This window comes from Zingiber officinale, chromosome 4B, assembly GCF_018446385.1.
Source record: "Zingiber officinale cultivar Zhangliang chromosome 4B, Zo_v1.1, whole genome shotgun sequence".
NCBI classification, from domain to species: Eukaryota; Viridiplantae; Streptophyta; class Magnoliopsida; order Zingiberales; family Zingiberaceae; genus Zingiber; species Zingiber officinale.
In genome coordinates, this window is record NC_055993.1 from 35,177,954 (window position 1) to 35,250,042 (window position 72,089).

The 72,089-nt window shown below is 39.3% G+C and overlaps 2 protein-coding genes across 2 annotated transcripts; one reads left to right on the forward strand and one right to left on the reverse strand.

Moving 5' to 3' along the window:
• The first annotated feature begins 7,128 nt into the window (after nt 1-7,128).
• LOC121978198 lies at nt 7,129-9,386 on the forward strand. Its single transcript, XM_042530574.1, has 4 exons — nt 7,129-7,326; nt 7,950-8,084; nt 8,181-8,588; nt 8,742-9,386. The coding sequence occupies exons 1-4, from the start codon at nt 7,129-7,131 to the stop codon at nt 9,384-9,386; spliced, it is 1,386 nt and encodes a 461-aa protein (XP_042386508.1).
• An 8,004-nt stretch (nt 9,387-17,390) lies between these two features.
• On the reverse strand, nt 17,391-17,912 carry LOC121978199 (verprolin-like). Its single transcript, XM_042530575.1, has one exon. The coding sequence runs from the start codon at nt 17,910-17,912 to the stop codon at nt 17,391-17,393; it is 522 nt and encodes a 173-aa protein (XP_042386509.1).
• Between the last annotated feature and the right edge of the window lie 54,177 nt (nt 17,913-72,089).

Sequence of the window (72,089 nt, forward strand, 5' to 3'; positions counted from 1 at the left end):
CATTTTTCTACCGTTACTAATCAATTATTTTTTGAGCATGATGGTGGCAGGACATACGTTGCACAAGAGTCACAAGGACATGATAGGGTTGAACCTTTGAAGGAGAGCTTATTTGTTGAAAAACTGAGAACCCTTGGTAAGAAGGTTCTAAAATATCTTACCCCTCCAAGAGCAAGATTTAGATGAATCTAATGAGGTGGTTGAGCTAATGAGCTTAAACAAGCGCTTCTTGGGAGGCAACCCAAGTTCAATCTTGTTTTCATTTTACTTTTAGTTTCTTTTTATTTTGTTGATAATAAATCATACCCTCTACTTAATTCTTCTTGTCTACCTTATTTTTGTAGATTTTAAAGTTGTGGAGGATTGTGAACATTGGATAGAGGAGTATCTTAAAAAAAAAAGACATGAATGTCAACCATTTGGAGATCATCACTTGGTAACTTCTTTAAACTTCATAAATCTCCTCCATATATCATTTTTAGTTTTCATTGGGACAATGAAAAGTTTAAGTCTGGGGGGATGCATTAAATGCATTTGATTTAGTTTAGTTTTGCATAATAATTTTTTTGTTTTTGCTAGTTGCATCATCCATCACATCATGATTGTTTGTCCTTAATGCAAAATACTAGCACGTTTATTCTAGATTTTGTGTGGTTTATGTGTTACTTATAGTGCTAGTATGTTTAGTGATCTTTCTTTTTCTATCTATGATAGCATGAAGTGAGCAATGTGTTTACTATAAGAGTTTAAGTATTGACCTTGTTTTAGGACCTTTATACACTTTGCCTAGTTTTGATGGTAGATAACTCTGAAAATAGTCATGATTCATAAAACTTGTTTAGTACTAGTATTTTCATTGTGATTTCTCAAACTATATTTTGGTTACTGGATGATGCTCGAATCATGCCAACTCATTTGGAAAAATCAAAATATCCCAACATTTGCACTTATATGCATTTGTGTTCAAGTGTTGCATCTTGCAATCACTTAAAAAAAATGAATGAAATGATGAAAAAAAAATGAATAAGGGATATAAAAAATAGTTGTCGTGAGTGGAAATTAGCAAGTTACCCTTTTGAGACCGAGTTAGGTTTCTGGGGAAATAACTGCTATATTTTTCTTGATATCGAGCACACCTTTGAGACCTTGGGTAGATTGAGAAGGATGAACAAAGCGTGTGGCAGGTAAGTGCCTATCGTTGGAAGCATAAGGAACACAATTTTATGACGACTTGACTAGGCTTAGAGATTGAAACTTAATAAACATAGGTCACTTTCGCACTGAGCACGGAGGACTACTATTTAGGTCATACTCAAACCACTTTTGTATCTTGCTCACCAATGAAATCATTTGATAGGATTAGATTGACTTGCTAGAGATTATGATGCACTATTTAACCACATGAATCTAGATTGTAGGTTTTGCTTGAGGACAAGCAAAGGTTTAAGTCTAGGGGTGTGATGTGCGTAAATTATATACTCTTTTATGCATACTTTGATGCACATCTACTTGTATCCCATTGGCATAATCTATGTTTATTGCACCCTATTGTATTAGAATGTCATACTTTCATTATATTCTGTTCGGAGATCTACTCTTTGCCTATTTTGATTGACAGGACGTGATTTGGAGCAAAAACAGAGTTTAAATGAAGTCTAGAGCTTCCAGAGTGACATGGGCATGAAAAACTATGTTTTCTTCATGTTCTGGCCGTGTAGAACTCACATGGGCGTGTTAAGGCCGTGTAGGGGTCATGTTGGGGCCGTGTGAACCTCACACGGCCGTGTGAAGGCCGTGTGAGGGTGGCAGAGAAGGGAGTGAGCCAGGCCGTGTGGATCTCACACGGTCGTGCCATGGGGTCGTGTGGCGCCCGTGCCAAGCCTATAAAAGGGGTTTTCTTCCCCTTTTCTCACATCTTTGGTTGGACTTTGGCTTGGGGCTTCATCCCCATTGCATGGGGAAGGGTTCTCCCCCTTGGGGGAACCCTAGATCTTCCATCTTTCGCCGATCCGTCCACCTCCGGAGCAAGGACTGCATCTAAGAAGACCGGTGCTACATGGATAAGCTTTCTCTTCTCTTCTCCTTATGTTTTAAGTTGTAGATTGCTTTATTTCTTGTCTCTTGATTGTAATTATCTTGCAATAGAGTAGATCTCTAGATCTAGGATGTAGGAAGTATTTGTGATGTAATGATGATGTAAAACTCTTGTGGATTTACCAATTTCCTATTTCGATGATATTGTCTTGTTTGTATCTATTTGATCTTGTGTGGAATGTTGTGATTTGGCTTAATGACCATTCTTAATTGAATGTTTGAATGTCTATAGATCTCGTAGAGATAATTTCTCACTCGATTTTCCGAGGGATCCACGTGACAGGTGCAAGCCCGTGTAAGGACATTTGAGGGATAACCTTGAAAAGGGGAAATGGATTATTCAAGAGGGTAGGATAGATTGTTTGTTTAATCTTTGTATCTTAATGGGTTGAGAAGTTATGAATTCCTATGTTGATATCCGAGGGAAGCATAGTAATAGGTGCAATCCTGTGTAAGGACAACGTAGATTAATATCCAATTGATCACATTTAGGTGCATATTTCAGTCCTAAGTCGGTTGTCTATTGCAAGAGAGAACCGACAACCTTCTACAAATATTAGATAATTGAGGAATAAGATTTGGTAGATCATTTACATTGAATAACATCATAAAGAAACCGAAATCCTAGTATCTATTCCCCTTTCATTATTTACGCTCTTTTCTTTCTCTCATTTCTCTTTTCATTCTCTTTAGAGTTTGTTAACAACTTTAGATTATCTAGATAATTCACCGTGTGAAGTTAACTAGTACTTAATCAACAGTTCCTGTGAATACGATAATCTTTTATATTACTTGCGACATTTCCGTACAGTTGCGGAGAGCGAACAAGTTTTTGGCGCCGTTGCCGGAGACTGTTTTCGATTAACATTAGTTGATTAGCATATGAGTTACTCCATACATTTTTCTTTTTCTTTTTGTATTTTCTTTCTTGTTTTCATGATGCATTTTTTTCTGCAATTTAAATTTTGCATTTTCATTTTTCTGTTACTTCTATATGTCTATCTTGTTCTGACTATAATCATTTAGATGGACATATTTAAACTGTGCACTAGATTGAAAGCTCTATTTCAAAAGTTTGACCAAATGTCTGTTATGAACTCTAATACTCTTTTTTGTGAATTTTGTTGTGCAACTGGTCATATATTTGATAATTGTCCAACATTACTTGACCGTCCATATAGAATGCATGTTGAAAGAAGGGGTGTTTTCTCTAACTTTAATTATAGGCCAGAGCAAAATTTTTGTAAAGCTTGTAATGAAATAGGCCATTCAATTGAGAGTTGCTACAAGCTATACAATTTGGGATTATCAATAGATGAACTCGATAGAAAGATAGATGAAATGACTTCATCAAATTCACACACATATGACTCTGACTCGAATGACCTCCAATTTTCATCATTTATGGATAGAGTGTTGAAAGGTTTAGAGGAGGTTCTATCTATTCAAAATGAAACACACAAGGACATCAAGAAAATGCATGCTACACTTGATAGTATAGACTCAATAAACAATAGAAAATCAGCTAATCTCTTAATTTTGCAAGAGTCTATGATGAGAAAATATTGTGATGAGCTTGAGGATGATGAATCTAAGACTTTGACAAAGGAGTGCACCACTTTAATTCCATTACCTCCTAATATCAAAGATCTAGAAGAGTCTTCCCTTCCTACATCTGAACCAATTTATAGTCATGTTGTTGTGGGATGTGTAGAGATGACCCAAGAATCACTCCCCTTAGTCACACAACCATTAGTCACTTTGGATGATGTAGGACATGAACTAGTTGATGTTGAGAGTGTAGGGACTTGTGCAATAGAAGCTAAGTCTCAAGAATCACCTCTTTTAGAAAGACCACCACATGAGCCACAACCTTCCCTATCTAAATGTCAAACCATGTTCGATGATTTTCTTACTTTGGTAATTGGTAGAAGTCAAATTTCAATTCATTTTTCTACTGTTACTAATCAATTATTTTTTGAGCATGATGGTGGTAGGACATACGTTGCACAAGAGTCACAAGGACATGATAGGGTTGAACCTTTGAAGGATAGCTTATTTGTTGAAAAACTGAGAACCCTTGGTAAGAAGGTTCTAAAATATCTTACCCCTCCAAGAGCAAGATTTAGATGAATCTAATGAGGTGGTTGAGCTAATGAGCTTAAACAAGCGCTTCTTGGGAGGCAACCCAAGTTCAATCTTGTTTTCATTTTACTTTTAGTTTCTTTTTATTTTGTTGATAATAAATCATACCCTCTACTTAATTCTTCTTGTCTACCTTATTTTTGTAGATTTTAAAGTTGTGGAGGATTGTGAACATTGGATAGAGGAGTATCTTAAAAAAAAAAGACATGAATGTCAACCATTTGGAGATCATCACTTGGTAACTTCTTTAAACTTCATAAATCTCCTCCATATATCATTTTTAGTTTTCATTGGGACAATGAAAAGTTTAAGTCTGGGGGGATGCATTAAATGCATTTGATTTAGTTTAGTTTTGCATAATAATTTTTTTGTTTTTGCTAGTTGCATCATCCATCACATCATGATTGTTTGTCCTTAATGCAAAATACTAGCACGTTTATTCTAGATTTTGTGTGGTTTATGTGTTACTTATAGTTCTTGTATGTTTAGTGATCATTCTTTTTCTATCTATGATAGCATGAAGTGAGCAATGTGTTTACTATAAGAGTTTAAGCATTGACCTTGTTTTAGGACCTTTATACACTTTGCCTAGTTTTGATGGTAGATAACTCTGAAAATAGTCATGATTCATAAAACTTGTTTAGTACTAGTGTTTTCATGATGATTTCTCAAACTACATTTTGGTTACTGGATGATGCTCGAATCATGTCAACTCATTTGGAAAAATCAAAATATCTCAACATTTGCACTTATATGCATTTGTGTTCAAGTGTTGCATCTTGCAATCACTTAAAAAAATGAATGAAATGATGAAAAAAAATGAATAAGGGATATAAAAAATAGTTGTCGTGAGTGGAAATTAGCAAGTTACCCTTTTGATACCGAGTTAGGTTTCTGGGGAAATAACAGATATATTTCTCTTGATATCGAGCACACCTTTGAGACCTTGGGTAGATTGAGAAGGATGAACCAAGCGTGTGGCAGGTAAGTGTCTATCGTCGGAAGCATAAGGAACACAATTTTATGACGACTTGACTAGGCTTAGGGATTGAAACTTAATAAACATAGGTCACTTTCGCACTGAGCACGGAGGACTACTATTTAGGTCATACTCAAACTACTTTTGTATCTTGCTCACCAATGAAATCATTTGATAGGATTAGATTGACTTGCTAGAGATTATGATGCACTATTTAACCACATAAATCTAGATTGCAGGTTTTGCTTGAGGACAAGCAAAGGTTTAAGTCTGGGGGTGTGATGTGCGTAGATTATATACTCTTTTATGCATACTTTGACGCACATCTACTTGTATTCCATTGGCATAATCTATGTTTATTTCACCCTATTTCATTAGAATGTCATACTTTCATTATATTCTATTTGGAGATCTACTCTTTACTTATTTTGATGGACAGGACGTGATTTGGAGCAAAAACAGAGTTTAAATGAAGTCTAGAGCTTCCAGAGTGACATGGGCATGAAAAACTATGTTTTCTTCATGTTCTGGCCGTGTAGAACTCACATGGGCGTGTTAAGGCCGTGTAGGGGTCATGTTAGGGCCGTGTGAACCTCACACGGCCGTGTGAAGGCCGTGTGAACCTCACACGGCCGTGTGAAGGCCGTGTGAGGGTTGCAGAGAAGGGAGTGAGCCAGGCCGTGTGGATCTCACACGGTCGTGCCATGGGGTCGTGTGGCGCCCGTGCCAAGCCTATAAAAGGGGTTTTCTTCCCCTTTTCTCACATCTTTGGTTGGTCTTTGGCTTGGGGCTTCTTCCCCATTGCTTGGGGAAGGGTTCTCCCCCTTGGGGGAACCCTAAATCTTCCATCTTTCGCCGATCCGTCCACCTCCGGAGCAAGGATTGTATCCAAGAAGACCGGTGCTACATGGATAAGCTTTCTCTTCTCTTCTCCTTATGTTTTGAGTTGTAGATTGCTTTATTTCTTGTCTCTTGATTGTAATTATCTTGCAATGGAGTAGATCTCTAGATCTAGGATGTAGGAAGTATTTGTGACGTGATGATGATGTAAAACTCTTGTGGATTTGCCAATTTCCTATTTCTATGATATTGTCTTGTTTGTATCTATTTGATCTTGTGTGGAATGTTGTGATTTAGCTTAATGACCATGCTTGATTGAATGTTTGAATGTCTACAGATCTCATAGAGATTATTTCTTACTCGATTTTCTAAGGGATCCACATGACAGGTGCAAGCCCGTGTAAGGACGTTTGAGGGATACTCTTGAAAAGGGGAAATGGATTATTCAAGAGGGTAGGATAGATTGTTTGTTTATTCTTTGTATCTTAATGGGTTGAGAAGTTATGAATTCCTATGTTGATATCCGAGGGAAGCATAGTAATAGGTGCAATCCTGTGTAAGGACAATGTAGATTCATATCCAATTGATCACATTTAGGTGCATATTTCAGTCCTAAGTCGGTTGTCTATTGCAAGAGAGAACCGACAACCTTCTACAAATGTTAGACAATTGAGGAATAAGATTTGGTAGATCATTTACATTGAATAACATCACAAAGAAACCGAAATCCTAGTATCTATTCCCCTTTCATTTATTTACGCTCTTTTCTTTCTCTCATTTCTCTTTTTATTCTCTTTAGAGTTTGTTAACAACTTTAGATTGTCTAGATAATTCGCCGTGCGAAGTTAACTAGTGTTTAATCAACAATTTCTATGGATACGATAATCTTTTATATTACTGGCGACATTCCGTACACTTGTGGAGAGCGAACAACCTTCCACCAGAAAATCAAGTTCCCCGTGGGAGAGTAGGTCGGGGAAGTTAAAGGAGAACAATGAGTTTCTCGACGATGTTATATTGACATGATCAAAGTGGAGGCTCGTAAGGCGCAAAGGACTTAGGACGGGGCCATGCATGCCATTCAAGAAGAACCTATGCCTATGGCAGATGAGCCCATCCCCTGGAAAGAAGTCCAGCTATATCCTGAGCACTTGGAGAATCTCACTCGTATAGCCAGTGACTTATCGCCTGAGCTTAAAGAAGAATTGATCCAGTGCTTAACCCACAACAGGGATGTCTTCGCCTGGTCTGTGTCAAAATTACCAGGGGTTAGGCCCGAAATAGCATAGCATAAGTTACATCTCTTGCTTGACGCCCGGTCGGTCAAGCAGAAGAAGCGGAATTTCTCGACCGATCAAAATAAAATTATCCGAGCTGAAGTGGATCAGCTCAGGAAAACGGGCCACGTTAGAGAAGTACAATTCCTGTCCTGGCTCTCTAATGTGGTCTTGGTGGCAAAACTCAATAATAAGTGAAGAGTTTGCATAGACTTCCAGGATCTCAATCGTGTCAGTCCTAAAGATTGTTATCCTCTTCCTAGGATTAACCAGCTGGTAGATTCAACTGCCAGCTGTGAGAGGATTTGCATGCTGGATGCTTATCAAGGGTACCATCAGATCCCCCCCACACCCTAGAGGATCAGGAGAAGGTCAGTTTTATTACGGCTGATGATACTTTTTGCTACACTGTCATGCCTTTCGGACTCAGGAATACTGGAGCTACGTACCAAAGGATGATGGATAAAATCTTTTAGGAGCAAGCCGGGCGTAATGTGCAAGTCTATGTAGACGATATACTCATCAAATCCCCTTCAGCCGCAAACCTGATAGCTGATGTGGAGGATACCTGCGATACCCTTTGAAAGTATGGGTTAAAATTGAATCCCTTGAAGTGTTTGTTCGGAGTCAAAGGAGGAAAGTTCTTGGGATACTTAGTGACTGTGCGGGGAATTGAAGTCAATCCTGAGAAGGTCCAAGCACTTCGAGACATGAAGGCTCCCCAAAACCTGAAGGAGGCTCAGAAGTTGGTAGGTAGGATAACAGCCCTGTCCAGATTTATTTCCAGATCAGCAGACAAAGCAGCCCCCTTTTTTAAAGTGCTCAAGAAAGCTTCCAAATTCTAGTGGGACGAGGAATGCACGCGGGCTTTTGAAGAGCTAAAAAAGTATTTGGAGACTTTACCTTCTTTATTCAAGCCTATTACAGGAGAGCCGCTTTGGATCTACCTGTCAGCCACCCCTGAGGTCATGGGGGTGGTGTTAGTAAAAGAGCAGGACAATGTACAACGGTCATTGTACTTTTTTAGTCATCTACTGAAGGGGGTTGAGTCTAGATACACAGCTCTGGAAAAGTTTGTTTACGGACTGGTGCTCATGGCCCGACGTCTAAGGTCTTATTTTTTGGCATATCCCATCACAGTCTTGACTAATAGCACCATGGGTAAAGCTCTTACCAATGTAGAGGTTGCTGGCCAGCTTATCAAGTGGGTGACAGAATTGGGAGAGTATAATATAGTTTATCAACCTCGCACGGTTATTAAAGCATAGGCCTTGGCTGATTTCTTGACCCAGATTCATCAAACTAATTCCGAAGAAATTTGGAAGATATATGTGGACGGGTCGGCTACACAGCAAGGAAGCGGCGTCGAGGTTCTTCTAATATCTCCTCATGATGACATCTTGTAGATAGCCGTTCGGTTAAACTTTAGAGCTACTAATAAGGAGGCAGAGTATGAGACATTGTTGGTAGGGTTGCAGGCAACCCGACATGTGGGAGCTGCCCGAGTAATCATCTATTCGGATTTCCAATTGGTAACACAACAAGTAGCGGGCAACTTTGAGGTCAATAGTGATAAGCTGCAGGTATACCGAGAGGCTTATGAGAAAATGAAAGAAGAGTTCAAGGAGGTCACAGTGAGCAAGATTCCCAGAACAGAGAATAGCCGAGCTGACGAGTTAGCCAAAATGGCTAGTTCTCTGACCACATGGGTCTTGGACAAGTCAATAGTGGAGACATTTCTCATAGCCCAGATAGATCTTCAGAATAATGTGGAGGAGCTTATTAATTGGAGAGCCCCAATGATTAGTTATCTTCAACAAGGTATCCTACCAACCGACCTGAAGGAAACACGACTGGTCAGGAAAAAGGTTCACGCCTACAGCATGATAGGAGATCAGTTATATAAGCGAGCATTTTCCAGACCTTTTCTCAAGTGTTTAAGCATGGAAGAGGCGGAGCATGCCTTACAAGAAATACATCGAGGGTGTTGTGGCAGTCACGCTGGAGGTAGAACATTAGCTCGCAGGGTGTTGCTGGCCGGCTATTTCTAGCCTACCTTACAGAAGGATGCTCAGAGTTGGTAAACACTTGCTTATCTTGCCAGAAACATCAGAATCTGACACATATGCCCACCTTAATGCTAAAGACGTCCATAGTTTCTTGCCCCTTTGATCAGTGGGGTATGGATATTGTAGGACCATTCCCTATGGCGCTCGATCAAAAGCGATTTCTGCTTGTGGCTGTGGACTACTTTTCCAAATGGGTAGAAGCCGAAGCCCTAGCCCTAGCCAGAATTACAGAGGGAGCAGTTATTAATTTTTTGTGGAAAAACATTCTGTGTAGATTCGGCATACCCCATAAACTAGTATCGGATAACGGAAGACAGTTTCAAGGCCGGAAGATCCAGGCCTGGTATCAAGGGTTCGACATTATACAAGCCTTCACATCCATGGTATATCCACAAAGTAATGGTCAGACAGAAGTTATTAACCGAGAAATTATGCAAGGACTGAAGGTTAAATTGGATCACGTTGGGGGAGATTGGGTGGAAGAATTGTAAAGTATTCTCTGGACCTATCGTACAACGCCCCGGGAAAGCACAGGCCTTACCCTGTTTCATCTAGTTTACGACAATGAGGCAGTGGTACCTATAGAGATCAGGGTGCCCTCAACTAGGAGAATACTATATAATGAAGAGAATGCTGAACGACGACTTACAGAGCTGGACTTTATTAGTGAAACCCGCGAGCAGTCAGCAGCTAGGCTAGCGGCTTACTGACAAAGGATAAGGTAGAATTATGATAGAAGGGTGGTTCCTCATTTTTTCGGAGAAGGAGACCTGGTCTGGAAGCGAGCAAAGCCTATTGGGGATGTAGCCAAACTAGCACCCCAATGGGATGAGCCTTATACAGTTGTTAAAAAATTAGCATCCGGTGCTTATTACCTGTAGGACGATTGGGGTAGGAAGCTAGATTGATCTTGGAGTGCTAATTATCTTCGGCCTTATCACACATAGATAATTGTATTTTCTATAAAATCTAGTCCTGATGGGGGGGGGGGGGGTCTGATGGAGGTAGGATAAGTCAGGTCGAGAATACTGGTCCGATAAGTCAGGTCAGGAATAATGGCCCGACCAGTTAGTAAAAATGCTTGCATGGTCAGGATTGTTATGTCCATACTCTTCGTAAATTATCAGACTCATTCAAGATAGATAACAATAGACGGGATGGAAAATTAAGCATAGAGTTGTTCAGTTTACATAGTTTACAAACACAAGTTACTTAAAGGCGGAGAAGACTTCGTCAGGTATTTCTTTCAAAATACGACGGTGATCTAAGAAGTCTTCGGGGGGAGTGGAATTAAGGTAGCCTTGTTCATATAGCTGCCGCAAGGCTCCTGCCTCACCATAAGCTATGGAGGTCACGAAGCGGTCCCCTACCTGGACGCCAAACTCTCTGGAATGGAGGTAGGCCTCTCAGCTCAGCCTACAGCATTTATTTTCTCCCACCCTATATATTTCCAGAGCTGTGGTGACTCCAGAAGAAGTTCAGCCTGCATCGCGCGCAATTCTGCTGCTTGAGATTCCAGAGTTTTGCTTTGCTCCTGTAATAATGTCTCCTTGGATTGCAGCTCCTTATTCAATTGATCCACGGTTTGCTAATGAAGAATCCTGGTCTGTCTCTTTTCCTCCTGAAGACCCTTGATTTCCTGATCTGCTTCCCTAAGGGATTGTCTCTAGAGGGCTTTCGCTCTCTTCAGGGTCTCTATCTCAGCCCTCAGTATGTGGTTAGCTGCCACCGGGTCATTTAATTGGAGTTCCACCTCAGCTACCCTGTCCTTCATAGCTTTATTCTCTTGATATAAAACAGACAGGGTGTGACTCATGGCCAAGGATTCGACGAGGTTCTACAGAGAGATAGGTATAAGGGATGATAGGAATAAGGGCAAGAAATAATACAGGAAGCTTACAGCTATAACTCCTTTCGCGATCAGGTCCAACTGGGCTGGTACGGGAAAGGAATGTATTTGCTCCATATGTTCTTGCCAGCTGTCGGATAGTAGTCCTCTCAAAGTGATGTGGTTGGTAGGGGCATCTGCTTGACGCTACAAGTGTTGCTATGAAGGTAAAGTGTCTCTGAAATATGAGTAGGTTGGATGTCGTGAGCTAGAAGGTCCGGCTTCACCTCCAGTCGCAGGATCATGAGTTGAAGGTCCTGCAGCCGCATTGGGGGTCTCTAGAGGATGGGGCGCATAGGACGAAGATGCCGGAGGATGTTAGAGTGTATACTAAAAGCTTAGCTTTTATATTAATATTTATTTAGAAATAAAGAATCACAATGGTCAAATACCTACATTTATTTGTTAAGTGTAGTTGTTCAATTAATTTATATTATAGATAACATGGTGTGTGGTGTCACACACAGAAAATCATGTTATCAGTTCTTTATAAATTATAAACAGTTGCTCACGACTAAGATGGAAAGGAACAAACCATTGGAATAGTCGTAGTGTAATTATGTATTAGTTTATCGTGACTAATAAATTACACTAGTACACTCTAAGTGTACTGAGTAGGACCATTTTAGGTAAGTTCTTTTTATACTGACTTGATAAAAGAACTAAATCTTAGTTATTATGGAAGTGTGTGTTCTTAATGCTAATATAATAACAAACACATATATTTAGTATTTATTTCTTTGACTTATCAATGGGTGAGATTTTGCTCGATAAATCAATAAGCCCGATAAGTTGGGAAATGATATTACTTATAGTGTGTGTTGTTGATTATAGAAGGAAACTGTGTTCTAGTAATCTAGGTTGAGAATGACCCCAAGAGGAGCTCATAAGGATTGTCATGTTAAACCCTGTAGGTGCTTAGTCCGACATGACGATAAGGTTGAGTGGTACTACTCTTGGACTAAGATATTAATTAAGTGAGTTATCAGTGACTCATTTAATTAGTGGGCATTCATTATTTTAAACATAGGGAGACTAACACACTCATAATAAGAAGGAGCCCAAAATGTAATTTGGGATTGGTGCGGTAATTCAATAATAGTTCTTTAGTGGAATGAATTATTATTGATGAAATTAAGTTATGTGTTCGGGGCGAACACGGGATGCTTAATTTCATCGGGAGACTAAAACCAATTCCTCCTCTCGGTCCCTATCGTATCCTCTTAATTATAGAGTACTATACCCACTTATACCCACCTTCTTACCCATCCTATAGGGGCCGACCAAGCTAGCTTGGAGTCCAAGCTAGGGTCGGCCAAAGGCATGGTTCATGGGTTCATGAGGTGGCCGGCCCTAGCTTGAACCCAAGCTTAGGTGGCCGACCCTATTAAAATTAAAAGGAATTTTATTTTTTAAAATTTTCTTATGTGAATTCCATGGTTTTAAAAGAGAGAGTTTAAAATTTAAATATTTCCTTTTATAGCTTTCTACAAAAGATTAAGAAAAGATTTGAAATCTTTTCTTATTTGTAGATTGAAAGGAAGATTTTAATTTTGAGAAAATTTTCCTTTTTTAACCATGTTCATGATTTAAAAGAGAGTTTAAAAATTAAATATTCTCTTTTATTAGTTTCTATAAAAGATTAAGAAAAGATTTGATATCTTTCCTTATTTGTAGATTGAAAGGAGATTTTAATTTTTAGAGATAACTTTCCTTTTTAGATATCATCCACATATTTAAAAGAAAGATTTTAATTTATAAAATTTTCTTTTTACAAACCACTATGAAGGGAAAAATTATTGGAGAATTTTTTTTATAAATTTCCGGAGACAAATTAAGAAATTTTAATTCTTATTATAATTAAAACTCTCCTTGTTTATAGCTTATAGATGTGGTCGGCCATGTAATGTGAGAAGAGGAAATTATTTTTAATTAAATAAATTTTCCTTTTCATGGCAAAAGAATTAAGGAAGTTTTTATTTGAATTTCCTTATTTGCCAAGACCAAGGATTATAAAAGAGGGGGTAGAGGTGCCTTCATGGCTAACGACTCTATTCTTTTTCTTCTTCACTCTCTTCCTTGGTGGTGTGGCCGGCCCCCTCTTTTTCTCTCCTCTCCTTATTGTGGCCAAAACTTCTTCATTGGTGGAGTACTCTTGGTGGCCGGATCAAGCAAGGAGAAGAAGGAGAGAAAGGAAGCCTAGTCTCTAGCATCCCTTGGTTCATTGGTGGTGGCCGAACCTATCCATCAAGAAGGACTCTTGGTGGTCGAAACCTAGAAGGAAGAAGAAGGTGCTTGGTGGTTCTCATCTCAGAAGATCGTTGCCCACACAACGTCCGAGGTTAGAAGAGGAATACGGTAGAAGATCAAGAGAGCATTAAAGTTTACAAAGAAAGGTATAATTAGTAATTAATTTCCACATCATACTAGTTGTATTTCTTTTGTATGAATTCCAAACACAAGAGGCATTAGATCTAATTTTTTGAATTAGTTTTTCGAGTTTGTATTTTCTTCTTTTTCGAATTTGTGATTCGATTGTTCTTTTTAGTTAACCTAGAGTTATTTAAGGAAATTAAATATTAGCTTTCCTTAAAAGGATTTGTCTAGGCGGTGGTGGTTGCTCCCATATCCAAGAAGACCATGTGCCTCGCCATGCAATCCTGGAAGCCAATTTTGGAAATTAATATTTAATGGAATTAATAACATAGGTGGATTTGAATCAATAGTGTTAAGTTCCGCTTGCGATTCAAATCTAAACCATTAAGAACAGATAAGTTAAATTTAGAATCAATGATGTTAAGTTCCGTCTGTGATTCCTAATTTAACTTCTAAAGAACACAATAGGTTATTTAAAGAAAGGTTCGACACTTGTACAAAAATTTTTGTACAATGGAACCGGTACGCTTTCCTAGGACTAACCAACAGAGGAGATGCCGGTGTCGAAGCAGGACCCATAGGGGGCAGGTGAGATTCGTTTCGGACTTCTTCAGAGATAATTGAGGGCATCCCTCGAAGAGTTCTCTCTAGGATCTCTGAAGGAGGCACATAGGTACCCGGGAATCCTGATCTTGAGGCGGCCGCCGGAGATGAGGAGGAAGGTTGAGCAGCAGGAGGATCAGTAGATACAGGGCCAATAACTCTGTGTCAGAATCGGCGTATCAATGGTTGATCGTTTGAATCTGAATCTTCAGGTGAAGGTCGGCATCGACGAGCAGAAAGAGGTGCAACATTTCAACTTGTGGGATCAACAGCAGAATGCGCCTGCCGGGCTGCATGAGAAACTACTAGGAAGGAGGGACTGGCAGGAGGTATGTCCGACCTGGAAGGTAGCCGGGGAGCTGGTCTGAAAGCAGGTTTAGGAGCTGTTCTTGGGGCGGATAGGGGAGTTGGTTGAGGGGCTGACCGAGGAATGACAGTAATAGGCACTCCTAACCGGGTAGGGGCATAATGTAAGATGGGTCTCCTATCCAATATGATTCTGCCTCTACGTAGTATTTCCTGGTCGCTAAAGGGGAGAGGCTGGACATCTGATGTATGGAGTAGGGTGTTGGCTACACAAGGAAACCAGAGTTGTAGTAACTGTACCAAAAACCAGGGCGAAGTAATTCATTCAAGGGCAGGCAGGACTCACCCAGGGAGCGAGGCAGCTCGGCAGAGGAAATGCGGCTTAGCCAGAAGAAGGACAACACATCCTCGGATAGCAGTCTCGTTAAGTCCAGTCTCCAGCATCTTAGTTGAGCCAGAGCTTCTGTGAAGAGGGGATCAGTACTAAAGTCCCCCACATAAGGTGCTACAAGAAGCACTCATTGCCACCTAGTGGACCATTCCACAGCGGAGGGAAACTTAAGAAAAAAATATTTATCTTTCCAATTAGGTTCGGAGGAGGGAATAGGACAAAAGAAAGTAGTGCGGGTGCGGGCCTAGAAACGAAACAAACCCTCACTTTGCTGGCGACGAGTAAAGAAATAATGGAACAAGCGAGCAGACCAGGATATGTCACAAACTTCACACAGGACCACGAATCCGCACAGGATCCTTATAGAATTGGGAGTAAGTTAGCCTAGAGAAATCCTGAAGTAGTGACTTACGTCAGAGAATAGGGGGTGCATGGGGAAACGAAGCCCTGCGACAAATTGCTCCTTATAAAAAGTGGCATATCCTTCTGGAGGAGAGGAAGCCCGGTACAGCAAGTTAGGGAAAATGATATGCATGTCTTTCGAGATTTCGTAGGTGAAACGAAGATCATCCAGATCCATGCCAGCGAAAGAAGAAACCCCAAGGGGGTAAACGATGGTAGGGAAAGCCATAGGATGGATTTAGGTACAAGGTAGAGGGCAAGAGGATGAAGTAGAAGGCAAGAGGAAGCGAAAGGCCAAAAGGGGCAGGGAGCGAGCAGAAAGCGAGAGCAGAAGGAAAAAGCAGGGGGGAAAGTCCCATGGGATAGAGGAGGCGTCCTATTTATAGCCGATATTCATGCATGAGGGTATTATGGTCAAACCACCATTCAACGGCTTACAATAAAAGTGGTTTAGGACATCCAAGCAAAAGGAGCCGTAGGATCATCACAGAAAATGAAGCTAGGGGAAGGGGGTTAGAGAAAGTAAATGGCGCGACATACGAGGGTCATCATGAGACAGGATTACCTCGGGAAAGAACGCCACTATAGAACAAATCGTTTGAGATCTTCGCATGCTTTCTCTCTCTCTCCGTCTTTTGCCTTTGCTTGTTAAGTTAGAAGGGCGAACTCGGTTAGGGAACCAGCTCGGGACACTAAGCGATCAGAAGCCCAGGGCAGGGGCACTAGTCAGAATGCCATCATGATCAAAACAGATCCGGGGTGGGAAAACAAGTAAAATAAAGAATTCTCAAGATAGAGGGAGTTGCTGATAGATTTCCTAAGCTTAAGTAACTTCAGATAAAAGAAGATATGAAATGTTTACATATGGAAAATTTTAAATCAAGACTAAGGAGGTACAACGCTTAGGGGAGGTACAGAAACAACCAAGAAGTCGTCATCGGCAATGAAGGAAGGGAAGGCTTCATCGGGAAGTTCTTGCACAAGCCGAGCCCTGTCCAGAAAATCATCTGAGGGGGTAGAGCGAAGAAGGCCTTGTTCAAACAACTGGCGTACGACACCTACGCCCCCATAGCAGATTATCAAATTAATTAGATCACCTATCTTCTTCTGGAAGAGTGGAGACTTAACGTATGAGATTCTATAGGCTCTGAGGCGATCGGTTTCGCCCGACCGGTACTCCACCAGTTCGACCTTGATCTTGTTCGCATCTGTAAGAGCCAGTGCCTTCTCTTGTTGAAGGATGGAGGCATCCGCCTAGACCTTGAGAAGATCCGCTTGGAGGGACTTAATGGTGGCTTGGTCAATGTCCCACTAGGTCTTGAGAGCCTTTTCTCGATCGATACTGGCGGCCAGGTCTGCTTGGGCCACTCCCAGGTCTTTCTGGAAAACTTTATTAGACTCCTAGAGCACCTTTAGATCTGTAGAGAAAGTGGCCAGCTCTGACACTTTCTCATCCAGCTCAGTCGCGAGTTAGCGGTGACGCTGCCCTTCTAAGGTCAATTTAGATTCATTGGTCTTCAAGGCTGCTTGCAGTTCCTTTATTTTTTCTGAGGACGCCTAAGCCAGATTTCTGACAGACTGAGTGGACTCCCTGACTGTGTGAAGATAGGAATCTAGAGGGTCGTCCGAAGTCAGAGGGTCGAGCGGATCGTGGGGAGTTAGTGACAACTCTAATTCTCGGACACGAGCCTTCAGCGATTCGTTTTCTCGTAGCAGATCCGCGGTGAACTGGGTCAAGCTCAAGCCACTGGAGCAGGTCTGCCTGGCAAAAAAGAGGAAAGTCAGAAATAATGTCAGATAGTCGGGTCAGGTAAAGGAAGACTCACTGATATAATATGTTGAGAAACCAGATCCAGCCCTTACCACTGGGAGCCTCCCCAGAACTGCTCATTAGCTGACCTCCAGGAGGTGGCTAAGGCTCCATGAAGTTGAACTTGGCCGCGGATGGGAGAAGTGTCACCCACATTTGCTGAATCCCCTACCGAATCTAGCCCGGTCACAGAGGGCAGGCTCCAGGAAGTCATGAAATCGTATTTACTCCTGTTGGACCGTGCTCTGGTGCAAGCAACTGAAGGGGAGGTGGCGACAGGAGCGGTGGAAGGGGTCGCAGAACTCCGGGCTGGTCTCCGGCAGAAGGGTTAACTTGCTCGGGGGCTAAGACCCGGACGGGAGTAGGTACGGGGACTTCCACCACGAGAGGAGACTCCTGGATGGGGCTTTTAGTTGTTTTAATCCAGACCTTTGGCACTTTGGAGGAAGCCTGCCCGAGAGGAGGAAGCGAAGGTGAGGACTGAACTGATGGTGTGACTCTTTTATGCTTACGCTGGAGGCGGAGGCGCTTATCTGGAGGCGGAGAAAGAGTTTGCTCTTCCCCCATGGGCTCCAGAGTTACAGAGCCGGCCTCGGGAAGGGCATCTTCTAGAAGAAGTTGGCCGGAGGACTCTGCTGGCTCCTTCGCTGTTTCATTTGAGGGAGTGGTTGAGGGAACAGTGAGGCCTCTTGCAATTTTCTCGCCCACGGCCTTCAAAATATTGCTGGGCATCTTGGCTGAGTTGGCTGAGTAGGCCCGAAACATAGCAGCTTCTGCAAAGCAGGAAGGAAATACCTCAGTTAGTGAAGACGAGAGGAAGGAAAAGCAAAGTCTTACCAAATGGAGCTCCTATAGCCGCGGAGATCGGGTTGAGTCCAAAAAATTGTAAACAAACCTTCTTGTAATATTACGGATAGGAGAAGGCAGACTCCCTTTAGTTTCTCTGAAACTGTAGGGCAAATAGGCTTATGCCTGTGTTCGGGCAGTTCAAAGGGTGAAGGAATGTTGGAGCGCCATTGGGTCGGCCAGGTCACCGACTTGGGCAGCTTGATAAAGAAGAAATGAGATTTCCAACCTTTGTTGGAGAAAGGCATATCAGGGAAGAATTTACACCTGACCCGGGATTATACCATGAACATGCCAGGCTCGGATCGTTTGAGAGAATAGAAGTGGTGGAAAAGTTGGGTGGTTAAAGGAATTTGGTATACCCTACAGAGGATAACCATGCCACAGATAGCACGAAAAGCATTGGGAGCAAACTACGAAAGTGGGATACCAAAATATTGACTCAAGGAAGAGAAAATTGGGTGAAGAGGAAAGCGAAGACCTCCCAAGAGTTGATCCTTAAAAAAAGTTACAAAGCCTTGGAGAGGGGAAGAAGGGTGTTCATTTGGTCTGGGATCTCGTAGTTGATAGTTTCAGTAAGGTGTAGACTAGCATGGATCTGAGACAAGTTGCTATTATCTAAGTCTGAAATATAATATGAATACCAGGACATCTCCTTACCTTCAGCCATGAGGACACGGGGGAGGATGAAGAGAAAAAGAAGAAGCGCTCACAAGAAACAAATGCAGAGGAAAGACTTAACGGGAAGAGCCGAGAAAAAATGGAAGAGTCGAAAGTAGCCAAAAGGGTGAGAAGATGACGGCGGACAACCTTTAGGGGTTATAAAGCTAAACCCCTAGGAAGCATTGAAAGGAGGGGGTGGGGGGAGGTATGATAACTTGAGTCGTCGGATCAAGGGTCGCGTGCCAAAAGGCGTTGATCAGTCACAATGGCGGGAAAGGTTCATGGGACACGTGTCATTCCCCTATGAAAGGTATTAATAATGGACATGACAAGGAAATCATGGAAGGAGATTTTTGTACGGCAGCATTCCGGCGCAGGAAGGCTATACGTCAAGGGGAAAGACGGTCATGCGGTTACTTGGGGAAAAGCGAAGGAAAGCCATACGTCAGGGTTATGCGACCATCTCGGGAAAGAGGGAGGAAAATGAAGAGGAGCATGAATTTGAATTTGGTGCTCAATAAGATTTAAAATAAACAAATAGCTTGACTGATTAAAGTTTGTATGAGTAGCGCACAATCGGTTGAACACCTAAAATGCGGCACCAGAGCGAGAATTTCGGGGATAACCCCCGGGCCAGCCCTCAAATATTAATCCACTTCCTGGACCAGCCCTAAGGAGTTTCTTAAATGGCTTCTTGCCCACACTCCCAGACTCTCGCCTCAGTGCGAATTATAAATGAGCATGCTCTCACACCCAACGACCTTCCAGGTCAGTGTCCCAGACTCTCGCCCCAGTGCGAGTTATAAGTGAGCATGCTCTCATGCCCAATGACCTTCCAGGTAGGTGTCCCAGACTCTCGCCCCAGCGCGAGTTATAAGTGAGCATGCTCTCACGCCCAACGACCTTCCAGGTCTGTGTCCCAGACTCTCGCCCCAGTGCGAGTTATAAGTGAGCATGCTCTCACGCCCAACGACCTTCCAGGTCGGTGTCCCAGACTCTCGCCCCAGTGCGAGTTATAAGTGAGCATGCTCTCACGCCCAACGACCTTCCAGGTCGGTGTCCCAGACTCTCGCCCCAGTGCGAGTTATAAGTGAGCATGCTCTCACGCCCAACGACCGTCCAGGTCGGTGTCCCAGACTCTCGCCCCAGTGCGAGTTATAAGTGAGCATGCTCTCACGCCCAACGACCTTCCAGGTCGGTGTCCCAGACTCTCGCCCTAGTGCGAGTTATAAGTGAGCATGCTCTCACGCCCAACGACCTTCCAGGTCCATGTCCCAGACTCTCACCCTAGTGCGAGTTATAAGTGAGCATGCTCTCACGCCAAACGACCTTCCAGGTCGGTGTCCCAGACTCTCACCCTAGTGCGAGTTATAAGTGAGCATGCTCTCATGCCCAACGACCTTTCAGGTCGATGCTCTCACGCCCAACGACCTTCCAGGTAGGTGTCCTAGACTCTCGCCCTAGTGCGAGTTATAAGTAAGCACGCTCTCACGCCCAACGACCTTCTAGGTCGGTGTCCCAGACTCTCACCCCAATGCGAGTTATAAGTGAGCATGCTCTCACGCCCAACGACTTTCCAGGTCGGTGTCCTAGACTCTCGCCCCAATGCGAGTTATAAGTGAGCATGCTCTCACGCCCAATGACCTTCCAGGTCCGTGTCCCAGACTCTCGCCCCAGTACGAGTTATAAGTGAACATACTCTCACACCCAACGACCTTCCAAGTCGATGTCCTAGACTCTCGCCCTAGTGTGAGTTATAAGTGAGCATGCTCTCACGCCTAACGACCTTCCAAGTCGGTGTCCCAGACTCTCGCCCTAGTGCAAGTAATAAGTGAGCATGCTCTCACGCCCAACGACCTTCCAGGTCGGTGTCCCAGACTCTCGCCCCAGTGCGAGTTATAAGTGAGTATGCTCTCACGCCCAACGACCTTCCAGGTCGGTGCCCCAGACTCTAGCCCTAGTGTGAGTTATAAGTGAGCATGCTCTCACGCCCAACGACCTTTCCAGGTCAGTGTCCCAGACTCTTGCCCCAGTGCAAGTTATAAGTGAGCATGTTCTCAAGCCCAACGACCTTTCTAAGTCGGTGTCCCAGACTCTCACCCCAGTGCGAGTTATAAGTGAGCATTCTCTCACGCCCAACGACCTTTCCAGGTCGGTGTCCTAGACTCTCGCCCCAGTGCGAGTTATAAGTGAGCATGCTCTCACGCCCAACGACCTTTCCAGGTCGGTGTCCCAGACTCTCGCCCCAGCGCGAGTTATAAGTGAGTATGCTCTCACGCCCAACGACCTTACAGGTCGGTGTCCCCAACTCTCGCCTCAATGCGAGCCACAAGGGGATATACTTTCGTGCTCAACAAGTCTACGGGCCATACTTTCACTTCAAGTCTGAGTTATCAGTTCAAATTTAAGCTTGAAGAAAGCGCACCTGTATGAGCCACGATTTCCCAACCCTTATGGTAAGAAAAAGGTTTGGTAAGTAAATTATCCTTTCTAAATTATCCTTTCTAGCAAATCCTCTTGGGGGCATGCGTCTATGGAACATGATAATAGAAGAGACAAGGAAATACATACCCACACCCTAATAGGCAGATAATGTGGAGAACATTGTTTATTTAAAAAGAGTTGAAGGACATTTTTCAAGAGGTCACATTATTACAAGAGCAAGACACCTGGTTCATCTTCGCTAGATGAGCCTGCGCTTGAGCCAGTTCTTCCTTGATGCGTTGGATATTGCTTTGCAGATGGGCAATGGTTTCATCTTTTATCCGACATTCCTCTTGCAGGAGGGCTACAATGTCCTCATGTTTTAGCTTCAGGTAGGTAATGAAATGGGTCTGACTCTTCAAGTCTGCATAAGCCTTATGCTTTAGAGATGCCTCAGCTCAAGTTTTGGATTTAGCCGCCAGCCAGAGCTCTTCCATTTCCCGACGGAGAGAGAACTAAAGGTCCCTACTCTGTGTCATTTCAAGCAGGGCCTCATCTTTGTGAGTTAGCTATTGGGTCAAATGAGTGAGTCGATGGCACAGAGAAGATACCACATCTGACTCCATGAATAAAGAGGAAGGTAGCTTGAGGAAAGTGAGGATAGCAGTATACGCGCCCCATTTTTTAAACGGGGGAATGTGAAGAGTGAACTTCGAAACATGTGAGGATGTTTGGGAAATAATGTGGCATTTATGGAAAAATAGTAGGATCGAGGATTGTAGAGTGGGCGCGCATGCAATAAAGTCTCACCTAGGAAGGGTGATGAATTCTGAATGAGATATTAAGAAAAGGGTTAGCAGCTCAAGAGATACAAAGGCAAGGTCAGGTAAGAACGAGACTTGGGTCTAGTCAGTGGGACTGGAGCCTCCTTCGACTAGACTTGAGGGGGAGACTTGTGATACAGTGCATGATAGTAGGGTTGGATAGCTGACGTGGTCGGAAGTCAAGCCCACTGGGTGGTCAGAAGTCAAGCCCACGGGGCAGTCAGAAGTCAAGCCCATGTGGCGATCAGAATTCAAGCCTACGTAATGGTCAAAGGTCCAGCCTACGTGGTGGTCAAAAGTTCGGCCTACGTGGTGGTTAAAGGTCCAGATTATAGGACGGTTCAGGTTGGGCATAAGCAGCATTGAGGGGTTAGGCCTACATGGCGAGTAGTAATTCAGACGGTAAGATGTACGATTCAAGACTTACGGGATTCAGGTCAGGATTTACAGGACGAGACAGGCAGAACAGGAAATGTGGGTCGGGACATACGATTCAGGACTTACGGGATACAGGTTAAGATTTACAAAACGAGATAGGCAGAGCAGGAAATGTGGGTCGGGACATACAATTCAGGACTTACGGGATACAGGTCAGGATATACGGACCAAGGCGTATAGGTCGGGGATATGCAGACTAAGGCCTACAGGTCAGGATTTACAGGACGAGATAGGCAGAATAGGAAATGTAGGTCGGGACATACAATTTAGGACTTATGGGATACAGGTCAGGATATACGGACCAAGGCGTACAGGTCGGGGATATGCAGACTAAGGCTTACTGGTCAGGATTTACATGACGAGATAGGCAGAACAGGAAATGTGGGCTGGGGCATACGATTCAAGACTTACGGGATACAGGTCAGGACTTACAGACATGCAGAATGGAATATAGGACCCGGACGTACAGGTCGGGATATACAGATCCAGTCGTACAGGTTAGGATAGGCGGCCTAAGGCTGGCAAGTCAGGACTCATAAGATAAGATAAGCAGAACAGGAGACACGGATCAGGACATACAGGTTAGGACAGGCGGACTAAGGCTTACAGTTCAAAGTAAGCAGACCAAGGCTGACACACGGATCAAAGCGTACAGGGCAGGACAGGAGGACTAAGGTTTACAGTTCAAGGTAAGCGTACTAAGGCTTACACACCGATTAAGGTGTACAAGTCAGGACAGGAGGACTAAGGCTTATAGGTCAGGGCTTATAGGATACAGTTCCGGACTTACAAGATAAAATACAGAGTAGGGTCATTGGTAAGCGAATCTATCACATCCGCTAATCAAATTAACAATGTAAATTCCACTGAACCCCTTAATTTTGCAATAATGTTGTAGTAACGAGCACATGATCGATCTCTCGAGGAACAAACGATAGGATGTAATCTTAAGATCATATTTTATTCCTATTTTTGGGGTTTTAGTATGTAAATGGGGGAGTTTAAGCTTGAATCTAAATCTACAAAAGTAAAGCACAACGGATAAGAAATTAATCTAAAACAAGAGTGAAATCTAAACAAATGAAATATACTTGTGTGCCAACAATCAAACCATAATGCATTGTCACCCTACATTATAATTTAATCATCACCACACTTAAACTACATATGAAATTACAAGACAAAAATAAATCTAATCTAAAGCATGATTTAAACCCTAATTTAAAACCTACAACTTATCAATTAAACAAGCTTCAAAGAAGACTTAAACTAAGCTTCAATTAAGTAAAGAAATGCTAAACTACTTGCTAAAACATAACAACCATTAAAATAAATCTGTTCTAAGCTGTAAAAAAAATAATAACAAAATGAAATAAACCCTAACCGATCTAACTCACAACCAATCTCACCAAACTTCACACTCAAGCCGTCACACAAGAGTGCCAAAGTCGAAACCACCCAACTTTGGACCTCAGTGGAGCATCTAAGCTGCGTCTCAATTCAAGGAGTGCTCAACAACGCCGACGGACCACCCCCAGCGAGCTAAGAACATCCCGGAACCCATAAATGCTGAAAATATGGAAATCTGGTCTCTGGATCTGATGGGAAGCTGTGGAACGCGGATGAACGTCGGATGGAGTTCAGCAACGCCGGAGGACCACCGCCGAACGCTTCTGATGAGAATCGGAGCTCGGATTTGGAGGACCACCTCCAAATCTGAGGTGAAACAGGGAGATACCGCGAGCCAAATTCCACCGGAGAGAACACCCTCCAATGGCTCCAGAAGATCGGGATGATGCCGCCGAGAAGCTCTCCACCGAGATTGAAGCTCGGGAGATTGAAAGGAGAAGGAAAGGTGGTCGGAATCCAAAAAAATCACCGCGGGACGAAGCTGCTGTGCGCTATGGAGTCGACGAAGAAGCTGGGTAGTGTAGCTTCTCATTTAAATCAGATCTGGATCTGGAATGGACGGTTGAGATGATTCCGGGCTAAATCAATGGTGAAAAGTCATCCAAAATCTGATCCGAAGGTACTGATGTTGATCTATGGGGTGGATCTACCCTCCCGTAGGTCGGATCGATCAGATCATCACTGGATGGCCCAGATCGGCCCAGTCTTCATTGAACGGCCCAAATTAAGTCGGGCTGGATCAATGGCTAGATGAACTTCGATCTGGATCAAAACTTCTGGATCAAAACTTCTGGATCTTCATCAATGGCTCAGATCTGCTCCCCATTAGGTTGGATCGGCCAGATCTTCAACAGATGGTTCAGATCTCTCCTATTCTTGATGAACGGCCCAAATCAACCCAAAGTTTGATCTTCTCGTTTAAATTCCGATTCGAGCCCAATTTCGGTCCAAATAGATCCAAATCTAAGATCCTTTGATGCCTACAAAATAAGAATCAAATATTAGCATCAAATAACATCAAAAATAATATAATTTGTAATTAAGTCCAAAAATACATACTATGCACAAAATGTGATGTAACCATGATTTAAACTATGAAATCAACATCAAACCATGCATATATGAATCAAAATAATGCAGTAAAATCATGGTTATCAAATCCCCCACACTTAGTCTTGAACGTCCCGTGCAAGTAAAGAAAACTAAAAATCATCTCCACAAAAAATTCCCTAGCAATATCTAAAAGATAGTAAAAAGAATTTAACTAAGATCATCTAAAGATCACTAAGAATCATGAATACAATCCAAACAATAATCAATAGGTGTGGTAGTTTCAATCCAATTGAAATATTAAGCAAGTTGCAATCTCACAAGGGATTTACCTATTCTAGCTCTCACACTCAAACATGTGTATAAATGGAGCTCACTCAATGCAACTCACAACATTTCACTACCATAAGCTTGCTTATTTTCTAATTCTCCACCACCATAAACATAGCATACATGAATCAAAAGGATTTTATCAACAATAATTGAAATGGAATAAAAAAGAACAATAGAAGGGGATGAAATGACAAAAGAAAAGGCATTAATGAAGAAAATGAGAAGATGAGAGTATTGGAGGAGTATACTTGATGAGTTGACCATTTTGATGTAAAAAGAGTTGTATACCATTTGTTTTAACCAATTCAAAGTATCAAGCTACCCTCCCATTCAATTTGAATGCCAACATAGAATCTTGATACATTGTCTCCCTTTTGATACTCTCTTGAATGTGCCAATTTTCAAAAAAATTTCTTTCACTATTTTTCCACTTCAATTTCAGCAATTTGGAAGCTAAAAAATAATCTCAAATCATGAAGAATAATTCCCTTCCCCACACTTAAAATTTGGTCGTCTCGGGCAATAAAACACATTCATGATTTCCAAACAATAGCTTCATTGATCATCTACAGCAGCCTACACTTTCCACAACAATTTCAGGTATCAATCTCATATCTAGTTTAGAAAACAAAACAGATTTGAAGAATCAGATTTGGCACTGAATACAATTACATTTCAGAATTTCAGAATTCTGCTCACTTAATCTCTAACTGCCCTTAGGGTTGCAAAATAAAACTTGGCACAAACAACTCTTGCTCACAAAATTCACTTCAAGTTCCAATCACAAACTTGATATGAATTTCAACTGCTCAAGCATTATATTATGTGTTTTCAGCATTTCAGAAATCTGGACAAAGAAATTGGAAATCAGCAGCTATTCTGATTCAAATGAACTCCACTGAAGTGCAGCTGACATTTCCAGAAATCAACAGTTATTACATTCTGGTTCAGGTGACAGGCTTAAAGAAATTGCAACCTCTTCACTTTGAAACTTTTTTCCTGAAATTCTCATGTTACTGAGTTAATCAATCAATGAGGTTTTCCTAAATTTTTTATGGTCCCCGGACAAAATTCACCATCCACACAGCATTTTCAGAATTGTCTGTAAATTGAATTTTCATTTTCAGAATCAAGTTTCGAAGGTAACTTCAACTTAAGGACTTAACAGGACTTAACAATTAAAATAGCACTCCATGAACTAGAAGTATAAAGACTTCAAATCGAGTCTTCACAAGTTTCAGCAATCTGTATAAACTTTCCTTGCAATAGCACAAGAATTCAGCTCTCCTTCCTACAGCTTTTACATAACTGCAACCATATCACAAACAATTACCACACTTTGTTAATCATTCAATTTAACTCATCACTCCTACATAATAATAACACCATCCGATTGGCTATTAATATAGCTCCTGAGATCACAGCTTCAATAATAGAATCAAAATTGATTCAGCAATTTCAATAATCACAGAAATCACACAACTGCATATATCACTTCAAGCTTTACTGAAATCACTTCAACTTGCCAGAGTAAAGGATGCTATCTTCAAGTGATTCATGAGTGGAATGGTTTGCAATTCAGTTCCCTGAGCTTTTCAGTTTCAGCAGCTCTTGATCTCTTGATTCTGGTCCTTTCCATCAAGACTCTTAAGATCCTTACCAATTCATTCCCCTCAATAACAACATCTTCATTTCAAAAATCGAGAACTCATATTTCAGTTTCACACTTTCAGAATTCAGTTTCTTTTCCAACAGAATTTCAGTTTCAGAATTTAAATCATGCATTTAATCAGCTTTTGAATACTTGGCCGGATTCTGTAAAAGCTGTAGCACCTTTCCACTTCCCAGGCTTGGAGACACTGCAACAACAATTTCAGAAATTTCAGAGATCTGCAGGTTTCTGATGTACAATTCATTCCTGATTTCTGTAACTTCTGCATCACAGGTTGTTACTGAATCCAAACTTCTTCATAAGGGTTCTTCAATGATAGAAAGGTTTCAATCTCTTTTCAAATGCTAAAAACTCATGTTATCATTGGAAAGCTCTCCTAATACAGTTTCCAGAACTTGCAATACAGAATTTCAAAATTCTATTTCTTAAATCCATATCTGTTAATTCAAATAGTTTGCATCATATGCTTGGATTCCAAAATTCAGAATTCAGTTTGTAAATGGGATTCAAATAGTTTGTATTCAGCACTGAACAAGTAAGCCCTGGATAGCTGCCTCTAATTTTTGATACACTTGATACCAAGTTACAGTACTTCTCATGTTCTGCATTGTCTCACAGAATTCTGAATTCCTTACTGCTTCCTCACTTCAAATACAACTCATTCTGTGCTGAAATCATCCTTCCTTATTTTCAGATGCCATGAAAGACAAGCATACCATTTGTTTCCAATCCCCAACTTTACTCTTTAACTTGATACATATTCTTTGTATCACTATTCTTCTTCATGAAATGAAACAAACCAAGTTTCCTTCAGAATTTCAATACTGCAGGAATAAAATCAGATTTCTGTTTTCAAATACACTTGTTGTTTGAACTCGCAGTGAATTTTCTATTTACAGATTACAAAGGAGCTCACTTCCTATTTGCTGATATAATCTTCATTCTCCACTTCCCTTACCTCAATTGCATGCCTTCACTTCATCATTAATAACTTCAGAAATCAACTTCAGAAATCATCATTCTGCACAGCACTGAATTCCACTTATCAGCCTTGCATAGTTCTGCATTCACAGAATGTTGAATTACAGCTTAATAACTTGACATCATCCTCTTTTCTTACTGCTGTCTCCCTCCAAGCTCTGCAACTTCACAATTTCAGCATTTTTAAAAGTCTTTGAAGGCCAAATACCATTTGTTGCTGCCAAATACAGCATTTCTGAATTTTGTTCCACTTTAAATTTACTTCATATGGATCAAGCTAAACTGTTAAATCTCTATGAACTATGGCATTCAATCACTCATTCATAATTAGTTTGAATTCAATTCCAACAATAAGCACAGTATTTTACCCACTGAACAAAATTTCAGCAACTTCATTAACTTTCCAACAACTTATGATTCTCAGATTTTCAGCCTTCCTTCTTGAAATAGCTTGTGCATAGTTTCCTTGTTGTCAAATGCAAATCTAGAATCGTAGCAATGGAATTCCCAATGGTCCACATCAATTTCAATAAATCTGAATTCTAGAATCTGGTTGTGCCATTAACATTTGTTTCTAGTAAATCCTGTGATTAGCACTCAATTTTGAAGCAAAAATAAGCTTTTGAAACACCACAACCCCTGTTAAACTCAATCTACAACAATTCACAGATTACATTAATTCACATCTAGCTGCTAAACTCCACTAGCTGTAGTTTAGGATCTTAATACAGAATTCTGAATTTGTATTAACTTTGCCTTGTTTATTCACCAAAAATCTCCACACTTCTTCGTCTTGCTTCTTAAGATCCCTATCAATGCATGCTCAAATGCTTTCCAGGTTCCAGCAGTTCTAGCTCATTCAAATTCAATTCCCAATTTGGCACAAAAAGGGCCCAATTCATTTCTGCAGAATTATGAAATTCCTGGATTACTGCCTCTCTGTTAATTTCTATTTTTTGCAGCAAAGATCTCCTTCTAAAGCTTAATTTGTAATCCTTGAATGAATATCACTAAACAATTAGAATAATATACCCAAAAACAGCCTTCAGTTGCTAGCTTTGTTTCCCTGTTTGGTATCAAATTTCTTGTCTAAAAGTCTTGTAAACTTTTTAAACTCCACTTGTGCAGCAAGATGCAGATTTCATTTTCTTCTTCAATTCTGGAATTTTGTATCAATTTGTCACTGATTTGCAGGACTGGAAGGGATTAGAAAGGAAAAAGAGTGATGAATTAAACCCCTCAAAGTTCTTGCTATCTGAATTTTGATGTTTATCCAACTACAGTTTTAGAACTTGCTTGACTTTCAATTCCAATTCTGCAACTCATAAATTAGATTTAACAATCAGACTTGACCAGAAATCTCTGATTCTGCAGAAATTTTTTTCAGTTTGGATTCTGGATTCTGGAATTCAGCAACTTAGAATTTAATTCCAGCAGAATTCAGCTACACTTGAACCACTGTTTTATTCCTTTTCTTCTCTATTTCCACCAATTGCAGCTTTGATCACCTGCAACTCCCAATTTCAGAATTTAAGTTCGAACAGGGAAGATGGTTGCTGTTGATCGGGGAACAGAAAATTGAATCTGTAGTATATCATTCAGCTCTGATTTCCAGATAAAAGCTTCACTTCAGAATTATGCTGATGGGGCACAACTTAAAACTGATTCAGCTTTAGTTTCCAAAAACTAATTTCGGAATTCAACAACCATGACTTGTCTTAAGATCATAAAAGATTACCATCAAACTTGGCATGCTAAATCCTATAGCAACTTCTAAATATCAGCAATGTAGTGAAATAACAACCACAACTGGCACAATTATTTCTCATCATATTTCTGTAGAACTACAGATTCATCTTTTAAGAGTCTGGAATTTCTGTGCTCATTGCTTCAAAATCAGAAATCCATTCCCAGAATTTCACAATGGGTGCCATCATCACATATACTAGGCACTTAACTAACATTCCAAGACTTAATTAGTCATAACATACAAAGATCAGTAGTCATAACTGAAGACTGAAGTGCAGCTGGATAATTTCAGGTTTTGCATTTTTAGAAATGCAATCTTTACACTATGCTACAGATTCTGAAATTCAAGTGCAGAAGTATTCTCTTAGAGTGTTGTCATGGAAGATTCAAAGCAGCTCTCGAATTCCAGCTTAAACTCTGCAGCCAAATATGAAATCTACAGCTTACTACAAAAACCAGCTGACCTTTTCAGAAATCCAGAATTCTAGTCTTAAGTTTCAGAAATGTGAATCCAAGTTAACTCAGTTTAATTTGTTAAGAATTCATCTTGAAAGAAGGAATCATTTAACTCTCAATTGATAAGCACTTATTTTCATAACGATGCTGATCAAAAACAGCATAAAGAATTGGCACAAAACTTGATTCTGATCCTGCAGCTTGCACAGATAAAGTTCAGGAATTCAAATCCAAGCTATTCATGGTCAGAAATCACAATTCAACTTAGCACACAGCATGTTATAGCAGATACATTCATTGACAGCTTCTATTGACTTAATTCGAATCCTTGAATCCCATGGTTTCTATATCTTTTCTGCTGGAAAAATTAGAGAAATCATCTTCAAGTCCAGAAAATGTAACTTAGTAGCAAATTCTCAGTTTAGTGCATCAACTTAAAGTTTGCCATTCCAAATCTTATCTTGAGGTTACTTCCGATCAAAGTCTGCAATTGGCTTGGCACAAAATAGTGTTAACTTCTGCACTTTTGTTTCAAAAACTTCCAGTAATGCATAACAGATTTCAGCATTGAAACCAATTTCTGCACATACATCACTACATTTCCTGAGTTCCATTTCAATTATTTGCATTCTTTTATCAACAATTTCCTTCAAAACTCATATTTGCACAAACTTGACTGTCACTTACTAAGATTCTAAAATTTTCCAGCTCAAAGACTTTGCCAACATCATAAATCAAAGTTCATATAATCAATTAGGATCAACAATTCCAGCATAACTTCTAAACGTCACATTACATCAAGTAACAATAGCAAGGCAACACTTTAATACATTCAAGGAATGCTCTTTACTATCATCTTCCACAATGGCATAGTTTGAACCAAACTCCCAAAATATGCTCAGAAAGCAGGGATCTAAAACACCATGGCACCACCCAAGACTTCAAGATCTCCCCACATATGCAACTTTTTCCCCCACACTTAAAATTTTGGGTATTCTAACTCATCAAGCAATTAATCCAAAACTCCAAACGAAATAAAAGAAGAATGACAAGCAAAGTGGAACAAGAATTAGAATGCTAGATGAGAATGTTTCAAGAAAATTGTGGAGAAAGAAATTAGAAATTATAAGAAAGCAAGAATGATAAATATCATTTATTTCCATGCATACATATGTTATTGTTAGGACCAAAAGTAGCTAGAGGGGGGGTGAATAGCTCGTCGAGTGCCCGGTGTTCGTCGTTGCTTGTTTCTTCGAAGATGTGCAGCGGAAAATACAGAAACAAATCACACAACGCTAACACGGTTGGTTTACTTGGTATCCACCTCACAAGAGGTGACTAGTCCAAGGATCCACACCTACACACACCCTCCACTAATAAAACTCTCCTTTATGGTAACTACCAAGGGCGGAGAAGCCCTACAAGACTCAATACAAGAAGAAAGGGAAAGGTAATGAAATACAAGCTCACAAGCTTACAATGAGTGCAAAAGCCCTAACCCTAGTTTCTTCTCCTTGCTTTCATCCGCCTCTTGACTTGGAAGAACCTCCAAGAACCTTCAAGAACTGACGATCTCGAGCTTGAGAAGAGCTGTGGAGGAGCTGGTGAAGATCTGAAATGAATCAGTGAAGAAGTGCTGAAGGAGACGCCCGCCTGCAGCTCAAATACGACGCAACGGTCGGATCCCGATTGATTCGAAAACTCCCAATCGATCGGGGAGGCTTTGGATCGATTCACGGATCGATCCAGAGCGCCTCTGTGCTATAGAAAAACGCCTAGATCTATCCACGGATCGATCCAGCGCTTATCGTGCGAAGCAGCAGTGTCCCAATCGATCGGCTGATCGATTGGGACCTCTGGATCGATCCACTGATCGATTCAGAGGCTCTCTGTTCGCTAGGAAAGGCCTGGATCGATCCACTGATCGATCCAGCTCTTGGTTTTTTGCCCAAAACCAAGTCCCAAGCCTCTCAAACCAACATCCGGTCAACCTTGACCTGTTGGTCCATCATGCCTAGCATCTGGTCACTCCCTTGACCTGCCAGAACTTCCCAACACCAGATATCCGATCATCCTTGATCCATCTGGATTTTCCCTTGCCTGACTTCACTCACCAGGGCTTTCACCTAGCTTCACTCACCAGGGTTTCCTTCCAGTCAGGTATACCTACTTGACTCTTCTTCATTCACACTGATCAGTCCCTGATCAGAATCTCCCCATATGAACAACTGCACCTGCATTGTCCATGTGTCTACATGTATTGTCAAACATCGAAACTATGACCAAGACTCAAGCTTGGTCAAACCAGTCAACCTTGACCTAAGGGATATTGCACCAACAATCTCCCCCTTTTTGATGTTTGACAATACCTTTAAGTTTGGACCATTCTGAGTTAAGCTAATCCCATAGCCTTAACTCCATTCATGCCAAAGTATGAATGTTGGTTCCCTTCATTCTCCCCCTATGACCTCCCCTATAGGTAATGAAGGCCTAACTTAAACCACACATTCTCCCCCTATTGGCACACATCAACCCATCTTTGAGCACACATCAACCCGTGCCTCAATTTTGGGCACACTTCAACAAATGCCCCATTGTTGAAAACTCTCCCCCTGAAGAGTTGCTCATCGTTGTTCACAACTTCACTCGTTGTGACCAACACGATAATGAAGGACCCATTCCCTTCATTTATCCTTAACCCTACATTCTTCCTCAATGTAGGCAAATGCCCATCCTTGAGCATTATCCACTTAACGGAAGGTTAACCACCTTCCAAGGTTCATGAAAAATAATTTTCATGCCTTTAAAGAGTCCCTCCCCCTAAAGACATGGTGGTAACTTCTGTCATTACACCAATAATGACTTGGAATCCCTAATCCTTTAGGAAACCCAAATTTAGAAGCTTTGAGGTTCAAATATTCAAAATTTTAAACAAACCTCACCCTAGACTTCAATATAGTCTTCCTTAACCAATCCATCCTTGTTTTCAACACGAAAACACCCTTTTTATGTATACAAATGTATTTTGAGGGGTTAGGAATGATTACCTAGACTAAAACAGGTTCAAAATGCTGAAGTTAGGCCTTTCCAGCCAAAATCAGCACCTTGGATCGATTGGAGTTGGGTTCCAATCGATTGAACCTTGCTGAATCGATCCACTGATCGATTCAGGCCTTGTGGATCGATCGGCTGATCGATCCAGCAAGCTTCTGTTCGCGAGAAGCTTGCTCCCAATCGATCCATTGATCGAATGAGACCCTCAATCGATCGGTGGATCGATTGAGGTCTGATAATTGCTGAAAAATGATTTCAGTCACCTTCAGAGGCCCCTAGAAAATTCTATAAAAATTCAAAAATCATGAAATTTCGTGTATACATTATTTAGGGCATACTTTATCATGGAAAAATAGTTTTCTATGAAAATACATCATATTTTCAAAGATTGACACAAGCTTGAAAACTTGCTAAAACTTGAGCGTTATTCTTCAAGTTTATGTCTAACTATTCAATGGTGAGTACTATCAAAAGATAGCCTTCACCAAGGTTTTCCAAAATTATTTTGAAAACATTTTCAAAACCAATTTCCCACCATGTTCCTTGGGCTTAATGCACATGACTTGTACATTAGCTTTCCCAATGATGGGAAAACACATAACTATGTGTTTTGATGAACTTAAAACTCAAAAAAATGCACTAAATCAACATATTGAGTTTTGTTCATCATCCTAACATCTCACTTGTATCTAATGTGCACTAAAACACATACAAGTCATCTTACAGGTCTTTGTGAGATGTGAGATTTTAGTTTTGCCCTATTCTAGGGATCATGCATATCTATCTAGGCATTTTAGAGATATTAGACATCCACCTAGGATGTCACTTGTTAATAAGTGTTGTTAAATGCCATTTGTCCTCAATTACAAGGAATTAAACTTAATGCATGATTATGTTATGGCATACATCAAAAGGAAATAATTTTTCAAAAGAAAATATCCTATAACTACATGATGTATGAATGTCATGACATGGTATTTTTGGATTTTTCATAATACGACATGAATGCAAAAATAGACATGATGTCATGGCATATGATGGACAAACAATCTTGGCAAGGTTTAGCATAAATAAAATATACCTAGATTTCTTATCTAAGTATCCTTAACCACTTAGCTATTTTCACTTGTTTTAACTTAAAATGTTAAACCTAGATTGCCCTCTAAATGCTCCAAGAAGATGCCAAAGCCTAAATTTGCATTTCTAGTTCTCTTGATTAACTTATGCCAATTGAAATTAAGCTTATTCCTCAAATGTTGGCATATTTCGTTCTTCCACAAGAGTAGCATTTTAAATTAAGGCTTAGATTGATCTTAAATTTCCTAAGAACATACCAAAATCCCAACTTGGTAGTTCTTATGATTTTCCCAATTTGTGTCACTTAAAATATCATCCAATTTATCAAATTGTGACACATTTTACTCTTCCCAAGAGTAAACATAAATCCACTTCATTTTCAAAGGTTAATAATAACCTTGAAAATTCTCCTTGAGTGTCAATTTCTTCAAAGTTGGGTTAACTACCCTTCTTCTTAGAGTTGACACTCTCGAACCCATTTATGGGGTAGAGAAAATGCTCCTAGGAACCCAAAACCTATTGGTGTTCCTTGGATGCTCTAGGTATTCACTAGGGATAACTTCCCTAGATACCTTCCTAGTAACCTTGTTTGGCTTCTTAGAAGCCTTGGTCACTTTTTCTAGGTCAACTCTAGGGATAGCCTCCCTTGTGACCTTGTTAGTGACTTTCTTAGACTTATTAGAAGTCTTAGTCACATTGGTTGTTGCAAAGATACTTCTAGGGATGACTTCCCTTGTATCCTTGACTTGACTTCTAGACTTAGGGTTGGTTCCATAGCTATATGGAACCCTATGGTAAGTAGATACATCCTTTTTGATTTTAGGTTTGTATCCCAAACCTCTATGGCCCTTGGATGACCCTTGTTGTCCTAAACCTATATTTTGCTCATTTTGCCCTTTAAGGATATTTTCCATCCTTTTTAGGGTCTTTTCTAGTTTGTCAAGTCTTGACCTCAATACTTGATTTTCCATCACTAAGTCCTTAGTTTTTGGTCCATGAGCATTTTTGTTCTTGGGCATGTATCTATTATCCTTAGTGTTCCCGCCCAAGTGTCTATCTACCTTCCTAACCTTAGGTTGGGTAGTTTTGGCATGTAGGGCCACATGCTTTTCCTTAAAGCCCTCATGCTTTCTATTCTTATGGTAAATTGCATTAAAATGATAAAAATTAGAACTATCATGTTTTTTACCATAATGTAAAGGGTTAGGCTCAAGAAAAGATGCCTTCTTCTTTACCTTGGAGGCTCCCCCTTGACTAGTGCCTCCTTGAGCCTTGACCATCTTCTTCCCCTTGGGGCATTGACTTTGGTAATGCCCCTTTTGATTGCAAGAGAAGCATATAATATGCTCCTTGCTCTTCTTTGTGTTGGGAATGGTCTCCTTGGGCTTCACCTTGCCCTTTTGTGCCACTTGACCCTTCTTCTTGACCAATTTAGGGCATTTACTTTTGTAATGCCCATGTTCCCTACATTCAAAACATATAATATGATTTTTATTATTAATTGAAATATTTATACCTTTCCTTGTAGGGGTGGCATCTTTTCCTTTGGATCCGGAGGTAGAAGCTTCCTCTTGATCCGAAGATATTCCTCCATTCGATTTTGCTTGACTTGCGGAGGTGGAAGCTTCTTCATCCTCATCTTCTCTTGACCCGGATGTGGATAAAGATTGCTCCCCCTCAATCCTAGAGGTGGAGGCTTCACCTTCTTCTTCATCCTCTTGTACATGAAACAAGGAATATGCTCCTTCCTTGCTCTTTTGATTGCACTCCTTTGAGGATGAAGCTTCTTGGACTTCCTCTTCTTCGGAGAAGTTGAGCATCTCTCAACTTCGGAGTCCTCCTCTTGATCTTGCTCCAATGAGTCGCCCTCTTTGGATTCCTCTTGATTTAGTACAGTGGAGGGTTCTTCATGGATTGTTGCCAATTTCCTCCAAAGCTCCTTGGCATCGTTGAATTCTCCGATTTGAGACAAAATGTGGCTAGGCAATAAGTTGACCAAAAGCTTGGTCACTTTATCATTTGCCTCGCTCCTTTGAATTTGCTCCAAGCTCCATTTGCTTTTCTTGAGAAGCTTGCCCTTGGAGTTTGTTGGAGCTTTGAAGCCTTTCATTAGAGCAAACCATTGCTCTATCTCCATCATAAGAAAATTTTCGATTCTTGATTTCCAAGAATCGAAGCTTGTGGATGTGTACGGTGGAGCCACCCTTGTGTCAAATCCAAGTCCATCTTGGAATTGTATCTTGAAGTTGATCTTCTTGAAATCTTTGACTTTTGATGAATTTGCTTCAACTTCTTCACCCTCTAGCTTTGCTTGTTTTGTTTGCCCCTTCCGGCGATGATTCCAGTGAAGAGCGACCTCGCTCTGATACCACTTGTTAGGACCAAAAGTAGCTAGAGGGGGGGGTGAATAGCTCGTCGAGTGCCCGATGTTCGTCGTTGCTTGTTTCTTCGAAGATGTGCAGCGGAAAATACATAAACAAATCACACAACGCTAACACGGTTGGTTTACTTGGTATCCACCTCACAAGAGGTGACTAGTCCAAGGATCCACACCTACACACACACCCTCCACTAATAAAACTCTCCTTTATGGTAACTACCAAGGGCGGAGAAGCCCTACAAGACTCAATACAAGAAGAAAGGGAAAGGTAATGAAATACAAGCTCACAAGCTTACAATGAGTGCAAAAGCCCTAACCCTAGTTTCTTCTCCTTGCTTTCATCCGCCTCTTGACTTGGAAGAACCTCCAAGAACCTTCAAGAACTGGCGATCTCGAGCTTGAGAAGAGCTGTGGAGGAGCTGGTGAAGATCTGAAATGAATCGGTGAAGAAGTGCTGAAGGAGACACCCGCCTGCAGCTCAAATACGACGCAACGGTCGGATCCTGATCGATTCAAAAACTCCTAATCGATCGGGGAGGCTTTGGATCGATTCACGGATCGATCCAGAGCGCCTCTGTGCTCTGGAAAAATGCCTGGATCGATCCACGGATCGATCCAGCGCTTATCGTGCGAAGCAGCAGTGTCCCAATCGATCGGCTGATCGATTGGGACCTCTGGATCGATCCACTGATCGATTCAGAGGCTCTCTGTTCGGTAGGAAAGGCCTGGATCGATCCACTGATCAATCCAGCTCCTGGATCGATCCACTGATCGATCCAGCTCTTGGTTTTTTGCCCAAAACCAAGTCCCAAGCCTCTCAAACCAACATCCGGTCAACCTTGACCTGTTGGTCCATCATGCCTAGCATCTGGTCACTCCCTTGACCTGCCAGAACTTCCCAACACCAGATATCCAATCATCCTTGATCCATCTGGATTTTCCCTTGCCTAGCTTCACTCACTAGGACTTTCACCTGGCTTCACTCACCAGGATTTCCATCTGCCTAGCTTCACTCACTAGGACTTTCACCTGGCTTCACTCACCAGGATTTCCATCTGCCTAGCTTCACTCACTAGGACTTTCACCTGGCTTCACTCACCAGGGTTTCCTTCCAGTCAGGTATACCTACTTGACTCTTCTTCATTCACACTGATCAGTCCCTGATCAGAATCTTCCCATATGAACAACTGCACGTGCATTGTCCATGTGTCTACATGTATTGTCAAACATCGAAACTATGACCAAGACTCAAGCTTGGTCAAACCAGTCAACCTTGACCTAAGGGATATTGCACCAACAGTTATTGCGACTTTGAAAAGAAGCAAAGCAAGTTCTAGAGTTTCAATTGCTATGAGTGCATGCCATACAAGAGAAAATAATAGTGTATAGGCTTAAAGTGGTCCTCTCTAGGTAATATTCATGCAATCATGCTTAATTGATCAAATTGGAATTCACCACCATTTTAACCAATATCATGTAAGTAGAGCATTCAATCATGTCAAATGACCTAAAATTGATGATCAAATTTAAAACAACTTTTACCATCTTAAAAATATTACTTAGAAAATTCCTATGGAGACTTTTATTCAAAATGAAAATGCTATGTATACCAAACTAAATGCAAGTATGTAAGTAAAATGCAAAATATAGGAAAATGAAACTAAAGAAACATGTAAAGAATTTATTAAACTCAAAGCTTGAATTAAAATGCAAGAGCAAGCAAAATTGGAACTAACTCCCCTTTAATTCCCGGTGGTTGAAGAAGGTTTAGATGAAGAAGCCACCCCGGAAGTGGAGCAATCGTGGTTCCACTCAAATTCTTCTTATTCATCCTTTTTCCTTTGAAAATTTCTTCCGGAGGTCGTAGACGGTTCAGTTTTAACACCCACTCCGGAAGCTTAATTTCTCCTACCACATCAATAAAAGAAAATACCTCCCACATACATGTGGGGTAAAAAGAAAATAGGAGAATATTAGTGTGAGTAAAATATATATCAAGAATTGCATCACATCTAATAAAATCAATAAATGGTACCTCTATGAAATTTTCTGATGTATCACAAACAATACTTACCTTATCATGTTGAAAGGTACCTAGAGTGGTGATTATTACCTCCTTCTCCTCAAAAAAATGCTCAGACTCCAGTTCAGGTGAATGTTCAACTTCATGTAGTGATTCTTGGGTGCTTGGCTCCCTAGCACAAGTCCCTACACTTATATCCTCAATTCCTGGTGATTCTTGAGGTAATACTTTCAGTAAGCATTCCCCTACACTTAAATTATCTTCTACAACAAGACCTGCATCATTCACATCATCTAAAGCAACACTATTAGTAGAATCAGAAATCTGAACAACTACATCATCACAAATAAAACTAGAAAATTGTTGTGAAGAAATAGAAGTAGCGTCAGGCCTGACAAGATCTCCACAATCCACCTCTTCACTGGCTCTTTGTGCTTGTAACTGATTAATAAATGATGCTATCTGATCTAACTGACTCTATATATTCTGTATCCTTACAAATTGTTGCTCTTGATGCTCTCTCATTTGTTGCATAACTTCATTGCATTTCCACATTGATTCTTCAATTTGTTCTTGTGCATCCTCATACCTATTCCGCTGCTCTATAGGTAGGTAGGACTGATAGAACTGAGTCTGAGGCTGATAAAAATAATTCTCCATCCCATCTCCAAAATACTGATGATATGGATCCATGGTCACATGAATTTCCTGTTCTTACACTGAAACACTAGCAAATAAAATCAGAAGACTCAAGAACAAATAAAATCAACACATGAATATATAATCATGAAAGCAATCAAAACAACAATCCTAAAATTACTAAACATTGCATATTACAATTTCCCCGGCAACGACGCCAAAATTTGGTAAGCGAATCTGTCACATTCGCTAATCAAATTAACAATGTAAATTCCACTGAACCCCTTAATTTTGCAATAACGTTGTAGTAACAAGCCCAGGATCGATCTCTCGAGGAACAAACGATAGGATGTAATCTTAAGATCGTATTTTATTCCTATTTTTGGGGTTTTCGTATGTAAATGGGGGAGTTTAAGCTTGAATCTAAATCTACAAAAGTAAAGCACAACGGATAAGAAATTAATCTAAAACAAGAGTGAAATCTAAACAAATGAAATCTACTTGTGTGCCAACAATCAAACCATAATGCATTGTCACCCTATATTATAATTTAATCATCACCACACTTAAACTACATATGAAATTACAAGACAGAAATAAATCTAATCTAAAGCATGATTTAAACCCTAATTTGAAACCTACAACTTATCAATTAAACAAGCTTCAAAGAAGACTTAAACTAAGCTTCAATTAAGTAAAGAAATGCTAAACTATTTGCTAAAACATAACAACCATTAAAATAAATCTGTTCTAAGCTGTAAAAAAAATAATAACAAAATGAAATAAACCCTAACCGATCCAACTCACAACCAATCTCAGCAAACTTCACACTCAAGCCGTCACACAAGAGTGCCAAAGTCGAAACCACCCAACTTTGGACCTCAGTGAAGCATCTAAGCTGCGTCTCAATTCAAGGAGTGCTCAACAACGCCGACGGACCACCCCCGGCGAGCTAAGAACATCCCGGAACCCATAAATGCCGAAAATCTGGAAATCTGGTCTCTGGATCTGATGGGAAGCTGTGGAACGCGGATGAACGTCGGATGGAGTTCAGCAATGCCGGAGGACCACCGCCGAACGCTTCTGATGAGAATCGGAGCTCGGATTTGGAGGACCACCTCCAAATCTGAGGTGAAACAGGGAGATGCCGCGAGCCAAATTCCACCGGAGAGAACACCCTCCAATGGCTCCATAAGATCGGGATGATGCCGCCGAGAAGCTCTCCACCGAGATTGAAGCTTGGGAGATTGAAAGGAGAAGGAAAAGTGGTCAGAATCCAGAAAAATCACCGCGGGACGAAGCTGCTGTGCGCTGTGGAGTCGACGAAGAAGCTGGCTACTGTAGCTTCTCATTTAAATCAGATCTGGATCTGGAATGGACGGTTGAGATGATTCCGGGCTAAATCAACAGTGAAAAGTCATCCAAAATCTGATCCGAAGGTACTGATGTTGATCTAGGGTCTGGATCTACCCTCCCGTAGGTCGGATTGATCATATCATCACTGGATGGCCCAGATCGGCCCAGTCTTCATTGAACGGCCCATATTAAGTCGGGCTGGATCAATGGCTAGATGAACTCCGATCTGGATCAAAACTTCTGGATCTTCATCAATGGCTCAGATCTGCTCCCCATTAGGTTGGATCGGCCAGATCTTCAACAGATGGTTCAGATCTCTCCTATCCTTGATGAACGGCCCAAATCAACCCAAAGCTTGATCTTCTCATTTAAATTCCGATTCGAGCCCAATTTCGGTCCAAATAGATCCAAATCTAAGATCCTTTGATGCCTACAAAATAAGAATCAAATATTAGCATCATATAACATCAAAAATAATATAATTTGTAATTAAGTCCAAAAATACACACTATGCACAAAATGTGATGTAACCACGATTTAAACTATGAAATCAACATCAAACAATGCATATATAAATCAAAATAATGTAGTAAAATCATGGTTATCAGTCATGCATACGAAGCGAGACTTAAGGAACGATAAGCGAAGGCTTCGATTGACAGGGTGGTAGGTGCAGGTTTGGATCTACCGAGATGGATCGAATGACAAATACAAGGCTAAATGTACAGATTTGGATTTACGGGACAACAAACACAAGCGAAAAAAAAAATGACCCTTTTGTGACGATAAATAAGTGTAATGTTCAGTTTACATATGAAAATACACTAAATACATAAATAAACCAAAAATAATATATTATATCAATAAAAAGTTAGTTAACAAATATTTGAAATAATTACATAAAAATTACTCGTCTAGCTATTTTAGAAGTAAAAATATTTATCAAATTTGCATAATCTAATTGTCTGACTATTTCATTCTCAATCGACAACATTACTAGCTCATTTAATCTATCTTGTGACATTGTTGATCGAAGATAATTCTTAATTAACTTCAACTTCGAGAAACTTCTTTTTGTCGATGCAACTGTTACTGGTATTGTTAACAAAATCTTATAGGTAATGTAAGTATTTGGGAATAAACCATTTAGTTTTGCCAGATATTGTAGCATATCAATTGTTTTTTTTTCATTTGTTAAATAGCATCTCACCACCATTAACTCTGAACACAACTCATCACCATTAATATCTGAACGTCTATCGTGACTCAAAAATTGTTGAAGCTCCATACAAGACTTCATCAGGCTAGTTAAAGGCTCACTCTTTAACTTCTCCAAATTCAATAAAACCCAAAAATCTCTTGATATTATTTAAATTGTTCAAATCGACTTGAAGAGAAGATCGAGCTTGGTCAATTATAAGTAGAAAATATTCAACTCTAAAAGACTCTTCACCTGATCATGTCACATCATCATTGTCACTTTCATCAAATTGTTTCTTTCTTCGAATGATACATTTTTCTCGAAATTTAGGTTCAACCCCCATTTCACTTGCGATTTGTATAGCTTCATTCATGGAACTAGCAAACCCCTCTTCTCTAAACTTATCAAGAAATTGATCAAGTCCTTGTAAAAGGTAGATCGCAATATCAATATCCATATCTTCAGATTGAATAAACTTACTCAGTATTTATTGCTCGTAACAAATTATACTAGATTACCATTCCAAGCAAGAACTCAAAACTCTCAAGATCATATAGTGCTAAGGTCTCAGCATCACTCTTTGTTTTAGAATCTTTAGCAACTTCTGCCAAGTCAAGTAAAACATCTCTTATATTTACAATTTGCTCTTTTATGACTTTAACACTTTCAACATGACTTTCCCAACGGGTATGTTTATCTTTAAACCAAACACCTTATCTTTAAAAATTTTCCATCTCTTTATAGAGGAAGAAAACAATGTGTAGATGCGTTACACCACTCCAAAGAAGGATTTGGCTTTAGGACAACATTCCACCATATGAACTAAGGCCAAATTAAGACTATGACAACCACACGGTGTGTAAAAAGCTCTAGGATTTATTTCAAGCAATCTTTTTTGTACATCTTTGTGTCTTCCACTCATGTTAGACCCGTTGTCGTACCCCTGTCCTCTTATGTCATCAATGTCAAGCCCACCTTTAGTTAACGCATTCAGAAGTTCACTTGATAACCCAAGACCCGATGTGTCATCCACCTTCAAAAACTCAACCCAATATTCTTCTACTTTTGGTGTGTCCGTCGAATCATCCAAACATTGTAGCACTAGAGATATTTGTTCTTGATGACTTGCATCTGGAGAACAATCAAGTATTACTGAAAAATATTTTGCATGTTTAACTTTTGTAATGATTGCCCTTTTCACTTCATTTGTCAAAGTCTCTATCAATTCATTTTGAATTTTGGGACTAAAATATGAATATTGAGATTCCCTTGCTTCACAACGTCGAACATGCTCCTCCATCACTGGATCAAACTCAACAACTATTTCTATCATTTGCAAAAATAGCCCATTGTTCTCGACACAAAGTTTCTCATCATCCTCTCGAAAAGACAAAGTATTTTTGGCAAGTGTTTTCACAATGGAAATTATTCTTGTTAACACTTGCCTCCAATATTGTCTGTCTTTGTTGATTTGAAGTTGCATACTGTATCAATTATTTGATATTTTTTTCCAGCCTCTTTTCTAATTCAACCCAAGCAATCATACAAACTATATGGTCTCTACTAGCTTCATGTTGTTTAAGACTTCTATGCATATTACGCCAGTCTTTGTATCCATCATTACCCAAATTCACCATTATATTCATCATTTATTCAGTCTTGAACAACTTGCAATAGAAGCAAAATATTTTATCCAATAAAATAGAATATACAAGCCATCTTCTATCTAATGTTTGTCCATTTGCCATTATCCGTGTATAATGGGATGAATCAAAATGTCTATTGTTACTATCCTTAGGAAACAAAAAATCATTCACTCTTTTTTGACCCATTTCGATTAAGTAATCTCTCAAAATTTGATCAATGTTATTCCAATTTCCAAGATCCTTCAAATTCATAGTCAAATTTAATTTTTCAGGTTGACAGTCTTCTTCTAAGTTTTCATTTGACTCAATCAAATTGACAACCTCAACCAATTCTTCATTTTCATTGTGGCTTTGTTCTTCAATCACCAAATTATCCCTTAATTTCTCTCTTTCTATAATGCTACTTCTAATAAAACATTTGTTAATATCACCGACTTGATTTTAAATTAATGCCTCCTCCCTTTGTTTCATTTTTCTCTTTTGAGCTCTAGACAAATATTTACGAGGCATTTTCAATATTCTTTTATTATACCTGCAAGTTATTAAAAGTGATTATAAAACTCAATAATTCTTAATGTAATTAATTTAAAGTTATGTTTTTCATAATCCAAATAAGAGCTAATTATTCTCCAAAAATATATATTATATTAAAAGACTAATTGGTATGAAGCTATACAAGAACTCTGAACTAAGGAGGAGGGGAGGGGGGAAGGTGAATAGCTCGCCGTGCTTTGTGGGCTTGCTTTGGTGTTGTTGATATGCAATGGAAAGAACTCGAAACAAGACTCACAACGATAACACATAGATTTACTTGGTATTCACCTCAAGAAGAGGTGACCAATCCAAGGATCCACACATGACGCACTCTCCACTATGAAAAACACTGCTTCTCGGTAACTACCGAAGGCGGAGAGTCTTGTATAATCTCTCAATATAACAAGAAGAAAAGAAGAAGCGAATACAAAGAAAATCTTATAAGATTTAGACAAATGAAATCCTAGCTAGCTTCTTCTTGTGTGGAATGCTTCTTGACCTTGAAAGTGCAGCAACACTTTTCTCCAAGAAGCTTCAAGAATTGGCGAGATCACCTGAGAGAGTCGTGAGAAGAGGAAGAGAAAATCGCTACCAGGAAGAAGTCTCACTGCGGCATTTTACTGTGCGCTTCCTTCGTAATAGTCATATCCCAATCGATTGGTCAATCAATTAGGGAGGCTTGAATCGATCGACTGATCGATTCAGAGCGCTTCTGTGCTTCGCTAGAAAAGGCTTGAATCGATCGACCGATCGATTCAGCCTTTCTCACGTCGCGCGAGATTTCTAGCCCCTAATCGATCGCCCGATCGATTGGGGAAGCTTCTATGCTCGGGATTCAGGCTCCCTATCGATTGACCGGTCGATTGAGCTAATGTTTATCATAGCACTCTCCCAATCGATCGACGATCGATTAGGCTTCAATCCAATCGATTGGCTGATAAATTGACCACCCTTGACTTGCTAAACTCAAGCTCAAGGGTCCCCAAATTCAACATCCAATCAACCGTGACCTATTGGAACTCCTCATGCCTAGCATCCAGTCACCCTTGACCTGCTAGGACTTCTTCACCAAGTGTCCGGTCAATCCTTTGACCCACTTGGACTTTTCTCCTCGTGTCAAGTGTCTAGTCAACGTTGACCCACTTGGACTTATCAACTCATGCCAAGTGTCTGGTCCTCCATGACCCCCTTGGACTTCCTTTCACCAGATGTCCGGTCATCCTTGACCCATCTGGATTTCCTTGTGCCAAGTATCCGATCACTCCTTTGACCTACTTAGACTTCCAAACACCAGGTGTCCAGTCAACCATGACCCACCTAGATTTTCACGTGCCTGACTTCACTCACCAGGTCTTTCCTTATGCTTAGCTTCACTCACTAGGACTTTCCATCTACCTGGCTTCACTCATCAAGATTTTCCCACTGCCCAGCTTCACTTACCGGGACTTTCACTTGACTGGCTTCACTCACCAAGATTTTCCCACTGCCCGACTTTACTCATCGGGGCTTTCACCTGCCTGACTTCACTCACCAGGATTTTCACCTAGCTTCACTCACTAGGATTTTCACCTGCCTTCACTCACCAGGATTTTCTTACTGCTCAGCTTCACTCATCGGGACTTTCACCACCAAGTGTCTGGTCAACATTGACCCACTTGGATTTTCATTTCTGCCAACCTTCCTGTTGGACTTGCCTTTGCTTGACCTCTAGTTAGGACTTTCCCAGTGAAGTAACCAGTCAACCTTGACTTACTTGACTCTTTTTTATATCAAACTGGTCAAATCTTGACTAGAGGAGAATTGCACCAACCATCTCCCCAATCAGACGATTGCACCTGCAATCTCCACATATTGTCAAACATCAAAACCCAAACTGTTGGATCGAAAGCGCTAGAAGGGGGGGGGGGGGTGAATAGCGCTCGTGGCTTTCACTTTCATTTCGGAAGACTTAAGAATAAAACACAGCAAAAATATGAAAGATAGTTGCAAACACCAAGTCTTTTACTTACTTCAGAGCCTAGGGAGACTCCTACTCCAAGGCCCACGCTCGTTGAGTGTTTACTTTGGGTAATCACTATAAGCACAGAAAATTCTTTACAATTTAAGCACAATAATAGAGCAGTAGTAAAATGTATACCGACAACAAAAGTAATAAGTTTTGAAGCTCCTGGTCGTCAGGGTCTTGCTATAGCCTTTCTGAATCGTCTTTTGAGCAGCACGGAGAAGATAGATTAAAATTTTTGTTGTACCTTTGCTGCTGCTTGAGACAAGCTTATAAAGCCCGTTGAGGGCACCTCTAACACCATAGAGGGCACCCTCATCCACACCGAATCCGCAGCGTGGATGAGCTCTGACCTCTTCGCCTCTTATCCGCCTGAGGGTGCCTCCACCGCATGGAGGGTACCCTCCACCTGCGTCTAGGGGCGCCCTCTGCTCAGCATTCAGGGTGCCCTCTGGCCTGCTACACGGAGGTCATCAACTAGTGACCCGAGGTGCCTCCAAGCTCCATAGAGGGCGCCTCAGGACTGCTCATCTAAGCCTTTTGCTTCTTTTTCACCCCCTGCAAGATAGGTTAGTCCAAAATATAAACCATATACTGCAAGACAGAGTTTAGCACAATAAAATAAGTCAAACATAAGTATTTGACAATCTCCAGACTGTCCGGTTCTGACTTTGAATTCTCGACTGAAAACCCTAGGTCGAATCGACACCTACTGTTCCCTCACCGGGGAGTGCGTCCTCACTTACTCCACTCAGGAGAGTTTACTTATTGCTAGTTGATCCTCTAGATCAACTGGACTTTTGCTCAGCGCCAGAGGCTCCAGGACTTTCTGTTGGATGTCCGCTCCATGACTCGTCCAGTCTTCCACCTGGTTCGAGACACCAGGACTTTCCACCTAGAGTCCTAGACTCAAGGACTTTTTTGCCCGAAGCCCTCGACCCACCAAGACTTTCCTCCTAGGGTTGCCACCCCTAGGGGTTTCCACCTGCCTAACCGCAGTTAGAAATTTTGCCTAACTTAACTTTGGACCCTTTGACATAATCAAAACACAGGTTCGACCGTCGGATGCTTCCTGACCAACACAAATATCAAGACTCAAGCTTGAGCCAATTCAAGCTAAGTTAACCTGGTCAATCTGACCCAGGGATATTGCACCAACAAATCAAACAACAACTTGTATGCACTGTTGGTTGCTACTTGAAATACCGTTCTAGTTCCCCTGTACAAAAATTTGTACAAGTATAGGACTATCCTAGCTACCCATGTGCTCTACTGAAGTAAAATTTGGATTACAAATGATGCTTAACATTATTAATCCAAATTCTCCTTCAGAAGTTAAACTTGGATTGGAAACGATACTCAACATTTTTACTCCAAATTTGATCGATGTGATCTTCCTAAGTTAAACCATATTACAGAAGTTAATTAAATATCTATTTCAAAGATCGACTTCCAGGTTAAACATGGCGAGGCACTAGGCCTTCTTGGGTATGAGAGTATCCACCACTTCCTAGACAAAGCGTTTCTAAGAAATTGGATATTTAACTTCTTATAGTAAACTAGGTTTAACTATAAAGACCTCAATAGAAGCACAATATCAAAACATGAAATCAAAAAATAAAATCGATAATAAAACGATAACCTAAAACCGATAGCCTCTTGTGTTTGTTTTTTCAAGATCTATACAAAGAAGATGAACTAGTTATAATGCGGAAACAAATAACTAGTTATACCTTTCTTAGTAGCTTATAGACCTCTTGATCTTCTGTTTTATTCCTCTCATTCTCTTGGTTGTCGTGTGGGCGACGATCTACCAAGATGAAATCCACCCAAGCCTCTTCCTTTTCTTCCAAGTTTCGGCCACCAACCAAACTCCAAGGGATGTTAGACAAGAGAGTTTCCTTCTCTTCTTCTTCTCCTTCAAGCAACCGGCCACCAAGAGAAAACCAAAGCTTGATGCCACCAGCCTCCAAGAAAGAAAAGAAAAGGAGAAAAGAGAAGGAAGAGGGTCAGCCACCAAGGGAAAAGGAAGAGAGGATTTCGGCCACAATAGAGAGGATGCAAGGCTTAGGTTGTTCTCAATGAGGCACCGTCTCTCTCTTTTATAATCCTTAGTGAATCCAAAAAAGGAAAGTTTTAAAACAAAAAATTAAAACTTCCTTTTGTTCCTTTACATGGTCGTCCACCTACTTGTGCATTAAACAAGGAAAGATTTTAAACAAAAATTAAAATCTCTCTTTTAAAATCCATTTTGTGGTTAGATATAAAAGACATGTTTTATAAAATTAAAATCTTCTCTTTTAAATCCTTTTGTGGATGTCTATAAAAGAAAAGATTTAAAATAAAACTCCTTTTATATCATGGTTACAAAAAGGAAATTTTAAAATTAAAATATTGCTTTTAAACATTATAGTTAACTACAAATAAGGAAAGATTTCAAATCTCTCTTTTAATCCTTTGTAGAAAACTATAAAAGGAAAGATTTTAAAATTTAAAACTCTCTTTTAAAACCATGTGGAAAGCATCATAAAAGAAAAGTTTTTAACAAAATAAAAAACTCCCTTTTATTTCCTTTTGTGACCGATCTAAAAAAGGAAAGTTTTATAATTAAAATCATCCTTTTAAATCCTTTTAATGGATCTTTATAAAAGGAAAGATTTTACAAAAAAAATAAAACTTCCTTTTCTATGTGTGGATGGCCGACCCCTTGCTTGGACACCAAGCAAGGCTTGGTCGGCCCTAGCTTGAGCTCCAAGCTTGGCTTAGTTGTCCCCTTGCTTGGGCTCCAAGCAAGGATGTGGCCGACCCTTAAGCTTGGTTAAGAAGTTGGGCTTTGGGTAGATATAAGGCTTTATAAATAAGATGCTACAACAGGGACTGAGAGGAGGAATTGGTTTTGGTCTCCCGATGAGCTTGAGCTTCCCGTGTTCGCCCCGAACACCCAACTCAAGTTCATCAATAATAACTTATACCACTAAAGAGTTATTATTACACTACCGCACCAATCCTATATTACAATATGGGCACCTTCTTATCATGAGTGTACTAATCTCTCTGTGTTTAAGATATCGAATGTCCATTAATTAAATGAGTTACTAACAACTCACTTAATTAATATCTAGCTCCAAGAGTAGTACCACTCAACCTTATTGTCATGTCGGACTAAGTCCACCTATAGAGTTTACATGACAATCCTTATGAGCTCCTCAAGGGGGCATCATCAACCTAGATCACTAGGACACAGTTTCATTCTATAATCAACAATACACCATATAAATAATATCATTTTCTAACTTATCAGACCTTTTGATTCAACGAACTATATCTCACCCTTTGATAAATTAAAGAAATAAATATTAAGCATACGTACTTGTTATTATATCATGATTAAGAGTATGCACTTCTATAATAATAGAGGTCCTGTTCTTTTTTACAGTCAGTATAAAAAGAACAACTTCAAATGGTCTTGCTCAATACACTTAGAGTGTACTAGTGTAATTTTATAGTAAAGATAAACTAATACCAAATTACACTACAACCATTCCAATGGTTTATCCCATTCCATCTTGGTTGTGAGCAACTATTTATAATTTATAAGGAACTGATAATATGATCTTCTGTGTGACACCACACACCATGTTATCTTCAATATAAATTAAATGAACAACTACATTTAGCATATAAATGTAGACATTTGATCAATGTGATTCTTATTTCAAAATAAATGTTTATACAAAAAGCTAGACTTTTAGTATATATTCTAATAATCTCCCACTTATACTAAAAGACTATGCTGCTATAAATGCTGCCATACATCTGATTATCATCCCCTCAACATGCCGATCAAAAGCTTTCGCCGGAAGGGCCTTAGTGAAAGGATCTGCCAGGTTATCTGCTGATACAATCTTGGCGACAACAACTTCTCCTCGTTTTACAATGTCTCGTATCAGGTGGTACTTGCGCTCAATGTGTTTACTCACCTTATGGGCTCGTGGTTCCTTCGAGTTTGCTACTGCACCACTATTATCACAATGAATTGTGATGATTATGGGAAAACCAGGAATCACATCTAAGTCCATCAAGAATTTCCTGAACCATACAACTTCTTTGGCTGCCTCAGAGGCTGCCACATACTCAGTTTCCATGGTGGAGTCTGAAATGCATTTCTGCTTAACACTCCTCCATGTTATGGCTCCACCTCCTAAAGTAAACACATAACCTGAGGTAAACTTACTATTGCCCCTATATGATTGGAAGTCAGAATCCGTGTAACCCACAGGAAGCAAATCATTTGCTTGGTAAACCAGCATATAATCTCTAGTCCTTCTCAGGTACTTTAATATATACTTTACGGTAGTTTAATGTCCCTGTCCTGGATTACTTTGATATCTGCTAACCATTCCCACGACAAAATAGATATCCGGTCTCGTGTATAACATTGCATACATTAGGCTTCCTACAGCTGAAGTATAAGGAGCTGCCTTCATTTCCTCTATCTCTTTTGATGTCTTAGGAGACATCTCTTTAGATAAAAATACTCCATGCCGAAAAGGTAGAAAATCTTTCTTAGAGTTTTGCATGCTAAAACAAGCTAGGATAGTATCGATATATGAAGCTTGGGATAAGCACAACATTCTTTTCTTGCGATCCCTTATTACTTTGATCCCAAAAATATGTCTGCATTCTCCCAAGTCCTTCATATCGAATTTCTTGGACAACCATACCCTTACTTCTGACAACACTTTGACATTATTGCCAATTAATAAAATGTCATCTACGTATAGTACAAGAAATACCACCATGTTTCCGTCACACTTCATGTATACACAAGATTCATCCGGACACTGAATAAATCCATAAGACTGGATTACTTCATTAAACCGGATGTTCTAAGATCTTGAAGCTTGCTTCAGTCCATAAATAGACCGATTGAGCTTACATACAAGATGCTCTTTGCCCTTTGCAATAAACCCCTCTGGTTGCTTCATATGGATGTTTTCTTCAAGACTTCCATTAAGGAAAGCTGTCTTGACATCCATTTACCAAACCTCATAATCCATATGAGCAACAATAGATAAAAGTATTCGGATAGACTTAAGCATAGCTATCGGCGAAAAGGTTTCTTCATAATCGATTCTCTCTTTCTGAGTATACCCCTTCGCAACAAGCCTTGCTTTGAAGGTGTCCACCTTCCCGTCTGCCCCTCTTTTTCTTTTGTAGACTCATTTATATCCAATAGCTTTTATACCATTTGGTGGTTCTACTAGCTCCCAGACTTTGTTAGAATACATAGATTCTATTTCTGAATTCATTGCTTTTTGTCAAGATGTTGCATCTTTATCTTGGAGTACTTCGTCATATGTTCGGGGATCTGGTTCACGTTTACCTGGGATCAAGTCCGAAGACTCTCCCAAAAATATGAATCTTTTAGGTTGCCTAACAACCCTCCCACTACGACGAGACACTGTCTGTATTTGTGCATCATTTGTGATACATGTTATAGTTTCTTGTGATATTTCATCTTGCACTGTTGGTACTAAAGTAGACGGCAGTGCCCTCTTTCATTTCTTCTAGAACAATTTCACTCATGGATTTGTGGTTCATTACATAGTCCTCTTCTAAAAATTGGGCATTGGTGCTAACAATGACCTTTTGATCTTTAGGACTATAAAACAATACACCTTTCGTTCCTTTAGGATAACCTATAAACAAGCGAACTTTTGTACGAGATTCCAACTTATCAGCATCTCCCTTCAGCACATGTGCTGGACTACCCCAAATCCGAACATGTCTCAGACTAGGCTTACGCCCATTCCATAATTCTATGGGAGTAGAGGGTACTGATTTAGAAGACACCAAGTTCAGAATGGACACTGTCATTTCTAGAGCATATCCCCAGAATGAATTTAGTAATTCTGAATAACTCATCATCGATCTAACCATTTTCATAAGAGTGATATTCTTTCGTTCTGCCACACCATTCTGTTGGGGTATACCAGGTGCAGACAATTGGGATTGAATCCCAACCTCTGATAAGTAATCCCTAAACTCTCCTGAGAGGTACTCGCCACCACGATCAGACCATAGTGTCTTGATACTTATACCATGATGTTTCTCCACATCAGCCTTGTACTCTTTGAATTTATCAAAGCACTCAGACTTGCGGCGCATCAAGTAAATGTATCTATATCTTGAATAGTCATCTATAAAAGAGATAAAATATTCGAATCCACCTCTTGCCTGGATAGTCATAGGTCTACACAAATCAGAATGAACCAATTCCAACACATCTTTTGCTCTATACCCCTTGGCCTTAAAAGGTCTCTTGGTCATTTTTCCTTCCAAGCAAGATTTGCAGGTTGGAAAGTTTTCCACTACTAATGAACCCAAAAGTCCATCGGCTATTAGCCTATGAATCCTACTCAAGTTAATATGATCAAGCCTTAGATGCCAAAGATATGTTTGGTTCATTTCTGAAGGTTCCTTTCTCTGATTAGAATTAAAGGATGTGTTATTAATTTTCATTTGTTACTTTGTGAGAGTTATTAGATTTAGAGTATACAAATTGCCAACTAATGTACCAAAACAGATAACTACCTATTCTTCTTGATAGCCACTTTGTCATCAAAAGAAACAGAATATCCATCCAAAAATAATTTAGAAACTGAAATTAAACTTTTTCTAAATCTTTGTACATAAAGACAATTTCTACAAATCAAAGTTTTATTCCTATCAAATGATAAGTAAACATCTCTCACTGCAATAGCCACCACTTTCGTAGCATTGCCCATGTAGACGGTTATCTCTCCTTCATATAGTCGTCGGGTTTCTTGGAACCCCTGCAATGAATTACAGACATGATCAGTGGCTCCTATATCTACACATCAGGTACTGGTAGATAACACTGCTAAACATGTTTCAACTACAAGAGAATAAAATATACCTTTATTGTTCTCTTTCCTACGAGGATAGTCCGCCTTCCAATGTCCAGACTGCTTGCAAATGAAGCACTTGCCTTTCGTCTTCTTCACTCTGCTTTTAGTTTAGTACCTAGAGATCGATTTACTTTCTTTGCCGAGTCAGCTTGTTTCTTTTTCTTCTTCTTGCCTTTCAACTTAGAAGTAGAAGCATTTTCAACAAAGTGGATTTGAGAACTATGACGAAATAACCCTTCTGCTGCTTGAAGTTCTGTCAGTAGTTTCGCCAATGAATAAATCCTTTTATTTATATTGTAGTTCAGGCGGAACTGCTCAAAACTTTAAGTAGAGATTGGAGAATAATATTGACCTGAGTTTCCCCATCGATTTCAGCTCCAAGAATTTGTATCTCGTTCAAGTAAGCCATCATTTTGAGGATATGATTCCTTACGGGTGTCCCCTCTGACATGGTGGCTGTCATTAAGTTTCTCATAGTCTCTTGCCTAACAGCCTGATTCTAGTGTCCAAAGAGTTCCTTGAGATTGTACATCATGTTATAGGCAGTAGGCATGGACTGATGCTGATGTTGCAACACATTTGATATAGAAGCAAAAATGTAACACTGCGCCATCTCATCTGCCTTGACCCATTTATTATGATACTCAATCTCCTCTTCACTAGAATCACTATTAGGCTTATCAGGGTAGACCTCTAACAGTACAAACTTATAGCCTTCAATAGTTAGGACAATGTCCAGGTTTCTTTTCCAATCTATGTAATTGAGACTAGTAAGTTTGTTCTCTTTCAGAATAACAGCAAGTGGGTTGAAGGCCATTTGAAATCCTAAGAATCACAAAATAAGTTTTGGTCAAAACTTAAGAATTTAGAATAATATTGATTCCTCAAATAATATTATTTAAATTCACCAACACCTCAAAACACCGTGAATTTTGTATGTCACGATAGTGTGGACGTATACAAATTCAAATATTTGTAAGAGGAGGTTTTACCCATTAATTTTATTCTTGTCAACCTAACTTTATGACAAATAAAATTAATAGTTGGTATTCCTTCAGTCACACAAATAATAGCAGTGACTCCGATGGGGAGGATACTATTAAATACGCCTAAGTGTATACCATTACTTGATACTTAGTCCATTAAATAGGATTGTGCCCCTTCAGATGGAGAAGATCATACGCTCCTAAATAATCTCCTATAATCATCCATAAAGGAAGTTTGATCTAGTGATCCGCAAACAAACTCATCCGATGTGGAGGAAGGCACTCAGAGCTAATGCGCAAGTTTGTTTGCATCACTAACAAACCAGTAATGGAGACTGTGGAATTTATTTAGAAATCCCTCTCCCACTTAGTTATTTAAGATGAGGATTTTAACAAGCGCACACACACATCACAGCAAATAAAAGCAATAAATATGGAAAAATAATTTTCCAACTATTATGACCTCTTCCATCACTGTCCTCCGTGTGCCGCCAGCCCTAGCAGTCGTCAAACCTAGCCGCCAGTCCTAGGGCTTATGTCGTCGCGTCCATCGAGCTTCCTTTTCTATTGCACCTCTGGTCCTCAAATAGCACGCCTCGCAAGGATACGATCCGCGACAAAAATAAAATTTTACATATATCGATTCTATATTCCACAAAGGAATGTACATAAAGTCTAGATCGAACAAAATGTAAAACCCTAAAACTATACAGCTCCTGCTATATTTAATAAATACAATCATGCACACACATAAAATTCCCTCGACATGTCCGAGGGTCCAATCACACAAAATCACAATAAGCCATAATAGTTGGAGCCTGCAACCACAGAGTTAATCTATTTGCACATCCTACAATTTTCATGCCTAAAATATGTATGCCATGTGCATAATTAAACTAAAAACCAAACACACAGAGGCATAAACCTAGCTCTGATATCAATTGTTGGTTGCTACTCGGAATACCATTCTAGTTCCCCTATACAAAAAATTTGTACAAGTATAGAACTATCCTAGCTACCTATGTGTTGTACTGAAGTTAAATTTGGATTGCAAACGATGTTTAACATTATTAATCCAAATTGTCCTTCAGAAGTTAAACTTGGATTGGAAATGATACTTAACATTTTTACTCCATGTTTGACCGATGTGATCTTCCTAAGTTAAACCATATTACAGAAGTTAATTAAATATCTATTTCAAAGATCGGCTTCCAGGTTAAATATGGCGAGGTACTAGGCCTTCTTGGGTATGGGAGCATTCACCACTTCCTAGACAAAGCCTTTCTAAGAAATCGGATATTTAACTTCTTATAGTAAACTAGGTTTAACTATAGAGACCTCAATAAAAGCACAATATCAAAGCATGAAATCGAAAACTAAAATCGATAACAAAATGATAACCTAAAACCAATAGTCTCTTGTGTTTGGTTTTTCAAGATCTATACAAAGAAGATGAACTAGTTATGATGCGGAAACAAATAACTAGTTATACCTTTCTTAGTAGCTTATAGACCTCTTGATCTTCTATTTTATTCCTCTCTTTCTCTTGGATGTCGTGTGGGCGACGATCTACCAAGATGAAATCCACCCAAACCTCTTCCTTTGCTTCCAAGTTTCGGCCACCAACCAAACTCCAAGGGATGCTAGACAAGAGAGTTTCCTTCTCTTCTTCTTCTCCTTCAAGCAACCGACCACCAAGAGAAAACCAAAGCTTGATGCCACCGGCCTCCAAGAAAGAAAACAAAAGGAGAAAAGAGAAGGAAGAGGGTCGGCCACCAAGGGAAAAGGAAGAGAGGATTTTGGCCACAATAGAGAAGATGCAAGGCTTAGGTTGTTCTCAATGAGGCACCCTCTCCCTCTCTTTTATAATCCTTAGTGAATCCAAAAAAGGAAAGTTTTAAAACAAAAAATTAAAACTTTCTTTTATTCCTTTACATGGTCGGCCACCTACTTGTGCATCAAACAAGGAAAGATTTTTAACAAAAATTAAAATCTTTCTTTTAAAATCCCTTTTATGGTTAGCTATAAAAGACATGTTTTATAAAATTAAAATCTTCTCTTTTAAATCCTTTTGTGGATGTCTATAAAAGAAAAGATTTAAAATAAAACTCCTTTTATATCATGGTTACAAAAAGGAAAGTTTAAAATCAAAATCTTTCTTTTAAACATTATAGTTAACTACAAGTAAGGAAGGATTTTAAATCTCTCTTTTAATCCTTTGTAGAAAGCTATAAAAGGACAGATTTTAAAATTTAAAACTCTCTTTTAAAATCATGTAGAAAGCATCATAAAAGCAAAATTTTTAATAAAATAAAAACTCCCTTTTATTTCCTTTTGTAACCGATCTAAAAAAGGAAAGTTTTATAATTAAAATCATCCTTTTAAATTCTTTTAATAGATCTATATAAAAGGAAAGATTTTACAAAAAAATAAAACTTCTTTTTCTATGTGTGGATGGCTGATCCCTTGCTTGGGCACCAAGCAAGGCTTGGCTGACCCTAACTTCAGCTCCAAGCTTGGCTTGGCCGGCCCCTTGCTTGGGCTCCAAGCAAGGATGTGGCCGACCCTTAAGCTTGGTTAAGAAGCTGGGCTTTGGGTAGATATAAGGCTTTATAAATAAGAGGCTACAACAGGGACCGAGAGGAGGAATTTGTTTTGGTCTCCCAATGAGCTTGAGCTTCTCGTGTTCGCCCCGAACACCCAACTCAAGTTCATCAATAATAACTCAAACCACTAAAGAGTTATTATTACACTACCGCACCAATCCTATATTATAATATGGGCTCATTTTTATCATGAGTGCACTAATCTCTCTGTGTTTAAGATATCGAATGTTCATTAATTAAATGAGTTACTAACAACTCACTTAATTAATATCTAGCTCCAAAATAGTACCACTCAATCTTATTGTCATGTCGGACTAAGTCCACCTGCAGAGTTTTCATGGCAATCCTTATGAGCTCCTCAAGGGGGCATCATCAACCTAGATCACTAGGACACAATTTCATTCTATAATCAATAACACACCATATAAATAATATCATTTCCCAACTTATCGGGCCTTTTGATTCAACGAATTAAATCTCACCCTTTGATAAATTAAAGAAATAAATATTAAGCATACGTGCTTGCTATTTTATCATGATTAAAAGGTCGCACTTCCATAATAATAGAGGTCCTGTTCTTTTTTATAGTCAGTATAAAAAGAACAATCTCAAATGGTCCTGCTCAATACACTCAAAGTGTACTAGTGTAATTTTATAGTAAAGATAAACTAATACTAAATTACACTACAATCATTCCAATGGTTTGTCCCATTCCATCTTGGTTGTGAGCAACTATTTATAATTTATAAAGAACTGATAACATGATCTTCTGTGTGACACCACACACCATGTTATCTTCAATATAAATTAAATAAACAACTACATTTAGCTTATAAATGTAGACATTAATCAATGTGATTCTTATTTCAAAATAAATGTTTATACAAAAAGCTAGACTTTTAGTATACATTCTAACATCCAGAAAAAACAAGTTATTAATAAGATACTAAGATATACACAAGCTTACTAAGTATTTATTAGCATGAAGAGTCACATTTCTGAAACAACCTTTTAAAAACATGCCAACATACATTAGGAATCATATTGGATGATAATCTAGTGGCTCTAGTCAACAATCAGGATTCTTACCAATGTTTGATGACAAACGAGTACTACTTTTTTAATAAAAATTGCTTATAGCAACTTTCAGTGGGAGGAAAAATAATGAGTATCCGACCAGTATAATGTTGAATTTACAGCAATAACAAACTACTACGAGAATGATCAAATGAAACATGAAAACTTTAAAGATCTAATACATGCAAGGAATGTTCAAAGGAAGATATAGAGGAGAGCCCAAGCATTCTAAACATGGAAATGCTAATGAACATATCCAAGAATTATCGATAACTGGATAATAAACATGGTGTATTTGTTAGTTACTTGGGAATCAAACACAGATTGTGAACTAGTTGAATTTTAAAAGTGACATGAATAAGTTTGATAATAGAGGACTCTATATATACTTGAAACAATAAGACTATTGAATGAAAAGAATAATTAAAGTGTACTAACTCCTATAGCTAAACAAATTGAAATTTTGTTAGACAATGAATATATATTATAGTGTCTACATTCATCACAAAAGTTAAAATAAAAAAACTTCAAAATTTCTTTAAAGTGTTGGTGCGGGAAGCATCCGACGATCGAACTCGTGTTTTGATAATGGCAAAGGATTCAAAGTTAAGGAGTTGTGTGATCTAACAAGTCTGCTTGAGTATTTCAGGAAAGTCCTAGCTGCGGTTAGGCAAAGGGAAAACCCTAGGGGGTGGCAACCCTAGGTCATAGGGGGTGGTAACCCTATGCGGAAAGTCTTGGTAGGTCGATGGCTTCAGGCAAAAGTCCTAGGGGGTGGTAACCCTAGGTGGAAAGTCCTGGTGTCGCGAACCAGGTGAAAAACTGGACTAGCCGGGAAGCGGATGTCCAGCAGAAACTCCGGAAGCGTCGAGTGCTGAGAAAAAATCCAGTCGATCTGGAGGATCGCACTGGCAACAGGTAAATCTCCTGAGTGGAGTAGGTGAGGGTGTGTTCCCCGTAGAGGGAACAGTAGGCGTCGGGTTGACCTAGGGTTTCCGGTCGGAAATCTGAAGTCAGACCCGGACAGTCCGGAGACTGTCATAATATTCTTTATCATATTCATAGTGTTGTTTTATGCTAACTTTGTGCTGCAGGGTGTTTTTGTCATTAACATATCTTGCAGGGACCAAAGTGCACAATTACCCTTGGATGAACAGTGTCCAAGGCGCCTCCATGGAGCTTGGAGGCGCATCGGGTGCAAAACTTGATCTGGCTGCGAAACCAGCTTGGAAGCACCTTGAAGGAAGCCAAGGCGCCTTGGACAGAAGCCTGAAGGCGCCTTGAACGGCGTTGAAGGCGCCTTCAGGTCGCAGCAGTCCAAGGCTTATCGCAGCGAACTGTTCGGGATAGAGTTCAGCTTCAAGGCACCTTGAACACTGTATAAAAGCAGGGGTCAAGGCAGCAGCAAAGACAAGTGTTTACAAGCTTTCCTTCTGCTGTGTGCTGCTCAAGAGACGATTCCAAAGTGTTGTTGCAGTCACCGACGACCCGAAGCTTCATTTATTATTATTCTGTTGTCGGTATTATTTCAATTTCTGTTATACTTATTTCTACTTGTATTGATTCACGATATTTTAGTTGTTGCCAACGGAAAGCGATCAAAGATCGCGGGCCTTCGAGTAGAAGTCGCCTTAGGCTCCGAACGAAGTAAATCCTTCGTGTCTGTGTTTTCTTTATTTCATTTCCGCTGCTTTAATTACTCGACGAACGATATACGATTCCAATAATCGAATGAAATAGTCGCGAGCGCTATTCACCCCCCCCCTCTAGCGCATCTCGATCCAACAATTGGTATCAGAGCGGGGTAGCGTTAATCTGGTGCAACCACCAATCACGCAATTTTTCGCGGTGTTTTTAATTTTTTTTTTCGGAGTCAACTGAAATTAGTATTCTTACTATATTCCAGTTTTTTTTCGGTCGTATCGATCTCGCTCGAAGTTGGTGCAATACCACTCGAGTTAGTTTTTTTCTTTACTCCCGCACTACTAATCCAAGACATAGTCTTGGGACATATTTTTCTTTTTCCTTTTTGCATATTCTCTCAATGGCCCATCAAGAGGGTTTCAGCACTGTCCGTCCCCCACTCTTCTCCGGAGAAGATTTCGGATACTGGAAGGGACGGATGGAGACGTTTCTAAAAATCTAGTTCAAAATGTGGATGATCATTCGAACTGGATTTCAACTACCGACTGGAACTGATGGAAAACCTACTCCCTGCGAAGACTGGGAACCCTCCTTCATCAAGAAAGTGGAAGCCAACGCCAGAGCTACCTGCACCCTCCAGTGTGGACTGACCAAAGAAGAGCTCAACAGAGTCGGTCCATTCTCATCAGCAAAGGAGCTTTGGGAAAAGCTGATCGAACTCCACGAGGGCACCTCGGAAACCAAGGTAAGTAAGCGTGACTTGTTATTTAATAAACTGTACAATCTAAAAATGCAGGAAGGAGAGACGGCGAGTTTGCTCCACTTACGGATTCAAGACATTCTCAATTCTCTTCATGTGATCAGGCAGAAAGTCGAGAATCGGGACGTCATAAGGTATGCTCTAAACTCATTTCCGAGGAGTACATTGTGGGCATCAATGGTAGATGCCTACAAAGTCTCCAAGGACTTGTCTTGTTTAAAATTAGATGAGTTATTTTCTGAGTTTGAACTTCACGAGCAGACTAATGCACAGCCAACCGAGAAGGGGGTTGCTTTGGTTGCAGGTACCAGTCGAACACGGGAACCTAGATTACTGTGAAAAACTGAACTGGAATCAAAAGATGAACCTGACTCAGAAGATGAAGAAGACGAACTGACCAGCGAACTTGTGAACCTCATGAAGAAGCTCTACAAGAAGAAGAAGGGCTTCAACAAGAAAGACCTGAAGAAGGCGGTACAATCCAAGGAGGCCCAACCGAGTTCTAAGGTAAAATTTGAAGTAACCTACTACGGATGCAACCAGAAGGGGCACATCAAAGCCAACTGCCCTAACCAAAAGGAAGCCAAAAAGCAAACAAGAAAGAAGGCCCTGAAGGCGACGTGGGACGAATCTTCTTCGGAGGACGACGACGACAAACTCGATCAAATGAGTTTACTCGCATTGATGGCCCGAGATCAGATTGACGAATCCGAAAGCGAGAGCGAGTCAGAGGCCGAGTCCGAGCGAAGCCACGGATCCGCATCCGTTTCCGAAGGGCCAGACTCCATTGTAAATATTCCTAGACTTAATAATTTAGTCAATTATTTATTACGCAAGTTAGCTAAGTCAAACCTTAAGATTAAGTCACTTTTAAAGGAAGTAGTTGTCCTTAAAGAAGTGACTAACTCTAAATCCTTACCTGATTAAGTTCAGACTGAAAATTCTACTCATGTTCAAAAACTTGAGGAAGAAAATTCAAGTTTGAAAAATCAGGTCAAGGATTTAAAAAATACCTTAGAATGATTTTCTTTAGGCTCCAAGAATCTTGACCTAATTTTTGGAACACAAAGAGTCGTTTACAATAGAACTGGGCTAGGATATAAAACTAAAAAGAAATATAAATCTTATTTATCCTTAATAAACAAACCAAATAGAAAGGTAATCCAAGCATGGGTCCCCAAGTCCAAATTGGTCAATCAAATTGGATTTGGCCAATACTGGGTCCCGAAGGATCAAATACACTACCTCGATAGACCATATCGAGGCAATGATCCAGGGGGAGTAAACCCGAAAATAATTCAAATTTTAAATTAAAATTCGAAATAAAATTAAATTAAAATTCAAAATTTAAAATTCGAATTACAAATTCAAAATTCGAAATTAAAATTAAATTAAAATTCAAAATTCGAATTACAAATTCAAAATTTGAAATTAAAATTAAAATTTGAATTCAAATTCAAAATTTGAAATTCAAATTCAAATTCAAAATTTGAAATTCAAATTCAAATTCAAAATTTGAAATTCAAATTCAAATTCAAATTCAAATTCAAATTACAAATTCAAAATTCGAAATTAAAACTAAAATTCAAATTACAAATTCAAAATTTGAAATTAAAATTAAAATTAAAATTAAAATTACAAATTCAAAATTAGAAATAAAATTAAATTAAAATTCAAAATTCGAATTATAAATTATAAATTCAAAATCAAATTAAAATTTAAAATCAAATATAGATGGAGGACCGAGAATAGCTGGCACTCCCAACTAAACTACCCGACTGGGTAACCAAAATTAACCTACCCGAAATGGGTAAACAAGAGTAAACTACCCGGCAGGGTAATTAAGGTTAGAAAAAGTGGGCTATGTTTAACTTGACCCATGGTACTGGTGAAGTTTTTGGATGATAGTACGTTAGGGAAACTTGGGCATCACATGTCTAAGAAGATATGGTTTCGACCTGGTGCATTTGGACAAGTGGAACTGACCAAATCTACCCTTAAATGGATCCTAACCAGTTAGACCAAGATTTAGTATTAAGTTTAATGGGTAGGACTATTTGGAACACCTCGAAGGCATGGTTACTTTAATGAGCTCCTTGTGACTCACCATAGCCCAGAAGTTTATCCAAAGAATGCTTACTTGTTGAACCCAAAACTAAACCTAAATCTAACACAAAGTTAAACAAAATCCTTATATTGAACCTCAATTCATCTCACGAAAATTATAGGATTCCCTGATTGAAAATTTAGATCAGGTGAGATGACTAAGGAATTTAAGATTCAAATTCAGAATCAAATTAGTAACTATAGTTAATTCAAATTCAAAATTAAATTCATAACAAATATTTCTTTCTGTGTTAAACTTAATTTCAAAATTCTTTTAAAACTTAATTTTAAAACTTAATTTCAAAATTCTTTTAAAACTTAATTTTAAAAACTTAATTTCAAAATCTTTTAAAAACTTAATTTCAAAATCTTTTTAACTAATTTTAAAAGTCTTTAAAACTTAATTTCAAAATCTTATTTAAAACCTTCTTCAAAACTTTTCAAAACGTTAATTTAATTAAAAACAACCATAGGATTAATTGCTTGCTAACTTAGATTTAAAACTAAGGAGTCTACTTCAATTAAGCTATCTTTAAATCCATTAATAGGAAAACCAATTCAACTACTTCATGTGTAGGAATTGGATCAATGGATGTTGGATAGTGGATGCTCCAGACACATGACTTGAGATAAGTTGAAGTTTACTAAACTCAAGTACAAGAATTTAGGATCGGTTGCATTCGTCAACGACGGTAAACTTAAAGTAATCGGAAAAGGTAATATTGAACTTAGTTTCGATTTCATTATTCGAAATGTTTTATTGGTTGAAAATTTTAACTTTAATTTATTAAGTATAAGTCAATTGTGTGATAGTGGATATCTAGTCAATTTTGATAAATCTGGGTGTCTAGTTAAAAACATCGAAAACCATGAAATTAGACTTAAGGGACTTAGGAAGAATAACATCTACACAATTGACCTATCAATATCCTCAATAAAGTGTCTCTTGACACAACAAGAGGAAACCCAACTGTGGCACAGAAGATTGGGTCACACTCACACTACTCATTTTAAAAATGAGTCATAATGGTCTAGTTAGAGGTTTGCCCAAATTAAAATTTATTTAAAACTCAATCTGTGATGCGTGTCAACAAGGAAAACAAACCAAGTCAACCCATAAGTCAACCAACCTAGAAAGAACTAACTCCTTACTTGAGCTCCTTCACCTTGACCTATTTGATTCACATGGAGCCAAATCACTAAGCAAGAACCAATATTGCTTAGTGATAATTGATGATTACTCTAGGTACACATGGGTAAAATTTCTAAAAACAAAAGATGAAACCTATGAAATATTTAGTAATTTTTGTAAATTAACGGAAAATGAAAAAGATACTAAAATTAAAAGAATAAGAAGTGATCACGGGGGGAATTTGAAAATCATAGGTTTACCCAATTTTGTAAAACAAATGGATACCAACATGAATTTTCATGTCCTAGAAGCCCCCAACAAAATGGTCTAGTGGAACGTAAAAATAGAACACTGCAAGAAGCCGCTAGGACTATGTTAAACGAATATAATTTAAATCATCAATTTTGGGCTGAAGCAATAAATACTGCAAATTATATTCAAAACAGAATTTTAATTAACAAACCTCACAATAAAACACCTTATGAACTTTACTACCATAAAATTCCCAACCTAAACTATTTAAAAGTATTTGGTTGTAAAGTTCACATTTTAAATACTAAAGATTACTTAGGAAAATTTACACCCAAGTCTAACCAAGGAATATTTTTAGGATACTCCTCAACCAGTAGGGCCTTTAGAGTATATAATCAAAATACCTTGAAAGTTGAAGAAACAACTAATGTAATATTTGATGAAGAAAACAACCTACCTAATATAAATGAAAATATTGACATCAATCCAAGAGCTATAGAAGATGATGAAATCCAACCTAACCTTAATAAATTAGAAGAACCAGTTTCTGACCCACAGATAAGACCAACTAGAGTAAGTACCTCTTACCCACCTGACCAAATTTTGGGTGGCCCAAACCTAGGAGTTAGAACTAGATCCTCCTATAGAAACCTTAGTCAGATTGCCCTTATTTCTAAAATTGAACCTAAGACTATAGAAGAAGCTCTACCTGACCTAGACTGGATCATTGCAATGCAGGAAGAATTAGCACAATTTGAAAGAAACCAAGTCTGGGACCTTGTACCTAAACCCATAGATAAATCAATAATAGACACCAAGTGGGTTTTTAGAAACAAGTTGGATGATCAGGGTGATATAATAAGAAACAAAGCTAGACTAGTAGTCAAAGGGTTTAGTCAAGTTGAAGGCTTAGACTATGATGAAACATATGCACCAGTAGCTAGACTCGAATCCATTAGGATGTTATTAGCCTATGCAGCAAATAAAGGGTTTAGGTTATACCAAATGGACGTTAAGTCAGCCTTTTTGAATGGGTTTATCAAGGAAGAGGTCTATGTAAGCCAACCCCCATGATTTGAAGACTTAGATTACCCAAATCATGTATTTAAACTAAAAAAGGCTTTATATGGACTAAAACAAGCCCCTAGGGCATGGTATGAAAAATTATCTAATTACTTAATATCCAAAGGCTTTAACCAAGGACAAATAGACCCGACTCTATTTGTAAAAACTATAGAAAAAAACATCTTTATAGCCCAAATCTATGTTGACGATATAATTTTTGGCTCAACTAACTCCAAGTTTTTAAAAGAATTCGTTAGATTAATGGAAAATGAATTTGAAATGAGTATGGTTGGATAACTCAACTTTTTCTTAGGCTTACAAATAAAACAAACCAAAGATGGAGTCTACATTTATCAAACTAAATATGCTAAGGAGTTAATTAAAAAATTCTGCATGAAAAATTCAAAAATAATAAATACTCCAATGGCAGCCAACATCAACATTGACTCTGACCCAGAAGGAAAACCAGTAGATCCAAAGTACTATAGGAGTGCCATAGGTAGCTTACTTTATCTAATTGCAAGCCGACCCAATATATTGTTTGCAGTAGGTATGTGCGCAAGATACCAATCATGTGCCAAATAGTCACACCTAACATATGTTAAAAGAATATTTAGGTACATTAAAGGAACTCTAAATGTAGGACTTTGGTACCCTAGAACTTGCACATTTGACCTTTATGGCTATTCTGATTCGGACTATGTCGGGTGCAAATTAGACAGAAAAAGTACAAGTGGTGGCTGCCAAATTCTAGGTCAATGCCTAGTAAGTTGGTCAAGCAGAAAGAAACACTGTGTTGCTTTATCTACTACAGAAGCTGAATACATAGCCCTAGGAGAGTGTGCATCTCAACTGTTGTGGATGATGCATACATTAAAAGACTATCAACTAGAATATAAAAATACAAAAATCTTTATTGATAATATCAGCTCAATTAATCTGACCAAAAATCCTATTCATCATTCTAGGACTAAACATATAGAGGTAAAACATCATTTTGTAAGGGATCACGTAGCTAAGGGTGAAATTGTACTCAACCATGTTGAGTCCAAATCAAACCTAGCTGATATTTTTACAAAACCCTTACCTGAACTTGAGTTCAGTGCACTCAGAAGACAAATAGGAATGTGTTGGGTAGAATAGGTGTTATTTTTTAATCATCGTGCTTTTACATGTTTTTTTTTAAAAAAAATTCTAGGAATAATGATTTTAAAATCCCTTTTTCTTAGAAGTTACAAAAACTGGACTTAACTTAGGCTTTCCCCTAGAAATCATGTTCCCCTAGACTTAAGCCAGATCATCTCACAAACACCTAGGTTTCCCTTGATTGTGTTTTGAAAAACATAGAATGGCGTGAGATGCATAGGGTACAGCCTGGACTCAAGAATGCTTATATCAGTGCATCAATATGAGTCTGGGTGTTAAACACGTAATATACATCAATCAAGTCAAGTTTTCCATCTCTAGTCAAATCTATCTGGACCAAATTGACTTAACTTGACTAACCAAGTGAAAGTTATTGCTCTATAGGCAATCAGCAAGTAGCTAAAGGTTAGACAGTTGGTAAAGAATACTCAGTTTTCAGGTTAAGCATGTTTAGGGCTCTGATACCTCTTAAAGTAAAATTGGATAATTTGAAATCTATTGAACTTGACTCATGCTTGGACTTAAGGACCAACTGACTTTGACTAAATAACCTAAACCAAACTTTTAGCTACTCCACTCCCTCCTTGTCCTAAAAATTTAATAAGTATTGTTTAAAATTAAGCTAAGTTTTTTAACCTAAGCTATAGTTTTCAAAATCCAATACTTGCAAAGAGCTTAGCTAAGTTCCAATCTTTATTTTCAAAATTTTAAAACTTAGCCCACTTTGAAATCCAACTTTGTAAATTCTTACTTTCCTAAGTAAAGCACAATTTTGCAAAATTTAACTCATTTTTTTTTAAAAAAAATCTTTTAAGTAAAAAGCGATTTCAAATATGTTTTCTCAAAAATCATTTGGCTCCAAATATTTCACTAACAACTTTTCAAAGTCTAAACAAGTACTTCTCTACATATAGTTTTTCTAGCTTTTTCAACTTAGTTAAAGACTGTCAAAAAGTTCCACCTTCTAGTGGTTTTATAATTTTAACTAAGTTTCCAAAGGACTAACATCATTCTTTAAAATCAATCCTTATTAACTTTTAGATCTTAATTTCACTTAGCTAAAAGGTAAGAAAAGAAAATTATAAAATGTTAAGTGTTATCAAAATCTTGTTATCCCTCTTTAAAAATCAAATGACTATTTTGATTATTTTTGATATATGGAAAAGGGGGAGAGTAGAAAATTGCAAATTCAAGTACTCAAATAATTATTAAATTGCAAATTCAAGTACTCAAATAATTATCAAATTCAAATTCAAAAATGAGAGTAGAAAATTCAAATTTAAAATAATGAATATTAAAGGGGGAGTAACAGTTAAGGGGGAGCCTAAACTTGATGCTATACTTTAAATTCATAGAGTTTACTTTAGCAAAATTGCTAAGCTTGCTTTAAATGTTTTCATTTGCATCTATTCGTTATTTGATATCTGTTTACTTAACTTTGAATTTGAGTTGCCATAATCAAAAAGGGGGAGATTGTTGGTGCGGGAAGCATCCGACGATCGAACTCGTGTTTTGATAATGGCAAAGGATTCAAAGTTAAGGTGTTGTGTGATCTAACAAGTCTGCTTGAGTATTTCAGGAAAGTCCTAGCTGCGGTTAGGCAAAGGGAAAACCCTAGGGGGTGGCAACCCTAGGTCATAGGGGGTGGTAACCCTATGCGGAAAGTCTTGGCAGGTCGATGGCTTCAGGCAAAAGTCCTAGGGGGTGGTAACCCTAGGTGGAAAGTCCTGGTGTCGCGAACCAGGTGAAAAACTGGACTAGCCGGGAAGCGGATGTCCAGCAGAAACTCCGGAAGCGTCGAGTGCTGAGCAAAAATCCAGTCGATCTGGAGGATCGCACTGGCAACAGGTAAATCTCCTGAGTGGAGTAGGTGAAGGTGCGTTCCCCGTAGAGGGAACAGTAAGCGTCGGGTCGACCTAGGGTTTCCGGTCGGAAATTCGAAGTCAGACCCGGACAGTCCGGAGACTGTCATAATATTCTTTATCATATTTATAGCGTTGTTTTATGCTAACTTTATGTTGCAGGGTGTTTTTGTCATTAACATATCTTGCAGGGACCAAAGTGCACAATTACCCTCGGATGAACAGTGTCGGAGGCGCCTCCATGGAGCTTGGAGGCGCCTCGGGTGCAAAACCTGATCTAGCTGTGAAACTAGCTTGGAGGCGCCTTGGAGGAAGCCAAGGCACCTTGGACAAAAGCCTGAAGGCGCCTTGAAGGGTGTTGAAGGCGCCTTCAGGTCGCAGCAGTCAAAGGCTTATCGCAGCGAACTGTTCGGGATAGAGTTCAGCTTCAAGGCGCCTTGGAGCTTGTTTAAGGCGCCTTGAACACTGTATAAAAGCAGGGGTCGAGGCAGCAGCAAAGACAAGTGTTTACAAGCTTTCCTTCTGCTGTGTGCTGCTCAAGAGACGATTCCAAAGTGCTGTTGCAGTCGCCGACGACCCGAAGCTTCATTTATTATTATTCTGTTGTCGGTATTATTTCAATTTCTGTTATACTTATTTCTACTTGTACTGATTCACGATATTTTAGTTGTTGCCCATGGAAAGCGATCAAGAATCGCGGGCCTTCGAGTAGGAGTCGCCTTAGGCTCCGAACGAAGTAAATCCTTCGTGTCTGTGTTTTCTTTATTTCATTTCCGCTGCTTTAATTACTCGATGAACGATATACGATTCCGATAATCGAACGAAATAGCCGCGAGCGCTATTCACCCCCCCCCCCCTTCTAGCGCATCTCGATCCAACATAAAGTCTAGGTCATTTTGGAAAGAGGCATCAGTGAAGTCACGATCCCAAGCTACAAGCCTACAATCTAAAAAATCTCCATAGCTATGATTTGTTACATTGCAATTTCAAGAGTAACAATATATTATGTTAGATTTTTTTGGGAAGCTTTCTAATAACAATTTGATTAAAACCAAATGAAATTTAATAAAAAGAGGTAGCTACTCTCCAGTCAACTGACAAAGCATATAAGAACACTAATTTCAATTTTCAATGAAAAATAAAACACATCATATTACAAATATATAAGCTAGTTGCAAGTTCAAAAGATTCGTGTGTGTTGACCTAAATAATTTTCTAATAGGTGATAGATACAGAGTAAAAGATGTAGCAAGGAAAATCATCAAAAAAAAAAAAGAGTTCAACAAATAAAGAAGATAGAGTTTATTAAATTTAGTATTCGACAAATAAAATAAAGCGCCTAGTATCAATATCAAACTTCACATGACTACCGAAATTAAATAATTAGAGAATAATAAACAAGACGGATATAAGAAAAAACAGAATCAGAATCCCATAAATTAAAGAAGGATCACGAGAAATACCATTCAACACAAAAGTAAAGCAGAGATAGGAAAATTCAACTTAATGTTTAGAAAATGATGCAAAAAGATAAAGCCTAACCAAATCTTGCACCCAATCTTTTCTTTCTATGCCTCAGTGGAAAGAATGTCGAAGAAGAATTGAAGAAATCACGTACTTGTGCATTGCAGCGTCGGTGGGTGTTGCCTCCGTGAGAAATTGGGAATTGCCGGTGTGTGCCTCTGTGAGAATAGGGTTTAGCTTCATGCCCTTTTTTGTATAAATTTTTTTTTAAAAAAAATGGGCCCTTACCTTAGCTGGGACCTGAGGCGGTCGCCTCCTTAGCCTCATGGAAGGTTCGACCCTGAGTTGGTGGAAAGGCCAAATGAGACTAGTTAGTTCAAGTCTTAGTAAGATTAGATAGTGAAAGTCCTAGTGAGACTAGGCAAAGAAAAGACCCATTGGGAACCAAACAATGAAAGTCATAATGATGCTAAGCAATGGAAGTCTTAGTTGGGAACCAGGCAGTAGAAGTTATAGTTGGAAACTAAGCAATAAAAGTTCTATTAAGTCTAGGTGATAGAAGACCTAGTTGGAAACTAGACAAACCTAATTGGGAACTAGATTTAAGTCTAAGGTGGGCCAGCTAGTAGCTAAACACTTGGCAAAGAGAGAAGTCTTAGAAGAGTAAAATACAAGCTGTAGGATCGTATATAACATGAGAGGGGGTGAATCACATTTTAAAAACTTTTTTGAAAAGTCAAGTGCGCAGTGAAAAAAAATTAATTAAAAGTAGCGCAAAGAAAGCACTAGTTTGTTTTACTTGGTTCACAATTCAACAGCTACTATTCCAAGGCCCATGACCCTTTGTATCATTTCCGATGGAAAAGAACCTTCGGATAGAGAGGTCGGATACAGGGATGAAGAAAGTGTAACACACTACACTTATTTTATATAAGTACGATAAAAATTAACAACACTATTTTATGACATGAATCGCAATTGAGGATTGGAGCTTGATGTCGGTGTTGTCCTTACTGTAGAAGTTTGCTCGAGTGTGAGTTTAGCTTAGTAAGGTCACAACACAATAGACACAGAATGAGTGAGCAACAATATTTCTTGAAGAATCGAATGGTAAAGAGATGATTTTTTAAGCTATGGATGAAGAGTCCTTTTATAAGGCATTGGGGGCGCCTCTAGTCATTTGAGACTCCTTCATGCATGCAGATATGATCCAACGTCTTTAGCTTTTATCCTCTTTCCAACACCTCCAATGGTCTGGGGCACCTCCGATGCTGTCATGACATCACCATAACGAAGCCCATCCTTCACGTTTATTAGCTTTGGGGTGCCTTTGGTGATTAGAAGCGCCTTCACTACTGATGTGTCTCAATCTCTGTGAAGGTCTATTCTTGCAGCTTCTCCAATTTGGGGCATCTCTATTCACCTGAGGTGCCTCAAACCATCTGAGATGCCTAGAGTGAATTTTCCTGCACATGTGTTAGCTTAAAAGCAATATGTCCCTATAACACAGAGTTAGAAAGACAGATGCATGAAAAGTATGTGTGACTCATATCCTGTTTAAGATCTAGTCTGATCTCAACTTAGATTTTCAATTTGACTTTAAGTTGGATCAATGCCAAGTCATCCCAAATTGGGATGCATTCTCACTTGATCTCCCCACTCCAGTTTATTACCCTATTTATCAGTCTTCAAACCTCCTTACTTCTGACCTTTTGATCCACCAGGTCTTCCCGCCAATTGTTTAATTTTGCCAATCCAACTGATCTTCCTTGTTAGATATCTAGTCCTTTTTAATCCATCTGGGATTTTTGCTAATCGTTTAGTCATCCTGACCCAAATGGGCTTATGCCTAATGTGTTTAGATCTACCAAGTCAGTTTAGGTTTGCACACTTGATCAACATATTATATCACAATAGGATTTAACTTTGTACCTTTAACAATATCAAAACATATGATCAATTCTGGTGCTCTCTACACCAATAATGTCCTTATTTTTAATATTTTTAGGGTAAAAAAATATGAAAAAATTTTGAGGAGTAGGAGGTATACTGAAAAGGCAAAATACCATGTACAATCCACATAAATATCTAAAGGCATTTGGGGCAAATTGTTGTAAGGGAACATCAAAATATTGGCTTATATCTATCAAGAATGGGGGAATGGGAAAATGTAAGCCTGCAACTAATTGATCTTTAAAAAAGATAACGCAGCCATCAGGAGGGAGACAAGGATGAGCATCAGGTTGCGGGACTCTAATCCGGTATTCTTTAGGGATTTCATATAGAGAATGAATGGAAGTTCAGTTGGCAGTAGAAAAGCAAGAACAAATTTGAGCATACCAAGGGAGTAGAGATTCTTCAGCCATGATTGAAAAATGGAAACACTTGAGGAATAAACGACTTATTGAATCCTTAAAGAGAAAAGGTCACAGAAGGAGACCGAGGAAGATGAAGAAACGTAGGTCATTGGAAGAAGTCAAAAAAGAGAATCGCCAGAGAGTAATGGGAAGAAGATGAACAACGAAGGGTTAAAAAAGACTTAGGGTTTTAGGTTGATATAAGGATTGTTGTCAAAATAAAATGAGTCGACAGAGAAGAGCCATTGATTTGCCAAGGAGAATGTGTGATAAGACACGAACGAAAAATGTATCGATGGTTACTTAGAAAAAGGGGAAAAAAGGATACGTGGCGCTCGCCCAGGAAGAGACATTTATGATGGATAGAACATATCGAATCATATACTGAACCGTCATATCTTCGAACATTCTCTTTCCGTTGAAGGACCAATTACCAATGAGACCACTTTAAAAAATTACGCGTGGTGCAGTGATAAGGGGGGAGGCCCCTCCCCGCTGCCAGGGTGGAGGTCAGTGCCATGGTGGAGATCAGAGCCAAGGTGGTCAAACACCCCTATACCACTGGCAGATCGGGTAGCGCGCTCCCCAATCAGGATAATGAAGACCCGATCCGACATCATAATAGCTCGGCGGGGTGCCGAGCTTTCGATGCTCAGAAAGACTGTTAGGTATCTGCAAGGGCATGCCAAGTGGCTTCCCCGCTCGGCCTTTATAGAGCTATAAGAACAGAGTGGATTTACGACCGAGCTACACAGAAAC

Excerpts from the sequence above, each read along its gene's own strand:
- LOC121978199 (XM_042530575.1), bottom strand. The coding sequence starts at position 17,912 with ATGCCCAGCAATATTTTGAAGGCCGTGGGCGAGAAAATTGCAAGAGGC.
- LOC121978198 (XM_042530574.1), top strand. The coding sequence starts at position 7,129 with ATGCATGCCATTCAAGAAGAACCTATGCCTATGGCAGATGAGCCCATC. Across the intron at positions 7,327-7,949 it reads CTGTGTCAAAATTACCAGGG|TGTTTGTTCGGAGTCAAAGG; the intron begins GTTAGGCCCGAA and ends AATCCCTTGAAG. Across the intron at positions 8,589-8,741 it reads TAGTTTATCAACCTCGCACG|ATAGCCGTTCGGTTAAACTT; the intron begins GTTATTAAAGCA and ends GACATCTTGTAG.